The sequence below is a fragment of the Anoplophora glabripennis genome, unplaced genomic scaffold (genome assembly GCF_000390285.2).
Source record: "Anoplophora glabripennis isolate ALB-LARVAE unplaced genomic scaffold, Agla_2.0 scaffold262, whole genome shotgun sequence".
In the NCBI taxonomy this organism is placed as follows: Eukaryota; Metazoa; Arthropoda; class Insecta; order Coleoptera; family Cerambycidae; genus Anoplophora; species Anoplophora glabripennis.
In genome coordinates, this window is record NW_019416428.1 from 528,326 (window position 1) to 600,414 (window position 72,089).

The window sequence follows — 72,089 nt, forward strand, 5'->3', positions numbered from 1 at the left end:
TTTTCAAGTTACTATTTCTTTTTTAAATTTAAAATCAGCTTATCACACAGTTCAGTAAATGAGTTTTACAAAAAAAGAGCCAAAATTTGTGGAATTTTGAACGATAAATTGCAAGGTCAAACTGAGGCCAGTTTAATGTCAAATAGATATCCTTGGGGGTCACTTGAATATTAAAATATTTTTATTGCAAAAAATATTGGCTATAAAAATAATAGTAAACTGTTAGTATGATTTTGACAATCATTTTAAAATTTAACACATTGTTAGGTTAATAATTAAACTTTGTTGAATGGCCATTCTGAAGGTTGATCAGCTCTTGGGTCAAATTCAAGGTCACCTCTAATGTGTCATCAAATTTTGCTTGTAACATTTTTGTCAAAATATTAAGATAAAACAGAGTTTGACCTCCAATGACCTCCTAGGACATACCTACCAGAAATTTTCCGACATAATATTATTCGGACGTAAAATTTGGCTCTCTTGGCGATTGCTGGCATAAAAAATAAGGTGTTAATAATATTTTCAAGTTGACCTTGATTTGACCTTGAAACTTAAGATTAAAGTAAAATTCAAGATCATCAGAAAGAGTACCTATTGGTTTCTTAATATCCTACAACATTTATCTAATATTTTTTTATAGTACACAGACCTGAAACGTTGGAAACAGTGGATTGGAATATACAGGGTGTTTCACTTTTTATATTGATAACCTTCAGAATTGATAAAATTATGGAACATTATGTAGATTTATTTGTTTAATAAACGATATCCCGGAAATTTTACCTTTTATCAAAAATTGATAAGAACGTTTTATAAAGGATACTTAGAAGTCATCGCCCTGTATATATTTTCTATGCAATTATTAATTCCCCAGTTCATTACACAGCGCCACAAAAAATAGCACCAGGTCCGAAAGAGCAAACCATGATGTCTATATGTTTTTGGGATAGTTGAATCCGAATCTGAGTCCCGTTTAATTCGATCAGATCAGGGTCAAGGTCAATCGAAGGTCATATCTTGAAAAAAAAAGTTAGTTCAAAAAAAATTGACTATATTTATACGGTTTTGGAGTCGCTGATTCCGAATCCAGCGTTAGATTTTCAAAATTAAATATGGCGGATCCACTATGGCGGACCGAGTTTTAAAAATTTTTTAAATATCGAAAATAAAAAAATTGTCGAATTCTACAGGATATTTTATGTAAAAATGTTCCTACCAATTTTTCCATTAGAAGCATATTTTCCAAGAAAAGAAATTCATGAATATTAGAATATTTAGCTGTCTAATGAACCTTCAATTACGTTTTTTACATTCTCATGTGGACTATTTCCCAGAGAATTTGGGAGATTACGGTGAGGAGCACGGAGAAAGATTTCATCAAGACATTAAGGAAATGGAGCGGAAATACCAAGGTAGATGAGATATAAATATGATGGCCGATTACTGCTGAACGTTAAAACGAGATTTACCCGCTAAATAAAGAAAACGTAGAAGGAATCCAATCTGCAGATCTTTTGACAATAAAACTGTTCATCATATAGGTGAGGTAGATTTGTAGTGAGGATTTACATTCATTAAGCCCAAAAACGTATAAGGATTGTCTTTTTCTACACTTACACAGGTTTTCTCGATTTGACCTTGAAACGGCCTTGAAACTGACGAAGTAGAGTTAAAAAGGCACCGGATTCGGAATCAGTAACCCCAAAAACACTTAACCATAAATATATTTTGTAATATTTGTATTCGTTGCAAGCATAAAACAAACAAATTAATTAATATTCCAATTCATGAATTTTTTTCTCAGAAAATATGCTTCTACTCAAAAAATTTACTTAAAATTTCATATAAAATTCAACAATATTTTTTATATTCTAATATTTTAAAATATGTAATGATCCATCTTGAATTTTGAAAATCTAATACTGAATTCGGAATCAGCGACCCCAAAAACTCGTTTAACCGCATACACATTTCTTAATGTCTCTGTTTTCGTAGCAAGCACAATACAAATAAATAGATTAAATTGTTCGAATATTCAAGAATTTTTATTTTTTCGGAAAATATGCTTCTAATCGAAAATTTACGAGTCACTTTTTACTTAAAATTTCTGGAAGATTTTGTCACTATTTTTTATTTTTGAATATTTCAAAATTTTTAATACTCAGTCCGCCATATTGGATCTGCCATCTTGAATTTTGAAAATCTAACGCTGGATTCGGCGACTCCAAAAACGTATAAAGTCAAATTTTTTACATTAACGTTTTAGCGATATGACCTTGGATTGACCTTAATCCTGACTTATCGGATTAAACTGACCTCGGATTCAGATTCAAAAACATGTAGAGATCACGGTCTAGTCTTTCGAACCAGGTATTTTTTTGTGGCCCTGTGTTATCAAAGCCAAAAAGGTCATTTTTTTCTTTCAACGACGATAACTCGTACAAAACTCTTGAACAACTAAAATTAAAGAGGATGAATCAAACTAAAAAACTGATAGGTGGGATTGCCAAAAAAAATAATAATAAACGCCCGCGGACCGTTTGAGAAGGAAGCAAAATTTCTGAATTTCTTATGATCCCTCCTTAAACGATACCTAACGATAAAATAATTTTATTTTCAGATCATGAAACCAGAAACTTCAAACTTCCATTTACTTTTTGGTAATGCCCCGCGAACAATTTTCCCCAAAGTAAAACCTTTTGGAAAACAACCAAAAAATTTAAAAATTATTTATCCCTTAATTTTTGTGACTAGTGTATATTTCAGCATTTTTCAAACAGCGAATTTTTATAAAAATTTTTCCAAATACCTATATCAAGCTTGACATACCAATCTTTTAATCTCAAAAAAGGCACTAATTGTATAAAATTTGTGATTTAATCATGTTGCCAAAAATTAATTTTATTACCATATCAACAATTTAATTTGGAAGTGAGTGATAAACTCTAATGGATTTATGGATTTTAAAGGGCAAGTTTATTCTATAAAGTTTTTATATGTTCTAATCAGAGTTATAGTTTTCTAATATAAAATATACTAGCATGTATTTGCTATTTTTTTCACCTTTGTTCACACAGAACGTTTCGTATTATATACACAATTAGGAACAAATTGATTTATGACTCTCCATTTATTCTTTATCTAATTCCTCAGTTCCATTTGCATCAAGTGAACTTTCCAATGAAGCATAATAAATCTCCTTAATTAGTTGGAAACAATTCAATTAGTTGAACTTCCAGTGCAATTAACATCTTGTCAATTTATACACTTACCTCGTCTATAATAAGCCTTCGCGTATACAAAATGAAAAAAAGAAATAACGACCGAACACCTGAAATTGACTAAAGTGGTATAAGTAGGTGGTCACTAACAAGGCCTGCTCACAGACGAAATTAAATGAGGTGATCTTAGATAATACCAAGACGCTTGGTATACATATATGTATCGGTTAAAAGGGTCTCAGACGATCATTGGCGGGGCCAAACACTTTTTTGGTAGGTACTGGGGGGTCTTCGAGAGCCTCAACATGAGATCAGATGGCTCACTTTCAAATTTATTCTTATATTGTATGATTACAATTTTTTACACAACTATGGTTTCGAAGAAACTTCGTTGACTAAGTTTGTTCAACTGTATGTACGTTCAAAGTAAAAAAATAAAGTAAGGTAAACGGAAGGAACAAATAAGAAATCGCAAGAGAGGATCTTTATGACATGATATAAGTATTTGCTCTAAAATTCCGTAAGTTTACCGCCACTATTTTATGATACGAAAATTCTAATTTTTCATAATCAACATTTATGAAAAAGGTTTTTTTGGTATATTCGTTCAAAATATATAAAATGATATGTAATAGCAAAACACTGGTTTGATTACTAATTTTACTAGACGAATTACCAATTAAGTCTGTTACTAATTTACTAGACTGTTACTAACTACTAGTCTGTTACTAGTCTCTTACTAATTTTACTAAACGAATTTTATTAGATGTTGCCGTAGGAAACAAGCAACCTTCAATTGGTATTTTTATTCATTATTTGCATAAACCATATTTCTCTATAAGGTTGTACTACTAGTTTTAAATATTTCTAGTTTATTTTTTTTAATAAATGTAATTGTATAAAAAGAGCTATATGAACTAGATAAAGTCAATATGAGGTACTTTTTTCTGTTTATCATGTTTCAGTGCAGTTTGTTACTATCAGAGTGGGGAATTGGTGACATTTTTCCAGAAATCTCCAGAATTAGGAACTTTTGTTACGTTAATATTGGCAATTCTGTCACGTCTTATTATGTTACTAAGTTGGCAGGGTGAATAAAGGCCAGTAGTAATAGTCGCTTAAGTGTAAATCTACACTTCACTACTAAATTTGATTGCAAATCAAGTTATTTTTATGGAATAATTTTCATGTAACCGAGAATTTTTTACTGAAAAAATACAAATTACCGTCATCTTTCTATATATGTACTTATTTTGAGTTATAAATAAGTAAACTAGAGGAAATGATTTGATGATAAGTGTTTGTTTATTTATTTTTTCTATTTTGTTCAATATGATATTTTCGTTTATGCGAGCATTGCTTTATTTAATTAAATCTTAGATTTTTTAGGATTACTAGGCACTGGATTTGATTGATTTATTTATTTACAGTTAAGATACTCAACCTTACGCATAACATAATGAAATAAATTAAAAAATAAATCAATACCATTAAAAGTATTCTTTTAATGGTATTAGTATTCTGGTAAAAAATAAGCAAACAAAAATATTTTCTAAATACTTTAGTGATTTTTTAAAATGAAAAATAGTCATGTCGAGATAGAAAAACTGTTTGAAGCTTTAAGTTTATCGAGGAATCAAAAGGAATACCTCGAGCAAAAAAAAATCACACTCAGGGAAATGTTTTCGAACTCAATCAATATAGAGGTCAGGTATCTTGTTTAATCAGCTTTAATTTGTTTAAGAAGAAAAATTAAACATGTGTTATTACTTCTAAACATTACGTAATCATTATCAAAATGAAAAAGAATAATTTTTTTCGACTTTTCCCACAATTTTACATTAGATATTCTTTAAATTTCATGAAAAAAAATTTCAAAAATATCCAAAATTTTTTGATTTTTTTTTTCTTTTGGAAAAGTATCTGGACAATGATAAAACAGTATTTTAATTTAATTGCATTAAATGCAAAATTAATAGCCCAAGTTGAATTTCGTCCTCGATTTACACATATTCATAAGATTGATATTCGTTTTTTAAACTTCGCTTTTGGTCAAAAAATATATCAATTTTTTTTTAAGAAATTATTTCTCACGTGACGCAATTTTTTCAAAAGGAAAAAATATTTTTTGATTTTTGAATTTTGAAAATTTTTAAACGAAGAGCACAATATAGATTGGACACATTTTTTGAAAAATAACGGAGGTAAATTATCTGGTCCGGCAGTTTTATGTATATCTAAATATAAACTTAGTCTTTAGTGGCCTTTATTTTGTTGCAATTGAATTAATTTAAGTATAGTTTTTGTACGACTTTTATTAGATACAATACAAAAATTTTTTAATATTAATATCAGTATTTCTTATAGCTAATTTGGACTAGTTTACGATATAAGCAGTTTCAATAATCTATTGGATTCTTGAATTTTTTCCATTTACAACGCATGTTCAACGCATTCATGTTTTTTTATTAGATTTTACCTACACTTCCATCAGTAATGGAAAATAATGATTTCAGTATACAATTTGACTTATTTCTACATTAATAATATTATAATCAGTCGTAAAAAGGTTATACATATTTAAAATTCAAGTATTTTAAATAGTATAAAAATAGAAGAGATATATATTATTTCTCAAACTTTTTAAAAATGACAGTTTTGACTTACCTTTCACAGTACCTACTGAAGTAAATAAAATTACCTATTTTACTGTCCTAAACATCCATGGGAATAATGTTTTTGGGGTGTATTTCAGTTTATTACAATTTTGTAAAATACGATCAATATGTAATGAAAGAAAGAACATAATAGTGTAAATACATTAAAATTTTTCTTAAAATGCAAAAAATGTCAAATAATGTTCTTCGATACCAAAATTCTAGGCATGCAAAAGATCTAGCCTCATAGATAAGATCTGGAACTGATTATTCAGATTTTTTAATTATCTTTAAAATGTAAAGATACGGAAGCTGATAAAAAATACATATTTTTTTTTAAGAAATTTAGTAAAAAATTGCAAATATTGGTTAGGAAAAAAATAACTCAAATTAATCTAATTATATTGTTAACACGTTTGTCATTGTCGTTTCAAAATTTAATTTTTTCTAATAACTTTTGTATTTTATATATAATTTTGTTATATTAATAATTATTAATTCCATTTGCAAGGACACTTGCAAAAATAATCATAAGTAAGATGTAGAAATAATAAAATCTTTTTATCGTTGCTGTTTTTACGCGTTGATATTTGTCAAGTATGTGTTTTGTATTAATAATATTTAGACATCATTTGTAATAATTGTTAATTTTAGATAGTTCTAGTTGTCGCATATAGCCCATAGAATAGTTGCTTCCCGCAATATCATTTAAGAATCTTATCTATGAGGTTGGATATCTTTTGTATATCTAGATTTTTGTATCGCAGAACATTGTGTGACTTCATTTCATTGGGAAAATTTTAGAACTCGAGCTAATAATAGAATGAATATATATTTTTTTAAATTTCGATAGTAGTCTCCAATTTATTTATTGCATATTAATACCCTTTTATTAAAAATATTTGTTAGATATATAGTTTATTCAATATTTTCTCTTTAAGCACCTTCAAAATACAATGATTATCCACAGATAGTACGCCAATGAAACTCTACACTTGAGTATCGCTTTACGCCTTTATAAATAATTGGAAGACCCGTTTGTCACCACTATTCACGTTTCAGATGTAAGATACAGACTTACCCTTAATGATGTAAAAAAACGTTTATAGATTAATGCTGGGGTAGCGTCGGCTTGTCTTGTTAACAAATATGCTTAACGAATTATTTAATGGGACGTGACGAAAAACTGAACAAGATATATTTTATATAATTTGATAAAATCCAAGCTGTTAATGCATTATTGATTGGGAAGGATTTGATCTATGACGTGTCGCATTTAACTAGACGACCAATATTTAGATAAAATAAAAAGTTTTATTAGACGTGAAACAGTCAACACGACTCATTATGCACGTGATTAACATAGTTATTAAATTAGATAATTTAAGGAAAAAACGCACTACTTTAGTTTTCTAAATTGAAAAAATGTTTCTGTATTGAAAAAAAAAAATAAATTACCGTTAGGCCAAAATAAAAAAAATCTAAGGGTACCCATACCTTGAGCACATTTATAGATATTTTATTCAAATTTTTTATGGAGATCCTAAATTAAAATATATTATTAACTTTCAAAAATAAATCCCTAATACATATTTTTAAAAAGTCCATCCCTTTTTTAATTTTAGCAGCAGACGAATGTAACTAAAATCAAATGTGGTTATATCAGAATAAACGCTCTGCAGGTAATTATTCCGTATTAAACTGTCAAAAAGTTTCAATTTAAAAAAAAACAACACATAAGGGTGGGTCCATGAAAAGTGAAACACAGTGTCTATTTTTCTTTATTTAAATGTCATATGATACATCACTTGAAAGGAAATTGTGTGCAAAAAATTCGACGAATATGTAGGGTATTTTTTTTTAATATAAGTTTGTGTTACCTATAAATAAACATGTATTCTGGAAAACTTTTTTTTTGCAAAAATGTAGTACTGTTACGAACACAAAGAAAGTTATAGGTCTTCGCAGAAAGCAGTTAAAATCGAAAAACTCGGTGTCTCTTAGACGAATCAGTATGTATATCGAGATGCTGTTTTTACAATTCAAATTTTCTCAAAAATCGAATAGTGACATACATTTTATTTTTCTTTTTTTTGAAGATTGGTTGAAACCTACCAAAAGTATTGAATTTTACCAGCCATGTAAATAAGTCGATAAAAAACATTTTTTTTTCCAACTTCGACACCCTCTAGCGTTATTTATTGGTAGATTCTACATTATAAATAAAAATAAAGTTTATAGTAATATCCACCCGCTAATGATTCATTTTCATGATATAGCGTATTAAAAATTAACAAAAGAATATGATTTATTTCAAATTAAAAAAAAATCTGAATCTGGTAATTCATACTTTATATTATTCATTGGTACGTCCCTAATGCAAATATTTTAATTATTATTAGCGCCCTGTATCTCGGATATTAGGCGTTTTTAGACACATATTTCAATTAAAAAAAAATCTGATTTTATGATATCAAATTCTTGACCAACTGTTTTAGTTAAGCCTTCTAGATACTTTGAATATAAAGTATGTAAGGTAACTTATCCTTGCAACGCATCATTTAATGTAACGCCGTCTAAAAATACACTGTAGGAGGACGATCTGCACCTGTCTTATGAAGATGAGGCATTGCTATAATCTGTTATCTCAGTTCCAAAACATATATTATTTTTAATCCACTTTAATGGTCAGTTGTATGGAGTCACCCATTCGTAATTGATTGTCAGGAAGCGTAATTGAACATTTGTTAAACCAATTTATTTCTTACTTACATTGTAACACTGTGTTCAACTTTCGGTAGGAATCACTACTGTAAGAAGGAATAAATGTATTTGTCACAAAATGATTCCATATGTAATTTTTTATAAGACTTGAATTTGTTTGTATATTTTAAAACGAAAACCCTTTCCTCTCATGTTTGTCATACTCGTACATGCATTTATTTCTTATAAATGCATGTTAATATTTATACAGGGTGTTTCTAAACTAGGGGTTCCAAACTTCTGCTGCGTTTATAACTCATTAAAATAAGCCAAAAAGTTCCTATTAACATGTGCCCTAAAACGCACCCTTAGGAAGTTATATGCCCTTAAAAGGGCTCAAACAAAAATGGTTTTGTTTCTGTTATTGACAAAACGGTCGCAAATAAATAGAAAAAAATGTATGGGTCTTACATAACTTTTTACGTTAAATAACATGGGTTACTCCGTTTTTTAACATGCAAATCATATGAGTCCCATTTAGGTTGGTGAAGGGGGTTTTCGGCCGGTAATTTTTTTAATTTCAATTTTTTTACAATTTTCTCTACAGATTTATAAAATCTTAACAATTTTACGTAAAAAATATTATCTTTGTCCAAATCGTTATTTTCAATGGTTTTCAAGTAAATTGAGTTTGAAAATTACTCTGCTCTTTAAGTTATTGGGCCAAAAATTACAAAAATCTGTTTACAATGGCAAATGAAAGACTGACTGCCACAACGCTTAACAATTTAAGTTATTGATAAACTGTTTGCAGTGTTTAATTAGTAAAAGTGGTGTGGAAAATTTAAATTTTGTTTGAGCCCTTTTAAGGGCATATAACTTCCTAAGGGTGCGTTTTAGGGCACATGTTAATAGGAACTTTTTGGCTTATTTATAAACGCAGAAGAAGTTTAGAACCTTATTTTAGAAACACCCTGTATAGGTATCTGCGAGAAAAGTCTACAGTTGCTTTATCTACATAATATTTTATACATCACCTTTGAATATAAACAAATGTTAAAATAAATGATTCATTTCTATGTGGGAAAGAAAATTTAATTCCGATTGGCATGTTCGCCCTTAACTTAAAAAATGTTTTTGACAGATTATGATCGTATTTCTCGCCATCATATTTTTAAATTTAATATTTAATTTATTTTTCATACTAATTTTAATTCTACCAGGAATTCACCATACAGCAAAGGTGACTTCATGATATTGCTTTAATACTTTTAGAAATAAGGAAATTTAAACTAATCGTGTAAGTTTGTAAATAGTGTAACCTTAAACAACTGCGTGCACTAGCCAGCCCAAGCTAATGCTTTCTGTTGTCAAATATCATATTTCCTGATTAGTATATCTACAGTGTGTTCCCGGATGGCGTACCGCACTTTTATAACTTTTTTATTGTTTATTTTTCGAGAAAAAATGTTATTCTCGATAAAAAGTTATGTTTATCTTGAGAAGTCATGGGCAGTAATCAAATATGTAATAAAACATTCATACATACTAACAATGTTAACACAGCGAATATCTAACAGCGACTGAGAACGCGAGGCGGGCTGGGCTGAGGTAGGGCTGACGGTTGACTTCACCGGCTTGCCTCTACTTTCAGTCTATTTTGTCTATGAGTCATACAGGGTGTAACTTTAAGTTTTTTAGTTTTTGAATCTGAAATTCTTTTTTTTTTAATCAAATAAATAGTCGAGTTATAATCTGTTTTTTTTTTAAATGCACTTTAATACTTGTGTACGCCGCCGCTGTAATCATGTATTACAAATACATGAATTGTAGGTAACCTACAATGCATGTGACGGGAGATAGTGCCGGTAAACGGTGACGAAGCGAAGGGCGTCAGTTGTTCCGCTTTTGAAGACAGTACATTTAACTGTGAATTTGAATGTTTTTCGTCACTGGAAGCCATCAACAGACCATTTATTTTTGTGTAATTTATTTATTTTTATTGATTACTGCTTAAGTTTTTTGCTGGGTTATTACCCCGTTATTTGACGTTACACTAGGTATAAATATGAACCCCATTAACCGAGGGTTATTTTTGTGAAAATAAGTTTGCCTAGTCTAAAATTTCACACTGAAAAAATCAAATACAAATACAAACAAATATATAGCCTACTTTAAAAAGTTATTAATGTTTCGGAAATCTGTTTTTGTCTTCTGGACTTAAATGACTGTCGTATTTAATTATTTTTGATAGTTTAAATTTGTTTGTTTTTATTTGTTTCCTTAGTTAGAGATATGATGTTTATACTACTATTACTTAATATTTTACAATTTGTAGCTAAGAAAGATCCGAGGTCACAAAATAATTTGAAACACATCATTCACCGTTTATATATTGTGTCCTTTAACACAGTGTCTAGGTGTGCTAAAAAGCAACTTCAAAGGCAAGCTATAGTTAGCAGGTATTGTAGGAAACAACTACTAAAAACTGATTTAAAAAAAGTATATTATGTAATTTAAAATAATAACCAATTTAGTTATAAGGGTAAATTAGTATATTAGAACTGAATAGGCAGAATTAATCGTAGTAATTCATTTTAATCAATATAATTATTTTCTTGGGGATTTCCATGATAATTATTTATTGTTTTTAAATTTCCAGAATTATTAGAATCTAAATCGAAGATGACTTTAATTGTGGAGTGTTATGTAGTATACATTTTGTACGGAATCCTCTATCTAGTCTTAAGCTACTGTAAACTATTAGGATCCTCCAATTATAAAACATCCACTCCGGCATTTGCCAATAAAGTAGCAGTTCTTAGTTAAAGGTATTTGTTGTGTATGATGCGGTATCATGAATATTTTAGTACTACCATCCACGCCAATTGAAGATTTTCCATTTTTATGACCATAAAAATGTCGTATTTAGCGGTCCAAGCTTTATTTCATCTGCAATATCGCGGTTAGCCATTGCAATTAATACTTCTCTCCGAGGCAGGCTCCGAGTATGCTCATTATCATTACAACCTAAACACATAACTAAATAATTGTAGACATTGGTCTTTACCAAAAATCAGTCCATAAACTTACTTCATCATCAAATAAGTATCCCATCGAGTATCCTTGAAAAGCTTGGTCATGTCATCCTTTGTGAACGTTATAAATTTTCTCAGTTGGTAAAATGCAGTTGCTATGTATCATAAAATATTCTTTTCACTGTTGTACAGCCTGCACATGCACTGTGTAGCACTGATAATTAATCTGATTGTAACTTTACTTAGTTTAGAAAATAATAAAAACATGATAATATTAACAGTCTTATTAATTGACACATGATCAAGATAAATACAAAAAAACTATTTATGGATATGTTAAGAAGTAAGCATGTATTAACAAATTTCAAAAGTACTACCTACTGCAAATCTATTCAGTAAATGCAATTAATATCAGAATTGATTAATCTAAAAGATAAGATGAAGGTAAAACGCCAGATGAAGAGCTATCTATTAAATATAGATTTTTTAAATGCTGGTCTACTATAAGAGGAAATTAACTGTTGTTTTAAAATAAGGATAATAAAAAACACATCATTCTCATATTCCATAATTGAAAACTGCATCTGTAATATGAACATTTATTTTATTTTTTTCCTTGGGTTTTCCTCGTAAATAAAAATTTTTGTAAAATTGAGTCACCATAGCGTCTTAGTTCACTATAATTAATGTAGGTGAAGACAATTTCTTTAAAATACTTTTACTTTTAGAAATATTTCGTTTTTTTAAAAAAACATATTTATTTAGTTCTAGCATTTTTTAAAATCTATTTTAAAGATATTAAGCTAATTAAAACAAATTCATTTTTTTTAATCTTGTTAAATGATGTCAAACAATGTTTTGCTGCGCCAAAAATCTAGGTATATAAAAATATATATCTAACATCATAACATCACAGACAAGCCATCTAACTACCGATATTGTGGGCTATATGCCCCAAATAGCATTGGATTATACCACTAGTCAGTACCTAGTAATAGCAGTAATAAATAACACAGCCCCACAAAAATAAACTTCTGTACCAGAGACAAGAATACACAAGATCTATGTACCTACTCTTGTCTCTAGTACAGAACTTTCTTTTTGTGAAGCTATATATTAATTATCCAAAATAAATACTGGAAATATTATGTTTATACAGGGTGACTCGCAACTTATCCAAAAAAATTTGGGAATAAATGGGGCATGAGAAATGGAGTCAATATCGTAAAAAAAATTTAATTCTTATAGTTTCCGAGAAAAAAATTATTGAAGTTGTAATATTTTCAAGCATTACAACGCTGGTCAACTGTAGTCTCTAGCGTCATTCACAATACGCGTGAAGAACCACGTGGCCTCAGCGACTCCGAATACTGAAATCCGATTTTACAATCGTCTTTGCAATAGTGTTTACAATAGTTTTTTTAGTAGTTTCAAAAATGGCTTGCGTTTATAGCAACTCGGAATTGATGGATATCGTTTTTATTTATGGTCAAACAAGACAACATTTGTATTATGGTGAAGCAGAACAATATTTGTGTTAGTTCGTAGAAACTGAGTAAGACGGGCCCAAACGTGTCTACATGTCGGTGGACAAAATTTTGAACAGGTGTAACAACAGGAATGTCAAATTATTTTGTTACTTAACACCACAAATTAATTTTATTAATTAACAATAACAATAACGGCAAAAGCAATTGAATTTGCTGATATAATGTGTTATAAAATTTTATTTATTTCTTTCCTTGCGAAAATCTTTCAAATTTTTGTCGGTTTTTTATTACCCTTCGCCTTTTGTAAGGTCAGGTTTTACAGTGGACCAGTTTCCTGTACCGTGCAGAAGTGTATTTTTAAATCATTTTCGAACTGCTCTTTTTGATTTTTTATTTACAAAATTGTATTTGTAAGAGTCCCCTGTACATCCAAAATTTTTTTTTGGATAATTTGTGAATCGCCCTTTATATAATTAATACAAAAACACATAGTTGATATAGTGAAATTATTAAATAAAGCGATTATTTATATATCCTGTATTATTGCTGTCCTATCACCTGATGCTACCTGATGAAACCTAAGATGTGCAAACAAAAAAATATCTTTGTAGCAGCAACTTTTTGCGTGATTAATCTTTGTTGAGAGTGATAATATGACAGCAAGAATACATAATATTTCTTTGAATAATTGAATTATTTAACAATTTCAATATATGAGTTACAGGTTTTTGTATTAATTATATTTATACACTTTTAGTTTTTAGTTTAGTTCTTGTTTCTGAATTATTTATTACAAGCTGTCTGTCACGTACTGTAGAGGTATATCTCAGGTGGTTATTTCCAGTAATCTTGACAGTTTTGTCTGTGAGGTTAGATATCTTTTGCGTACTTAAATTTTTGGTATCAAAAAAGATTGTTTGACTTCGTTTGACAAAATTGATTTTTAAATATGTGAATTTGTTAAAATTGCCTTTAAAATACATTTAAAAAAATAATTCATTTATCACAGGTAATAAATATTGAAAAAAGAATAGATACATATTTTTAAAAGTATGCAGTTACTAAAATTATGACTTATTTTATTAGATACTAACTTTCACACGTTTGTAAAAATATAAACGTTTGCACAAGTGATACGTTGTGTAAATGTATGTGTTAAGGTCTTTCTCCTTTGTATTCCTAAGGGCCGGTTTCATAATAAACTAAAACGTGCCTTTTTAAAGGAATTTTTGTGACAACAATATGTTACTATGGTAATAAACAAACTTTATTATAAGTTAACTCTGGTGTGATTAAGAAGTTGACTCTTAGTATACTTCTTTTTACAGGATATTGTTACTTTTTACTTAGATGTGTTTTTGTTATACCTACTGTAAAATATTTCTACAAAAGCAAAGATGAGAAAAGTGTACATTTTACTTATGTCAGATAATTTTACATAAAATTCGTGTGAGTGTAGCTTTAAAATTTCATGATATTAACTGTTAGATGAACAATATTTAATTAGTCCAATTAAATGAGCCTTTAAATCGCAATTTGGTCAACTTGCCTGATTTTTTTATATAAGTTAGTTTAGGGTATATAATAACAATAAGTGACAGTAATTTTTGTTCCAACCCCTGGCCAGGGGTGAAAAAAAATAAAATAAAGGGGTTTTTCAATATAACTCAAAAGAAGTAAGAACTAGAAAAAAAAGTAGATATATTTTTTAATTTTTAATAAAAAAGTTAAACCAATTAAAATTTTTTAATCGTTAATTTTAATTATTTAACGCTAAAATATATTTTTTCTGACATTCGATCGATTATTTAAAATAAAAAAAGTTGCTTTCGAAATTTTGTAAAAATAAAAAATCACGTTCGCTTTGAGAAATTGTTTTAACTTTTTTTATTAAAAATTAAAAATTATGTCTATTTCTCTGAAAAGATAGGTTATATTTTTAAGAGTTAATTGGTAAAAAAATTATAAAATTTATTAATTTTTCTACTTATGATTTTTTAAATTTCTGAAATCATCTCTTAACTTCTAGTTTCCCTAACTCTGTTAATTTTAATAATACAAGAAAAAGTCAATATACCATTTTTATGTACAATTTTATGCTCTACAACTTTTATAAGAAACTTATTTTTCTAGTTCTTACACCTTTTGAGTTATCTTGAAAAACCCCTTTATTTTATCTTTTTTCACCCCTGGCCGGGAGTTGAAAAAAAAATTACTGTCACTTATTGTTATTATATACATCAAACTAACTTATATCAAAAATTCAGACAAGCTGACCAAATTTGCGATTTATAGGGTTATTTAATTGGACTATATCATAATCATATAATTCTAAAATAAATTATTATCAGAAAGACATGTTAATGAAACAGTAAATCATTCGGTCGTTATACACTGAAACTGGAGGAAGTAGCTACAAAGCATGTTATAGTCGCGATAACTCAAGTAATTTGAAATTGAAGCAGATTTTACTCTGTTTACTGCAAACTGATATTTATAACATTATGCTATGGGTATAATATTTTACATATATTGCCACTCTGTTAGTCGATTTCCATTGCAACTAATGCCTCTGTGCAAGTAGGAAACAAATTGTATGGGATATAATAATTATATGTATATGTATACACGTACTGGTTCCAGGCGCCACGGAAGAGGAATGCGCTTAATTTTTGTTTCTTACAATTGACAGAAAAAGAAGTTTACTTGAATTAGATGTATGGGGTTATAGAAAAGTCAACAAAAGTAGTACAAAAAGTAAACTTGTAAATTTTCTAACATTAGTTGATGATAAAATTAGTTAACTATAAATCAATATTTTTTTATAGGTGAAAGTACATACATCATTTTTCCAAAAGCGCCCTTATACATCTACTACTGTTATTATTTACATTTACCTAAAATAAGACATTTAAGCTTAATATACAAGGTATTTCAGGAGTGATTGTCGAAATTTAAAATTTGAATTCAGGTGGTTAAAATAACAAAGGAAATCGCAATATACAAATGTCTGAAAATAATTCATTTTCGAGATTGGCATTGAGGAAAATTACATTTGCTAAAACTTCAATGCCTCCTGACGCTTTTTAAATTTTTAAATGTTTTCTAAGTTTTGAAATGCTGTTTTTTTTTCGGTCATCTATTTATTTTGTATAATTTATAATTTATTATTGATTTATTATTTTGTGTACCTTACGTTCTTGTTACCAAATACAAAAAATAACTATAGAAATTTGCGTTTCACTAATATTTTTTTTAGGAATTTTTTCTAAAAACACGATTTTGAATGCAATGAGAAACTATAGCTCCTGCTACTTCTATAAAATTGTAAAATTTATTTGACATAAATTCTTCTAATTAAAAAATTACTAATTATAATGGCACTTAACATAATGGCACGTCACTAACATATTAATCTATAATTCTGTTGCCGAATTTAAGGAAGATTATAATATTCAATAAATAATTTACTCTTACTTTCTTAGCTTGGTGTTACTTTTACTTCGTGTTTCCGTTCGTAATTAATTTTAAATTAAAACTTTTGTACACTTGGAAGTAAGTAATTGGTATTTTATATTTTAAAGAAGTATTTAAAATATCCAAAATACCTTCCAAAAACAAATACTTTTTGCCTGTTACGACTAGCGACTGGTACAACACGTGCTAAAAAAAATACGCACCTGCACTTTAGAATTTAGTGCATTCTACGCTACATTCTGCAATGTGCGTTGTGTTATTGCCATTCTGTTTACTACCTTTTAGGTCACTATCATCACTAGTCAAGTCAGTAGTCAATCACCAAAATTCAAAATTAATTTCTTTTATCATTAGTGGGCTATTCTAAGAAAAACTAATAAAAAATTATGAGTGAATTAAATATTCTACATCTCAGTAATGCAGATGAAAATGATTGTTTCCACACAGTTTTTTTTTTAATTTTTGATGATTTTGAAAGCGGGCTTACTTCGCACATAAATATATATTTTTATAAATCATACCTTAAGAGTTTCAAAGTTAATATTTCACAAAAATATTTTAAGTACTGCTAATATTTTCAATATATGTATTTAATATTCAACATAGGTACTTAAAATACTATTTTAAATACTAAGTAATTTATATTTAAAATACTTTGTCAAAGAAGTATTTTGTTTTTAAGTATTTTAAAATACTTTCGTACTGGTATTTTGTAATTAGTATTTTAAATACATTTTGAAAGTATTTAGCCCAGCTCTGGAGGTTATGTTGTTGGCATATGTAAATACTTGTGTGGCGTTGTACTACTTGTGTATTGTTTTTATTGATCTGTTGCTTACAAAAACTAATATTTATAAACAGTGTCAAAATGGTATTACTGTTGTACCATTACGTATATGTGGAAATGTAAGACATTTTTTTGAATGAAATTTGAAACTTATTTGCTACTTTGATTTGTTGGTAGAACTAATTTGTGTCAAAGAAATTCATGAAGTCGGTAGCAGTGTAAAACCAAACCCTTTATGAATAAATTCGTGAAGAACTTCGTGAATTTATTTGTGAATAAATTGTCAATGTAATCATGTTCTGCAATACTCAAATTTATAGATACAAAATTGACCGAAAATAGGCATGGAATTCTTTTAATTTGTAATTTATGGTTTTGCTGTTACTGAATACAGTATTCCCTTGCAGTTAAGAACTAGCAAAGGCCGGAAAACGTCAAAACTACCCTATTTTATCTCATTATTACCTTCATTTCAAGTATTCTCTTATCTAATAGTCCAATAGCATTTTCAAGGTCTTGAGGAGTAGCTGCATTTCCAAAATCACCCATCTCAAATGGATCCAGTATTTTGCCACTAGTAACACTAAAAATTAATGAAACTTGTAAAATTTACTTCCCAACAAAAATAATACACCACTAAAATGAGAACATTTTCAAAATTGATTTTACCCAAATGACTGTTCTAATTTTGACAATCCTTTTGATTAAAATAAAATTTTTAAAAGTTTATGCCTCAATTAAGATGCTGTGGTAGAATTTTTATCAAAATGCTAGATTTTGGTATATAAAGGGGGAAAGAAATAAATACTGCTGTTATTAATTTTATTTGTTAATGTTAAAGTTTTAAAATTAAAGGCACAAATAGTAATAAAAAATAAGTGACTACTTAAAAACCATCAAATATTAATTTAATTGTGTATCTCAATTAATAACAGAGATAACATGAACTATTTAAAAAACCCAATTATAGGATGTTCCAAATTTCGAAGAAAACAGTTATTCTCACTTTATTTCTCTCTATTTGTCCTGAAAACTGAAATTTGAATAAATAATTTTATCATGGTTGATTTCCTTGTCAATAATTATTCTAATTTTGACAATTTTTTTTTATAAATAAAAAATTTTAAAAGTTTATTCCTTATTTACAATGTTAAGAGAATTTTAACTGAAATTTTAGTTTCTAAAATATAAAAGGGGAAAGAAATTCAGAACCTCATCGCTATTATTAATTTTATTTGTTTGTTGTAAATATTTAAATATTAAAGACATAACAGTAGTAAAAAAAAACAATACAAGGAGACGACATAGAAATCAGTAACTATTAATTTAGCTGGATATCTCAATTAATAACAGACACTGTTTAAAATTTCAGGGATTATTCTCTTTTTCACTGTATATGTCCTAAAAACTAAAATTTCAATAAATATTTCCATCTTAGCATCGTAAGTGAGGAACTGACAAGGAGGCCTATAATTAATAAAGAAAACATACTTTGAAACTGAGACCCATTTTAAGAGTGCTAATTTTAATGCAAATTGTATATAGAAAAATATTTCTTCTAAGTAGACGTTGATTTAAGACTAGAAATAAAAGTAAATAGAAAAACGTTTATACCTGTTTGGAGAGGGCGTTAGAGCAGGTGTAAATGGTGTAGTGCCAAACAAATCTTGACCTGAAGTTTTGAAATCACCATTATTATTACCGTTATTGGTATTAAGGCTGAGATTACTACGTCTAGGTGCCTTCGGAGGTGGTGCAACTGAAATTTAAAATAAAAATAACATGTTTTTTCAGTAAAAAAATGAAAAATAAAGAAAGCAGTTAATTTTCCAGCACAATTACAAAATATTCACATACAGACAGACACAAACAATAACATGAATTACTGATAGTAATGGCAGAAAAATATTAACAATTTATAGCATCATCATCACTAATTAACATGAAGGATTTCTTCAAAGCAAAATTATTTAATTATGTATATAAAGGAAAAAACTACTATAATTTTAAAGGAAGGTTCTCACAAATTGATCAGTAAAATCACACATTTCAATAAAAACTGATTGTCAGTTTTGGTTTTACAATAACGGTTGTTCAAATAGGTGTGGAAAAAGTAACCTTTTGTTATATGAATGTTGTAGTGATGCAGTTTAAAAATTTTTCTTCTTGTTGATACTTACTTAGTGGTGGACTTGAAGTGTTGCCATTGGTGTTAGGGTAGAATTGGGTATTGTGGTTGTTTTCAAAAGATCGGGGATCAAAATCATTGTCATGTTCTAATTCATTTAATAACAAGCCTTCCAGTTTTGTGCCCACTGCAGGAGTATTTTCAAATGATCTTGGTGGTACGGGTGGAGCTAAAAATATATCAAATAAACAACTTGATAATTTACAAATTACAAATTTTATGTATTTGTTATTATAATAAAAGGTTATCTTAATTTCTAATTTATATCAATTTAAAATTTTTGCCAATTCTTAGTTATTTTGTTCTAATTTGTAATAGCATATGAAATAATTATGGGCAGATATGAAAAAAATTACATTGATAACTTTTAGTTTGTTATCATTTTAATATTAAATTAACTATATAATCATATTTTAATTATCATGTGAATATAATAAATTATATCACTTTTTATTAACAAATAGAAATGTGGAAATTCCAACATTTATTTATATATGAGAAAATCAATTTTTTTTTTTAACACACAATGGCGAAGAATGGAATTCCACTTTAACAATTCAATTGTTTAGAAAGTTACCTCCATTCGTGATTTCTGAATTAAGATCTAAAAGTTCCTTTGTAGTTCCATTAGTCTGATTTGAGTTATTCACAGTCGTATTATCACTAGAAGAGTTACTATTATTATTCAACGACGACTTCACTTCCAATATATTTCTGATATCATTCTTCCTCAAATACTGATCAAGTTCAGGCCTAATACTACTAAACTGAGATATTTCCAACAGCCTTTGTTTATAAACGTTGTTCTCTTGTTCCAACCTTTTTATCTTCTGTTGTGTGATCATCGCCCTGCGCTGGGATTCCAAGTCCTTGCCAGAAGTTTCCAGGAACCGTTTATAGGCTAGTTCGAAGGCTTGGCCAATTGTTAGTGTTATTTCCTCCGCCAGTTTATCTGATATGAAAACGAAACATTCGTGTGTGTCCTCAGCCTCATTATCAACTGAAAAAAAGGAAAATTTGGAATTAAAAAATAATTCTTTTTGTTTTACTGTTTACTACATACAATATACAGGGTGTTTCACATTTAATGTGATATTTAGCTACATCTGAGGTCGCCATAGTTAGAGAGAGGATAATTTTAAAATTTTAGGATTCTATAGTTTTCATGGATNGCGAAATTTCGAAAAACCGACAATTTTCTGTAACACTATAGCAGTTGCACCCCCTAGCGGTGAAGTTACAAACTTGAAAATATTTTAAATCAATTTCTTTTGGTCGTATTTGTTAATAGATTTTTTACCCCATAATCGTAGCACGTCTAGTATCCTATATAGCCGCTCGATACCGTTAATGGATCACCCTGTATATTATGATCCTTCAAATACATGTTGGAATTCAACACAGTTTCTGATAAGTTACTGGGAAATATTGATGTAACAAACTTCAAATTTGTTACATTACAGTGGAAGCAAAATTTGAATAAAAATGAGCGGGAGGTATTTTTAAGTACATGCTAATAGTATATTATTTGAATGTAAATTATACTTATTAAAATATAATAAAAAATACCACAAAAACTTCTGATGTGTTCATGTTAGCCATGCAAAAATGTTTTATGTTAATTCATAATTTATTTGCCTTTTATCAACGTTAATAGATTTTATTAAAACCTGATAATTATATAATGTCCACTTATATTAATATACAGTCTTTTTAACGGTATAGTGATTAGACAGATCGTAAATTTTGACAGTTGGGAAGCCCGCATCGGTTTGGATTTAATTTGATAAAGGATACTAAAATTATTCTTGTTACTCTAATATCCGCTTGATCACCAGATTAAATGAGACACGTCCAGCGGATGTTGCGTGAGATGACGACTTATCTACTTCGCGGTTTATAAGTTAATCGTAATAATTTTCAAATATGAAATATTGGCTGATCAGGAGAAAGGTCAACAGAAATAGTAGATTTGCGTTACATACGGTGTTTTTATCTGTATTTCTTTTGTATATAAAGAAATGTTGTAATATTTTCTTACACAGTGATACTCCAAATGTTTCCTAAAATGGTGATATAAAAATTTTATACAAATAAATAGCATACATTTGAAGTGAGAATTTAGTACAACTAATAAATTAACATTGTGAAATAAATTACTTAAAAAATTACCTGAACTGAATTGTGTGCTTAATTGGGTAATTATTGCAGAAAAATATATGATTTTTAAAGAAATTATTGTCTAGATCTAGACCAATGGTTCTTAACCTGTGGTCCACGGACCTCTGGGGGTCCGTCATCTCCTCCCAAGGGCTTCGGAAGTTTTCAGGGACATTTGATGGCTAATAAAAACTAATTAAGAAAATGCACTCTCTTATGTCAGAGTGTAACTTATTGTTAATCTTTTCAAAATTTACGTTTGATGTGCAATTTAGAATTAATATTTCAAACCCATTTAAATTGGAACTTATATCTAAGTAACTGGGGGCCCCCAACAACAAAAAAATATTGAAAAGAGATCTGCGGTAAACAAAAGGTTAAGAACCACTGGTCTGTACTGAAAAATTAATAGTTATAGTTACAGCAATCCGTGTGGAATTTTAAAAAATGGGTGAGAATATTTTTGCCGAATTAGCAAATAAATTCGAATATTTACTAATACTAATGTTGTTTCATTAAAAGACATAATTTTTCTATTCAGTTCTCCAAATTATGCTTCAACTGACAATAGTACAATTTTTGTGCCATTTTCTGTATATTTTCGTATTTATTTCACATAAATTGGTGAATATTTTCTATATAACTCGAATTTAAGTTTGTATTAAAAAAATTGAACAGTAGTTTTCATTTGTATAATAAGTATTAACAATACATTTACAAGTAAATATAGCAGCTTTCTGTTTTATTAGAAAAAAAGGTAATATATGCTTAATAATAAATAATAGATATAGCTGACGTAATCTATAAATTATATTTTTATAAAATATGTTACATTTATTGGAAATTAATAATAAAAAAATATATTTNAGTGCCGTGCAGAAGTGTATTTTTAAATCATTTTCGAACTGCTCTTTTTGATTTTTTATTTACAAAATTGTATTTGTAAGAGTCCCCTGTACATCCAAAATTTTTTTTTGGATAATTTGTGAATCGCCCTTTATATAATTAATACAAAAACACATAGTTGATATAGTGAAATTATTAAATAAAGCGATTATTTATATATCCTGTATTATTGCTGTCCTATCACCTGATGCTACCTGATGAAACCTAAGATGTGCAAACAAAAAAATATCTTTGTAGCAGCAACTTTTTGCGTGATTAATCTTTGTTGAGAGTGATAATATGACAGCAAGAATACATAATATTTCTTTGAATAATTGAATTATTTAACAATTTCAATATATGAGTTACAGGTTTTTGTATTAATTATATTTATACACTTTTAGTTTTTAGTTTAGTTCTTGTTTCTGAATTATTTATTACAAGCTGTCTATCACGTACTGTAGAGGTATATCTCAGGTGGTTATTTCCAGTAATCTTGGCAGTTTTGTCTGTGAGGTTAGATATCTTTTGCGTACTTAAATTTTTGGTATCAAAAAAGATTGTTTGACTTCGTTTGACAAAATTGATTTTTAAATTTGTGAATTTGTTAAAATTGCATTTAAAATACATTTAAAAAAATAATTCATTTATCACAGGTAATAAATATTGAAAAAATAATAGATACCTATTTTGTATGCAGTATGCAGTTACTAAAATTATGACTTATTTTATTAGATACTAACTTTCACACGTTTGTAAAAATATAAACGTTTGCACAAGTGATACGTTGTGTAAATGTATGTGTTAAGGTCTTTCTCCTTTGTATTCCTAAGGGCCGGTTTCATAATAAACTAAAACGTGCCTTTTTAAAGGAATTTTTGTGACAACAATATGTTACTATGGTAATAAACAAACTTTATTATATTTTAACTCTGGTGTGATTAAGAAGTTGACTCTTAGTATACTTCTTTTTACAGGATATTGTTACTTTTTACTTAGATGTGTTTTTGTTATACCTACTGTAAAAATATTTCTACAAAAGCAAAGATGAGAAAAGTGTACATTTTACTTATGTCAGATAATTTTACATAAAATTCGTGTGAGTGTAGCTTTAAAATTTCATGATATTAACTGTTAGATGAACAATATTTAATTAGTCCAATTAAATGAGCCTTTAAATCGCAATTTGGTCAACTTGCCTGATTTTTTTATATAAGTTAGTTTAGGGTATATAATAACAATAAGTGACAGTAATTTTTGTTCCAACCCCTGGCCAGGGGTGAAAAAAAATAAAATAAAGGGGTTTTTCAATATAACTCAAAAGAAGTAAGAACTAGAAAAAAAAGTAGATATATTTTTTAATTTTTAATAAAAAAGTTAAACCAATTAAAATTTTTTAATCGTTAATTTTAATTATTTAACGCTAAAATATATTTTTTCTGACATTCGATCGATTATTTAAAATAAAAAAAGTTGTTTTCGAAATTTTGTAAAAATAAAAAATCACGTTCGCTTTGAGAAATTGTTATAACTTTTTTTATTAAAAATTAAAAATTATGTCTATTTCCCTGAAAAGATAGGTTATATTGTTAAGAGTAAATTGGAAAAAAAATTATAAAATTTATTAATTTTTCTACTTATGATTTTTTAAATTTCTGAAATCATCTCTTAACTTCTAGTTTCCCTAACTCTGTTAATTTTAATAATACAAGAAAAAGTCAATAAACCATTTTTATGTACAATTTTATGCTCTACAACTTTTATAAGAAACTTATTTTTCTAGTTCTTACACCTTTTGAGTTATCTTGAAAAACCCCTTTATTTTATCTTTTTTCACCCCTGGCCGGGAGTTGAAAAAAAAATTACTGTCACTTATTGTTATTATATACATCAAACTAACTTATATCAAAAATTCAGACAAGCTGACCAAATTTGCGATTTATAGGGTTATTTAATTGGACTATATCATAATCATATAATTCTAAAATAAATTATTATCAGAAAGACATGTTAATGAAACAGTAAATCATTCGGTCGTTATACACTGAAACTGGAGGAAGTAGCTACAAAGCATGTTATAGTCGCAATAACTCAAGTAATTTGAAATTGAAGCAGATTTTACTCTGTTTACTGCAAACTGATATTTATAACATTATGCTATGGGTATAATATTTTACATATATTGCCACTCTGTTAGTCGATTTCCATTGCAACTAATGCCTCTGTGCAAGTAGGAAACAAATTGTATGGGATATAATAATTATATGTATATGTATACACGTACTGGTTCCAGGCGCCACGGAAGAGGAACGCGCTTAATTTTTGTTTCTTACAATTGACAGAAAAAGAAGTTTACTTGAATTAGATGTATGGGGTTATAGAAAAGTCAACAAAAGTAGTACAAAAAGTAAACTTGTAAATTTTCTAACATTAGTTGATGATAAAATTAGTTAACTATAAATCAATATTTTTTTATAGGTGAAAGTACATACATCATTTTTCCAAAAGCGCCCTTATACATCTACTACTGTTATTATTTACATTTACCTAAAATAAGACATTTAAGTTTAATATACAAGGTATTTCAGGAGTGATTGTCGAAATTTAAAATTTGAATTCAGGTGGTTAAAATAACAAAGGAAATCGCAATATACAAATGTCTGAAAATAATTCATTTTCGAGATTGGCATTGAGGAAAATTACATTTGCTAAAACTTCAATGCCTCCTGACGCTTTTTAAATTTTTAAATGTTTTCTAAGTTTTGAAATGCTGTTTTTTTTTCGGTCATCTATTTATTTTGTATAATTTATAATTTATTATTGATTTATTATTTTGTGTACCTTACGTTCTTGTTACCAAATACAAAAAATAACTATAGAAATTTGCGTTTCACTAATATTTTTTTTAGGAATTTTTTCTAAAAACACGATTTTGAATGCAATGAGAAACTATAGCTCCTGCTACTTCTATAAAATTGTAAAATTTATTTGACATAAATTCTTCTAATTAAAAAATTACTAATTATAATGGCACTTAACATAATGGCACGTCACTAACATATTAATCTATAATTCTGTTGCCGAATTTAAGGAAGATTATAATATTCAATAAATAATTTACTCTTACTTTCTTAGCTTGGTGTTACTTTTACTTCGTGTTTCCGTTCGTAATTAATTTTAAATTAAAACTTTTGTACACTTGGAAGTAAGTAATTGGTATTTTATATTTTAAAGAAGTATTTAAAATATCCAAAATACCTTCCAAAAACAAATACTTTTTGCCTGTTACGACTAGCGACTGGTACAACACGTGCTAAAAAAAATACGCACCTGCACTTTAGAATTTAGTGCATTCTACGCTACATTCTGCAATGTGCGTTGTGTTATTGCCATTCTGTTTACTACCTTTTAGGTCACTATCATCACTAGTCAAGTCAGTAGTCAATCACCAAAATTCAAAATTAATTTCTTTTATCATTAGTGGGCTATTCTAAGAAAAACTAATAAAAAATTATGAGTGAATTAAATATTCTACATCTCAGTAATGCAGATGAAAATGATTGTTTCCACACAGTTTTTTTTTTAATTTTTGATGATTTTGAAAGCGGGCTTACTTCGCACATAAATATATATTTTTATAAATCATACCTTAAGAGTTTCAAAGTTAATATTTCACAAAAATATTTTAAGTACTGCTAATATTTTCAATATATGTATTTAATATTCAACATAGGTACTTAAAATACTATTTTAAATACTAAGTAATTTGTATTTAAAATACTTTGCAAAAGAAGTATTAAAAATACTTTCATACTAGTATTTTGTAATTTGTATTTTAAATACATTTTAAAAGTATTTTGCCCAGGTCTGCTGGGGACAATTGTAATTACGTGGTGTCATTAATGATTTTTTAATAAGATTATTTATTTTTATCTAAATTTAAATTGAACTTTCGATGCTGAATTCTCCGTAAAAACAGACAAAAAAGAAACAAGAATAACGTTTTCCGGAAACGATTTTTTAAAGACTATACAGGGTGATCCATTAACGGTATCGAGCGGCTGTATATAGGAAACTAGACGTGCTACGATTATGGGGTAAAAAATTAATTAACAAATACGACCAAGACAAATAGATTTAAAATATTTTCAAGTTTGTAACTTCACCGTTAGGGCGCGCAACTACTATAGTGTTACAGAAAATTGTCGCTTTTTCAAAATTTCGCTTATATAACCTAAGTTGCAAATACATTTTTTTAAATTATTCTACTATTAAACCCTTCACAAGTTTTGTTTGATTTTTTTTTTGTTATTACCATAGCAGTCAGTATGAAGGACGCTATCTTCAAATTTTTAAATTGTCATAACTTCTAAATGCCTTAATCGATTTCAACAAACGATGGCTCATTTTAAAGAACTATTAATGAAATTTATTTTTATGATATAGGAATGAAAATATTTTCCAGTGCAACGGTAGACGACGGTAATTAGAAAAGTTTTGTAATTGTCTCCGTTTACTAAAAAAATTAAATGCAACGATATATATTTTTTTCATGGTTTGATAGACAATTCATTATGGAAAACAAATACACAAACCGGAGGTCAATATCTTTTTTCATTTTCAAGTTATTGCTAAAATAGTTAGGTTGTGCTAGAACATCCTCCTTTATTTACTTCTCTAAATAACATTAACATAATCCAAGCCAAAATTAAATTGTAAAACAATACCAATATTGTCCTTAAAGAGAATTATTGCTTTATTTTAAAAAATTTTTGATAACTGCAATGTTTAATTTTTTACTAATTCCAAATATCTGAGTAGTTATAAAGATTATTGTTTCCATAACGAGGCAGGCTATTCCCTATGAAAATAGACAACTGAAAAATTATGCCAAACGAAGTGTGACAGCTTTTGCTACGTGCAAAATTAGTGTTATTTGTGTTCGAAAAGTACTTGTGAACAAGAAAAATGCCGTTTACGATTCTGGAAGCGTATGCTATGTTGGCAGTTTATTTTCAATGTTTGAAAAATGCCGTTATAGCTTCAAGAGAGTATGCTTTGCGATACCCTCGTAGAATACGCTACTCCAGAGAAGTATTTCAGCGTTTATCCAGACGCCACTACATTCTGCAAAAAAACATCGCCATGCAAGAACGGAAGATAATATTAATATGTTGGCTTGTGTCCATGTAAATCCCCAAATAAGTGTAAGGGAATTAGTTAGAGACCTGGGAATTTCATATGGAACCCAAGTACTTTTCTCACACGAATGACACTAATTTTGCACGAAGCAAGAGCTGTCACATATCGTTTGACATAATTTTTTATTTGTCTATTTTCATAGGACAAAGCCTCCTTCGTTATGGAAACAATAATCTTTATAACTACNTTTACCCTGTATGTTTTTCTACCATTTCGCAGTAAACCAATAAAAAATCAAAAAATATAAAACTCTGTCAATAGGAGAAAAAAGAAGTATGTTGGATAATTAAAAAATTTCGCACCATTCAACTTATCTGAATTTTTGGAGTGCCATGTCGATTGAACAGACATATTAATCAATATACCGTTTGTATTTTATAACGTGAAACTTTCAAATATCTCAAGAAATAAGCATTCTACGAAAACAATGTCAATAATCAAAATTTAATCATTCCACGGGGAAATAGATTAGTGCTAAAATTTCTCTCCCCCTTTTGTTGTGTGTAGGGAGGAGGGTAACTGAAATCTTAAATAGGAACCTCCATTTTTTATTGCATATTCGAATTCTACGGCTAAAAGTAATGATTAGATTTGATTAATTGACATTTTTTTCGTAGGGTGCTTATTTCTCGAGATATTTGGAAGTTTCAAGGTAAAAAGTACACCCGGTATATATGACTCAAGTTGCAGTGTTACATTAGGTAGGTAGGTACCCTTTTGGAAAAATACAGAAACATTTTTTTTTTGTGTTATTACCATCACCCTCACCATAAAATACATTTTTATTTTCATAAGAAAAAACAATTTAGTGTCAAATATGCAATACGAGAAAAAATATAAAACCAATGCATACTAAATCAGTTATTGATAAATCAACAATAAACAATACATAACTGTCACAGGTTTGAAAAAATTATCTAATTATGGGAGGCTAATATGGAATATTAGTTCTCGTAAGAACGTTAAAACGAAATGCTATTCTATTGTATGTATATTAACAGTTAAAGGATTTTTTGAGTTGGAATTTATACGCTGTAAAAAAATTTCACTCAAATTTCCCTCAATTTTACTCAATAATGTATAAATTTCTGTCCACACCCGATTGAGTGAAATTATTGCATCAGAAATGAGTGAGTTTTACTCAAATCCGAGTTTCTGCTAAGTGAGCGACTTTTGACTCTATTTTGAGAATGTAAAACCAATTTAGAGTTGACTTTTCCTCTAATATGATTTAACTTTAACTATTATTGAGTAATTTTTTACTCAGACGTGGTTCATATTCTCTTTAATATAATTTAATTTAAATATCATTGTATTAAAGTCATAAACTAGTAAGTTGCCACATTGGTTTCTACACAGATCTGTTTTAAACACAATATTTTAGGTCTCGATTAAAGGAATTGGTGAACTAATCGGACGATTATATTGCTATAACCTATATTGTACATTACATATACGTAATTATAGATAACAATTTAACTATCCGTTTATTTAACCAAATATTAATCGAGATTTAATATTGTCTTTAATGATTGTAATTAAATCACTGCATTTAAATACAATATTCACTAGAATAAACCGATACTTGACCAACTCCAAAGCACGCCATACGCCATACTGCTATCCACCACGCCACGGTCACGAGATAACCTAATGGAATGATGAGAACAGACAAAGGCAATGCATCTGAATGTGAAAAGGGGTGGGATCACTCAGTAATGAGGACATTAATTTAGGTACAAGTGCACCAAATACGAGTTTACGTGAATTTATTTAAGGAGTAATATAATCACAAATGAGTAAAATGATCAAAATGACCAAGATTGAGTGAAAATGTGCTCAACAATTTCACTCAATGGATTCATTCCGAACCTTTATTGCTTTCATTCACACAGACTTTTTACAGTGTATTGAAAAAAAATCCTTCTGAAGAAGATAGCGATATCTCTCGAAAAGTCTAAACCGACAAAAACAACCCGAAAATTATTCAACCAGTAATTCAGCACCTTTTTACCTATATACTAGAAACAAAAATGAAGCAACTTACCTATAACTGATTATTTGAGAAATATTTATATATTACAAAAAACTTATCCGGTATTAATACCTTTTTACAAAATACAGAAAAAGAAACATCAGCACCTGGTTGAACAAACTAAACGAGCTTATTATCAAAATAAAATTATTTTCTCAGACAATAGATCAATTTCTACTTGGAAGGTTGTATCTGAACTTAGTAATAAAAATAAAGTTTACCCTAAAATTGAAATCACTATTGACGATGTTTCCTATGGAGAACCTGGGCTGGTGGCATCACTATTCAATGATTTTTTTGTAAATGCACCACAAAAGATTATTAGAGAAATACCCAGTACGATAAATAATTCCAGTTTTATTTCTTTGAAGGAAAACAACAATTCTCTTTATTTAAACCCCTACACTGCTGATGAAATTCTTAAATTATTGACAATAAAATTAAAAAATAAAAACTCATCTGGTGCTGATGATGTACCAATGTCCTTAATAAAACGTGTTATTGGTTGCATAATACAACCAATTACCTACCTTGTTAACTTGTCCTTCGAATGTGGTACCTTTCCAGATGTTTTAAAATCTGGGAAAATTGTTCCTATTTTCAAGGGAGGAAATCCCTCTTGTNATTATTATTATTATTATTATTATTATTATTATTATTATTATTATTATTATTATTATTATTATTATTATTATTATTATTATTATTATTATTATTATTATTATTATTATTATTATTATTATTATTATTATTATTATTATTATTATTATTATTATTATTATTATTATTATTATTATTATTATTATTATTATTATTATTATTATTATTATTATTATTATTATTATTATTATTATTATTATTATTATTATTATTATTATTATTATTATTATTATTATTATTATTATTATTATTATTATTATTATTATTATTATTATTATTATTATTATTATTATTATTATTATTATTATTATTATTATTATTATTATTATTATTATTATTATTATTATTATTATTATTATTATTATTATTATTATTATTATTATTATTATTATTATTATTATTATTATTATTATTATTATTATTATTATTATTATTATTATTATTATTATTATTATTATTATTATTATTATTATTATTATTATTATTATTATTATTATTATTATTATTATTATTATTATTATTATTATTATTATTATTATTATTATTATTATTATTATTATTATTATTATTATTATTATTATTATTATTATTATTATTATTATTATTATTATTATTATTATTATTATTATTATTATTATTATTATTATTATTATTATTATTATTATTATTATTATTATTATTATTATTATTATTATTATTATTATTATTATTATTATTATTATTATTATTATTATTATTATTATTATTATTATTATTATTATTATTATTATTATTATTATTATTATTATTATTATTATTATTATTATTATTATTATTATTATTATTATTATTATTATTATTATTATTATTATTATTATTATTATTATTATTATTATTATTATTATTATTATTATTATTATTATTATTATTATTATTATTATTATTATTATTATTATTATTATTATTATTATTATTATTATTATTATTATTATTATTATTATTATTATTATTATTATTATTATTATTATTATTATTATTATTATTATTATTATTATTATTATTATTATTATTATTATTATTATTATTATTATTATTATTATTATTATTATTATTATTATTATTATTATTATTATTATTATTATTATTATTATTATTATTATTATTATTATTATTATTATTATTATTATTATTATTATTATTATTATTATTATTATTATTATTATTATTATTATTATTATTATTATTATTATTATTATTATTATTATTATTATTATTATTATTATTATTATTATTATTATTATTATTATTATTATTATTATTATTATTATTATTATTATTATTATTATTATTATTATTATTATTATTATTATTATTATTATTATTATTATTATTATTATTATTATTACTATTACTATTACTATTACTATTACTATTACTATTACTATTACTATTACTATTACTATTACTATTAGTATTACTATTAGTATTATTATTATTATTATTATTATTAATTAATAATTTTTTTATAGGAAATTCAAATTAAAGCAAATACTCTAGGGTTTTTCACGTTTTTCACAAAGCAACTGACTGTCATACTGTTACGATCAATGTATTAGTTCTTTTTCTAAATTTTTTTTGTAAAAGATAAAAATAAAATACCAAAAACTTGGTTATTTGAATTTTTCACATAAATTTTGAGGTTATGTGAAAAAAGTGTAAATACAAAAGTTGTAGATCTTTTTATTACCTACAACTTTTTTCCATAAGACTTGTAGTTTTTCCGGAAATCAAGATAAACCGTTTTTACCCTTAAAAACTCGGCCCCTTCCCGACCTCAGATCGCCCGTAAATTATTTTCCTTTTCATTTCTGTTATATTCTCTTCCTTTTCTAATGGGTTTCATCCTACTATAATTTTTTTTTCACTTTTTACCATTTTTGAAGGCTTAAGCACTGGTCTATATATCAAAAGTGAAAAACCGAACCGAATGTAAACAGTAAGCTAAAAGTACAAGTAATTTTGTTTATTATAGTTAAATATTTTTCACTGATGCAATTTCTCATAAGGGTATACCATTTATATACCTAATTTTTGATAAAAATGCAATGCCAGTTACAGAAAAAAAATAGTGTGAATGTCGAATACATACTAATTGAGCTGAAAGAATCCTAAGACAGGAACATCATGTAGGTCAAAGGTGAGTGCCATTTCCATTTTCTCCTGTGGATGGCCGCGCGTGCCCACGTGCTCATTAAGGTCGAAGCGTGGGCCCACATCGGCCCACGTCCTCTCACCTGGCCCGCGTAACCATCTGGTGAATGTCTGCGGAGATGACACCGCCGTCCTGTGAGGGAGTAGCTCGCTCGTATCTCTACGACAATAACAATAAAAATGAATGGATGTTTTTAACATGTGGCCCATTAAAGTTGGGCTCGTTTTATACGGATATTTGTAGGTTTTGGGTATTATCAAATTTTCATATGCCGACCCACATTTAGGGAGGCGGTATAGTTGTTTTTACCTTATCTTGGAAGGTCTTGAAACTTCATATGACACTTAAAAAATGTTTAATGTAAATTACTTGACTGTCTAATAGTGTCTCCCACTTAACAACTTTTTAGCTTTCACTCGAATTATTTATTTATTTTTTCAAAAGATAAAGCTCATTGACTTGAAGAAAAGGATTTTCAAATCCAATGCTACCTAAAATACAAAAATATAGTAGAAAAAATATAAGATATTTTTATAGGAAAATTATATTAACAAAATGTGTTCAATGTTATGGAAATAACTGAATTTGACTAAATTATAATTATATAAGTTAAATTTTCATGAAATACAATGCTGAGAAGATTATTGTAGCATTTCTATGTTCCTACTCATTTGATTTGATTGTTAATGTAGCAACAATAGAAAATAGCTATTTATATGTTTGGGCTGGAAAACCTGGAATTACATATTAGAAAACTAGAACTGTAAAAATATCATGAAATTTCTCAAATTTTCAGGGAATTTTCCCAAAATCCAATTGTTATCGGTCTTTATTTTGGATGTCACCTCTCGGAAAAGTAAATTCTACTATTGTTAATTCATCAGGGTCTGTGTGTACCACCTGCATCGTATGTTTGTTGGTTTACTGTCATGAAAAATTAGTTTATACGATTAATATTCCCGTTTCTTTTTTTTTTTTTCATCCTTATGAACCAAATTTATCTATCACAGGGTTCTTGGAGACTTAGATGTACAAAAATGTTCAAAGTAGTACAAAATTTAATATATTTATACTTTTCAATTTACCACTAAAAAAATATTTGCCTTTTATTCAGGAAAAATTGAAAACCTCTCTTCTGAAAAATCTGCTCCGTTATTTGCAGTCCAACTGAAAATATTATTGAACGTTTTACTTTTAAATATCATTTTATTTGTTTATTATTACGATAGAATTATTTATTTTTAAATTAAAATAAGAATTGCATGAGAACGTTTCAACAACTTTTCAGTCGGACTATAAAACAAAACCACAGCTAAATTTAAAAAAGCCATTTTAATTTTTTTAGTAATATTCAAACGAAAAGAAAGCATTTTTTGCAGTGAAATGTTGCCAAGCATTAAATTCTGTATTACTTTGTCCATATTAAGCTTTTCAGTATCTCTAAAAGTAGTCGAGATCATTGTAGTGTAGTGATTCACGCGGTATGTAATTATAATAACTGCTGAAAAATTGACACCAAGGGGAAAAGTTTTTATAGAATTATAGAAAGAAAAATATGTCTTATAATTTTTGCTTCTCTGAATATTAAAAAAGCGCAACCTAAAATATATAGATCAATGTTTAAATGAGAAGAAAATGCCGTTATTTTAATTGGCCGAAATTAAAAATATTTCTAACAGTTAAAAAAAAAAATTGTAGATTATTAACCAAATTTTAATAACAATCACTTGTTTTTATTAGTTTTAAATTTTCATATCGAAATTATGTCAATATTAAAAAAAAAACGTTTTTCTATGTTTCAATTACGTACTTGAATGGCGGTGCTTTTATTTGTAACTTAAGCTTCTTACATATTTTTTATTATAGTACGTACAAACTTTTATCAATATTATTTATGGATAAATGCAATAATTATCAATATTATTAGTTATTACTATTATTCGCTACCATAAAAAACTTTTTAATAATTTAACAAAATAAATAATATTTGCTGGTTTTATATAGTATAATTCTATTAGAATTTAACTAAAAATTCCACGTATACCTATACATATTAAAAGTAGTTTTTCAAATGGTTTTATATCATGTACCCAATATTTACATTCATCTCAATTTTTTGCTTCGGAAATAAATACTTTTTTGTTGAATCTAGTTTAGAATATCTAAGGGAGTCGGTGAAAACCTTTATACATCTATAAAATTACAAAATTTTCAGTACAAGCTCCATAATTACATGACTTTTTGGTGACAAATATTCAGTCACTTTTTGTATTAATTTTTCAACGACATTTAGTTCTGTGTTAAATTGTCGTACAGATTAATTACATTAATAAGATGTAATGATAATTTTAAGGTCTAGTCCGTAAAAAGTGACACTGCGAATTATATTTATTTCCCAAAACATTAATTTTTTACTTAAATAAATAGCTATTTGATGGTTTTCACTTTTTTTTTATTTTTTCCATATCTATTCTACTTTTAGTTTTTTCAATATTTATGAACTTGGATTCTAATTATATTTTCTGATCTAATTACATATGTGGTTATTTCATCATTCTTCACATTGTTTTTTTCGTAACTTAATCTTTTGAATTAATGGTTTTTAGGCAATATGAAGTTGAATACTCGAATGGTTATATCCTCTAGTGGTGATAATCAGCACAGCACGTTCGACTAAGCGGAATTTTATGCAAATCTTCATTTTATAGCACTTCGTTTCAGAAAAATAAACGCATAGTATAGGTGTCTACTAACAGTAAATATCATAATTGAATATGCCTAAGGCTTGTTTTGGTTCTGTCAGCGGACAGTCCTAGAACAGTTCAAAATAGTTACTCGACTGTATTGTCAGTATGTCTTGGCTAAGATGTTCTTATGAATTGAATGGTCAACTAATTTGAACCGTCCTAGAACCATTCTCTGTAGGAACCAAAACACATCCTATAGTCTCTTAATGAATAGATTAAGTTTTTCGTCCTGATTACTATACCCAGAATATAAATTACAATGAGGAACGTACGGAAATGGAAAAATACCAGTTAGTCAGGCAAAATATGTATCAAAATCATTTGATGCTATCGTTTAATATTTAGATACGTATTATTTCATAATGTCGGAATAAATCAAATAAATATTTAAAATTATTGTTTGAAATAAATAATATATTTTTTTGGTACGTTGTCAGTGTATATCGTATTTAGTGGGTGTTTATATATTCTCGAATGGTATTAACGTTGGCGTTAATTGAACTAGAGAACAAATTATGGAAGGTAGTGTATAGACTAGATATCATATTACCATGGAGGATTAAAATGACAAGGTGTCGTATTAAGAAACTAAATATTATAAATATTTTAAAAGCGTAAAAAATTAGTTGTCAAATCAGAAATTTCTTTATTCTCGAGTTAGTGATATTCTGTATCTTTGCCGTTAAATGAAATGAGAAAAAAATCTGAATATTCTGTAATTGGTTCAGAATTAGCCAATAAAATCATGAAGAAGTTAAGCTTAACTATATTTCTATAAAATTTAAGTAATATACCTTGATAAATCTCTAAGGAAAATATTAAGTGCATTTATGTTGTCAGTAATTGCGAAAAAATAAACATATGTATAATCGCACAACAGATTGTGGTGTAGAATCTAATTGACTTCAGTTAATACGATTAAGACACTGTAAGAAATATTGGACTTATTTTCACCCAATTTAACCCAAAAATACAGGGAGTATCTAAATAACACCGAAAAAATGTAAGGGGCGATTCTTTGGTGAAAATTAATAGGGGTCGCTGGTATAAAATTTTAAAAAAAAACTCTCCTGAAAAGTTACAACCCAGTTTTTCTTTTTTATCTTCCATGTATATCGAACTAAAGAAACCGAACTTGGTGAACATTATCTGTCAAAAAATCTACACTTTTGGAAAATTTTCAACCCTGAAGTATTTTTGTAAGGGGGTCAAATAATCAACCCTATATGACATTTTCGGCAAAATACACTCACGTTAATCAGCTCATTTTAAAAATGCATTGCAATACATTTAATTTTTTTCTCATACATCCTTAATTTTTTGTAAAAACTTGAAGAGATCAAAATGTTAGTAAATGAATGGGGCTTTTTATAATATATATTTTAAAAGGAAACAATTTTTCTCTTTTCGTTTTATTTTTCGGTATTTTAATCAAATGTTTTGATCCTAAATCATCTATATATTCAAATTTAATTGATACAGTTCATCTCGACAACATGCACCGGCAACACCAAATATTAAGGCATCCTAAAAAGGAAAATTTAATATCTAGATATTTTAAAATTTTCACATCTAAACGTAGATGCCTCCAACTTTTACAGGTAAATCGGAAACGTATGCAGTCATATCATTTTCGGATCGGGAGATCGTATTTTTTTCAAGGCAGCAAATCTTGAAGCGAAAGTATATGCTATAAAGCCTCATTTACATATGATTAGTGCGGTTGTATTGGTTCTGTAAAAAAGTTCTTAACATGTCACAGTAATGCCGTTGTACTGCAGTTGGTACGGCAGAAGCTAGAAGCGTTTTATCTTTTACCAATCCGTTACCACCAGTAATACAAGGACCAATCAGACGACATCATTTTTGACAAAACACCACAAAACATACAATACAGTAAATAATACTAATTTTATGTAAACAGAGTAAATAATATTTAAGTATGCCATACAAGTACAATGCAACAGTAGAACTGCAGTGCCATTGCACTAACGTTTATCTGAACATCATCAACAAGTATGAAAAATAATCAGTATTGGCAGGCAAACAGATCTTTGATTAATAAATGTGTTTTTCCTATATCTGGTAATTTCTGAAATACACTGGATTCGAAAATGGGCCAGGCTGAACATTTTTAGCTTACTGAATGACTCCAGTCGGTTTCGTAAGTATAACACAGTTCCTGTAAATGGAGGAGGGCAACACATGCTGCATCACGTTATATATTATTTTTTCTGGCATTATTGACGGCATGAAAACCAATTTAGATTACTGGCGTATATTTGTACGAAAGTCGGGTAGGCGTTGTAACTGTAAACTTAAGGTGGCGGAGGTGTCAATATAAATTATTCGAACGGAAATCGATGCCACAGAATCCTTTTGATTTTATTACTTTAATTTACATTTCTAAAAGCATCAATTTAAATAAAACCGAGGTTACTTACCATTACTACTGAATAGCATTCCTTGACTGGAACTAATTCTAAATAATTTAAATGTTAATGTCGAAAGGAACTGACGATAAATTTAAAAGTTTGTAGGCGGCCTATAAAAGTTTCTAGTTAATCGAGAGAATATCGAAATTATATCCATAATATAACTTCTTATCTATATTTTAATTTAATATTGGAATTTTTTATGTACGAAATAATTTTAATCAGTTTTTTGTCAAGAACACTTAAATATAGTTTCTGAAATCCGTTTTTTCTTTATTCACTTAAATTTATCTTTTTATATATATAGTTTTGAGATCGTAAGAAAATTCTGTAAAACTTTTTATTTTAATCATGTTTTTCTAAATACGGTTTTTTCATTTTAAACTCTCCATTTATAAATAACTCAAAAAGATCAAATTGATAAGATATTTCTAACTTTCTATGTACTCGTCATAACCTTATCGATGAAACTGGGGTGAATTAACTTGCAATTAATATTATTTTTAAATAACCTGTCTGGTGAAAAGAGGATTCGATTTATTTTGAATCTGGCAGAAAAGATTTTTTGGCCGTTTTAAATATTGTTTGTTGTAATTTATTCGTAGCTTTCTTTAGTAAACTGGATATTTTGCCGCATTAAAAGGCATATAGTACCATCTTTTTAAATCAAGTTCAATCTAGTTCAAGTTCGATCAAGTTCAATCAAGTTTAAAGTAAAATCAGACAATTATGTGTTACCATTTTCTTACTCACGGCCAGTGGTGTGTAAATTTGTTTTTAAATTATGAGATTTGACAACAATGCATGGCCCAGTTCCCAACTGTGCATACGCTGTGTCTAACATGCCCCGTTGTTTGAGGTTACACTAGCTTAAAACTTGCTATAAATGCACAGTATTATCTTTTTGTTTTTTTTTATATATACACATACTAATTGCATCAATATTTACCATGACTGTGACTGCAATGCTGATGGGAGCACCCTACTTTTAAAAATATTGGCCTATTTATCTGTTCATTAACTGACCGACATTTGTGACATTTAAACTGCCGCCAAAACAAACAGATTACTCTCGGTATATGCCAAAGTTTTCTAGACAATCATTATTTTATCATAAGGTTATAATGGACTGTAAATACTAAAATTAGAAAATTTTCTGCAAAACTTTTTTCGAAATTTAGAGTAGTGACCTGCTAGAAATGTTTGCAAGGACATACATATATTGGTAATTATTGTAGCTGACAATATCTTATATTCCTCATAAATACAATCTAAATTACCTATAATAGACAAAAAATATATATATTTTAGGGCATATTAGATTAGATTATTATAGAAAATGCTTTTTGAGGAAAATACTTACAGTTGCCTAAATTTTTCCAAATTGTCATGTTTGAAATCTGTATCTAAAAACCTACGCCATTTTTTATCGTATTTTTATTAAGCATGCTGAGGTATGTCGGGAACTATTTATTTAAAATGGCATTTTTTGTTTCCTGTTACATTTTAGTAAAATACTTTTAAATAAATATTACAAAATATGTATTATAATATCTCTTAAAGTAGCACTGTTGAGTCATAAGTCGTAAATAATAATGGTGTCATATTTATATTTCGTTCTGCATCTTAATGAGCTTCAGTGTCATTTCCAAAAGTTAATGCACTTGGCACATATATTCACGATTCTAGAAAATTTAGAGTAAATAAAATGGATCATACAGAGCAGTAAGTAGGTATGCATAGAACCAGGTTTTGTTATTAAATACATATTATTATATATTTTTTTGTTGTTGTTTTTTTTTTGTTTATTTTGGTAATGTAATGTAAGTAATGGTGTTGTGTGTTGTTGTATTTTGTGATGGTGTGTAAATTTTGTGTGTTTATAATTATTAAATATCCGTTTGGGCGCCTTTTATAATGTAAAATGTCATTTGGGTGTGTTTATGTCTAATTTTCCATTGAGCATAGGTTCTGATAAGAAAATTCTATAATAACACTGACAAATATAGACGAATTAGACTTTCTTACCTTATCATTGCTAACATCGCCTCCGGCAGCTTTACTTTGTATAAATAATGTTCACAGTGTAGACAGGATTTTATTAGTGTAGATAGGAATGTTCATTTTCTACACTGTCCCTCAAGAAAAAACACTTTATTTTATCAATAGCATGAGTCCTTACCTCATAGGGGCGGTTCTATGCTCTTTTAATTAACCTTTACTATTTAATTTTGGGTAAGAAACATTGAATAAAAGCAAAATTGGAAATATTTACACAAGATGACATTTATTACTTATTTATCTTTCAATTTCGAACAATATTTTTATGAACACAGAAACTAGAATATTTTTTTTATATACTTTTACATGAATAATTGTCTGAGAAATGCCTTATTCTACCTATCATAATTGAGAAAATGTTTGGTTAACCAATTATCATTATTTTAAACGTTTTTCAAACAAATTAACTTATACTACGAACATTTGAAATTAAACTAATACTTAAATTATAGAATGTTCAAAAATGTCAATTTAAACTTTAATCACTGACATTGTTTATAGTTTGTAACGGGTTTTGTATTTCACAAATAGCTTTTATAGTTCGAATTTGCAACACTTTATGGCATGGAGAAAACTCTTATGCAACTGGACTTACTTGGTTTCGTTCTGGCTGGCAATTTGCGGTCGTCTCCATAACCTCACTTTATTGTTGTCATTTGTCTGCTATTCTCGGGCGTTGAGGATGGCTGTTGGGTCTGTGTAGAGTGCTTCCTGGTGTTTTTGATGTTGTTTGGGGAGCCACAGGACAACATGCACCCCTCACCAGTCTCTAGAATCTCCTTCTGCCTCTCTCTCAGCTTGTTGACTTCTCTCGATGTTTTTTTGTTTTTCCGGTACCAGGTAAATTCACTGATTTGTTCTTTCGCCATTGGTTGCTCGTATCCCTGTTATCATTTTCTAACTGCGCAATTTCTCCAGCATGTTGCGATGAATTTGATTTTAATTAACTTACGGCGTAATTTATATTTTATAACTGCGTAGTAGATTTTATACGTCTTAATACTAATTTACAAGAAATTTTTATATGATATTTTGCATGACAAATTTTTTATAAGAAACTTCTAGCCTATGTGTTTCTGATGTTATAATATTTGAACTTTCTTTTGTACTAGATTATTTAACATTAATTTACTCATAAAATCTCTAAATTGGCCCTTCTTGTGGCATTTTCTTTTACTTTAATGCTTCTACTTCGTACCCAAAATTTATTTTCTTGACATGCTTATCATTAAAACGTATTATTTAAAATTTTGACTGATAATGTTTTAGGTTTATATGAAATAACTATGAAATGAGCTTTTTATTTTTCTTTAAAAGTAATTTATGTCTTTATTTTATTCTACATTATAATTTCATGAAAATTTTCTATGCTATTTCTCGGTGTTGTGTCTTGAGATACAGTGTGTTCATTTCAACATACATTATGATTTTAAACAAACGACTTTCTAGTATTTTAGATCTATTGAGACAGACTAGGTAAGATTTTAATAATATGGGTGATACACACGGTAATCAGATTTGCTACGAAACACAGTTATCAAATTTTAGTATAGTAGGTACATCGTATTTTCGTTAAAGGTTATTTTTCTTGAAATCATATTAGAGATTTTTTAATGGAAAATCTGACTTCGTAATTTAATTCGGTACCAAATAAGAAGTGGATCTTATTTGTGGAAGGGCGAAACGGGCGGTGACTATGAGACGCCTTCATTATAGCCATTCTTCTCTATCGCATGTATTTCTATGTCTTACTTTATCGCTCTAACGTAACTTCAGATAGACCATCGGTACTTTCTGACCCTGTATATAGAAACATGAAAATTAAAACACAAAAATACACTATTGATTTTACAGTTTATTTTTACTAAACACTGAAATAAATAAATTTGTAAGGTTATACACTTACACCACACAAAGGCACTGTAACTCTCTCGCAAAGTCGAAAACTAAAATAAAAATGTAACAAACTCGTTCACCATCCCGTCATATAATACCAGGTGTGAAGTAAATTTGCAGTTGCAAATGCTCTCCATCCGGAGAACATTTCAACTGTACAGCTGTTGCCCTTCGAAAGCCTTCGGAACATGATGGCATTCTGCTTAAATTTAAACTGTTCGGGATTCAATTTTGATGTTATTTTATTTATTTTAGATTAATTTAGTATGTGATGTGACTGTGACTGATTCGCTGCAGAGTGGCTGAATAAGAAAAAATATTGAAAAAACATACCGTATTTATTGACACACGTGTGTTAACTCTTAAATGCGTCCTCTTCTACCATACATAATAACTAAGTATAGTTCAGCTAATGTCAGGGGTCGTTGGCACTGAGATTCACAAATTAAATAAGTATATAGACTGCTTTAAAAAAGTAATAATATAATTTTGGAAAAACTTGAAATGATTTAAAAAAAGATATATTTCATATGAATCAGACTAGTATTTTCATTTATTTTTATTGTTAGTTTTTAAAGCTACGAAAACAATTATTTTAAAACATAAATTAATTTTATTTACAATTGGTAACGTATTTTAGGTTTTTACTTCAGACGTAATCCTATTGTAAAAGTAGCAACCACCGACATTGGTTTTAAATTTGACCTTGTATAGAAAATTCTAAATTAGAATTGAATAATTTCCTTATAAATTCGTATAAACAAAACTAATTAAAAACGAAAAAATTCGAAATATTTAAATTGGATTTGTGTGCAACAACTTTCGGCTTAATGCACCTACTGCGGTTTGAATAAAAAACAGGAAATTATAAAAAGGATCCTCTTAATTAAACTAGTTTCTTTTTAACTAGAATGTGATAATAAAATCAAAGATAAGAATCATGTAAAACAGGCCCAATTTAAAGAGACCTAGGTCCCTCATAAAATTAATATCAGATTAAGAACTTTTTAATTAGCTGGTCGGGAAATACAATCCCCACATATATAAACTACTTAAATTACCTACTCTTATTACCGGATAATATAATATTTTACTATTGCAATATTAAACACCGTTTTGGAATCAATAACTACCCCATTGCACCACTATACAATTATGCATTAATAAAATTATAAAATTTATTAGGTTTTAAGATGGTACATGTCAAGGATGATGTCAGAACAATAATAGAAGTTTTTTTTTTAATAACTTATATTATTTAGAGATTTTATTATGTCGGGTATGCCTTTTTCGTTAATTACATTTACATTTATTTTTAATATTTATTTTAGACAATTTATTTAATAATAATTTGTAAATGAAGTTATATTTAGCATAACTAGATTTTGATAATTAAAAACATTATTTATATATTTGGTAAAATTTTTATGATTTTTTTTTAATTAATTTGAATTAAATTAAAGTAAATTAAAAGTAAAATAGCCCATTTTGTAATTTGTAATGTAATTTTGTGACAGTACAAGAGCTAAAGCATTTTGAATATGTTTAGAAAAAAATTTCTATTTGGCCAACTTTGACGTCTCCTACTGGCAAAAGAACAACTATAATAGTTTAGTTATATCATCTTATGTTGATCCAAAATATTTGTAATTATTCCATGTCCACTGAACATTATACAAAACTTAGTTTTTAGTTTTTTGATATTCATCAAAAATGATCTTTTATAATCGCATAAATCTATTCCATATTCACAAGTTTTATTTATTTCATGAAAAACAGCTTAATATTTCTTCAAGTAAGATCCAAATAAGATCCATATTGTTATGTTTTTAAAACGGTAGATGCTATTTCACATAGAAATTTTTTAAACAAATTTTCTTAAAATTAATAGCATTAATTTTAAAACAAAAATAATTCTTTTGGATTAAGATTAACATCACAAAATTCTGTATTTAAGTACAGTACTGGTTTCGTGAACAACAAATTACTTCATATCTTCAGGGCAGTTACATAGGATTGGCCAGTCTGTACACAATAATAATTATACCTTGTTAGTGAAGCATTGTGCTGTATGGTTTATTAATTAAATTAATAAATAAATTGGATTTATTTAATTAAAATTTGTAGCGGCAACATTTCAGACAAGAATACCTTTTCCGGTACAATAAGACAAAAAAACTGTTTCGCCAAGAATCTTTGTGCGGCACAAGATAAGGAATCAGCACTTCAAACTGGTTAACAAGTATTCGGTACATTTTTGGTGTGATGCAAGGCGTGAGTCCTCTCTAAACATAGCATCCATCACAAGCAGTCTCGTGACGGTAGTACATTCAAAGTAAGAAGTACTGCGTCAGCGAACAAATAAGTATCTCGATGTGGCCGTATTTGTAGTATTTAAATATAGATTTAATTTTAAATTTTTATGGAAAATATATTTGAACTTTTTTAACTAAATCCCATAGCAACAGCCAATCAATTGTCTCATACCAGGGCAACATAGCTCAATTTAATTAAATCACAGTTAAACTTAAGTTGTTAAACGGGCTGTTTAGTAGCATCAAAAGAAATTCTAAATCTTGTTTTAAGATTATAAGCATTTGAAACTAGAACATTTAACTAGGATGGTATTTAGATGTACATACAACAATTTTATATTTGAAAACATTATCGAAAACGCCACACATTTGAATTTAGAAACAAAAATAAAATATTATAAATACAAACCTGACCTGATCTAAGCTAACACCGGGAGTGTTAGATGAAGAAAATTTAATTTAAGCATATTATGTATGTTGATCTACATTTTATTCGTCGTTATCAGCCATACTTGAAAATAACGAATATTGTTCCCCAAGTTATAAATAGTGCAACTATTAAATGTTTAAAATTTTGCATTTTTATAGATATTTTTCAACAAGAGAATTGAGAATCTTTCACGATGCAATTTTGTTTCCCTGATTTAAATATTATAGAAAAAATACACAACTTGAACATGTAATTAGTAATTGTATCTAAGAAACAAATTCCGTAATGTTTATGTTGGCAAAATTTTTTATGCAAATATTCACACCTGCTACACATGTCAAACTACTATTTCGTGTGCTATTGTCATATGTTGCACCATCAGTCGTATATTGCACTATTGTCGTATGTTGCACTATCGGTCGTATATTGCACTATTGTCGTATATTGCACTATTGTCGAATATACATATACAATTACCGTATGGTGCACTATTGTCATATGTTGCACTATTGTCGTATGTTGCACTATTGTTATGTTGCACTATTATCGTATGTTGCACTATTATCGTATGTTGCACTATTATCGTATGTTGCGCTATTGTTTTGAATAGGTGTCTCTAGACAATCCACTGTGGTTCTAGGCTTCCTATATGTATGTATGTACACTTTTCTTGATTTTGATTAACCATTGTCTTTTTATTTTACTGACTAACGTTTTTTCTAAGTTTTAAAAATATCACTGGTTTTCCGCTACTTTTTTTCCTTACTACGCCATAATGACTAATATCGTAATTTATTTTATATAATATGCTCTTGTTTTTCATGACAATTCAAAAGATTCACAATTTAGAACCGACATTTTTGTGACAGACATAATTTCTATAAACATTTTCATTCCCAAAATGTGCAACCTATGTAACTAAACACTGGAGCACCTTTTTACCGTAAATTGTCTAAAATCTATAATTTTAGAATCAGACAGTGTAATAGATAATTAAGATACGAAAAAGTTTAGGACGCTGATTAACACGTCGAAATTACACTGAAAGAAATACACTTTATTCTTTATGAAAATTCTAAATGCCATTATAAGAACATTGTATACTATTTGTGACAGGTAAACAGGTGAATATTGGATATTAATATAGTTCTATAGTGAATATAAACCATATTCTTTATTAAATTGTTGTATAACTATTATCCAACATTGTTTATACTCTTTACAAAATGATAGTTGTAATATTGTAACTGTTATGAAAGTGTTCCATACGTGTTATTAGAAGATCTAGTCCTAATTATAAATTTTATAATAATAAATTTATTAAACTGTTGTATACTTGCTCTGTATAAGTTAAAAACATAATATGACTTTAAATTTTCAGAGATCTTATTGTAGAACTGAAATTACAAGCGGATATTCTAATGTAAACATATAACAAACATTTAAATATTCAAAATTACTATCCAGCTTATTTTCTTAGTAGCGATGCCCGTGTCTTCTTGTATTACATTACATGGGAATTTGCATTATAACTTCCACACTAAGAATGAAACATGCCATGAAAGGTTGACTTTTTTTTCTGATTCTATTTCCTTGGATAGACCGTTAGCATTATGTTCCACCATTTTATGTGAAGCTTAACATCAGGTGTTTCTAATACAGCATATAAGTTAATAATTTTTAAGATTCAGACAAGATTTAAGTATGAAAGAACAAAACAATTACAAACCATAAAACAGTTAGATACTTACATAACTTTCCGCTTTCCACTCAACGCGGTATGATCATGTATCCCACAAAACTTGTGTCTATGCGGTCTATCCTCATTCAACTAGAAGAACCTTAATAGTCACAACGGACTGTCGGAAATGTTATACGATCATAACTTAAGATGCTTTTTACTCGTTGAAAACGGAAACATAATCATTATGAAAATGAATAATTCTGTTAAAAAACAGATGTTATATACAGATTCGGATATTGGTCTTTATACACTACACAAATGGAACATAAAGCCTATGACATATAATAATATATAAGTAATTCATTATAACCTTTATTTCATATATGCACCTGTATTAAGCGCTTTCCAGTTAAACTCATTGAATAATGAGTATGGACGTGAGTGTTTTTTAAATAAAAATTGCATATTTGTGTTAGGTGTATGTTTTCAAGTGGAGCTTATTTACAAGTAATGATTAGATTACCTTACAGGTGTGGTACGTAAACATGTAGTCAGACTGTCAAGAGGCAACAATGGGCAGATGAGATGTGATCAGGGTTCCTGGCAATCACTCGTGATATGCAACAAACAAGTACTGCTGTATGTTCTTAATACGTAACTAATTATGGTTTACACTCACCGGGGGCGCCCCGCCCCGTCCTTACGCTGTCCTATCTGGCGGTCCCTCGAATAAGCATCCCCGATGTAGGTTGTGCATGCATCTGGAACACCTGTAATCAAAACTACACACACATACGCTCACTTCTTTCATCCTCGTATCTCTCGGCTCAGCCCCTGGATACGGCGCCCCTTGGCTAATGCCCTCGGCCTCACCATTCATTCTCGTATCACTCGCCTGGATACGGCGCCCCTGGGCCACGACTACCTCTCGGCCTTACCATCCACTCTGGTCACCAGTCATTCATTCAGTAGTAACACAATAACAATAATAATAATAATAACACCTGATTTATAGAGACAGATCTGCCCTAATGACGTACTTTAATTACTAGGGTTTTAATAAGTAATCGCTGAGAACGTATTCACTGCACTGCTGAAATAAGACTCTCTCGTCTCTAACGCAGGAACCCAGAATCACACCGTCAGCTGAATCTACATAAAATAATAACGCTATGAAATACAACCAATCATTTATTGAGAACTAAGCCCAGTTATTCACTTATTTGTTTATTTAGTTATTTTCTTTTAAAACAGTTCCTAACATTTGTTATAAAAGTTTTACTATGCACTAAGTATATACATTATTAAACACTAGATTCAAAACCATTTTCAAATTTCAAATTATATTCATTTATGACGATTTATCATTAAATACTTTAGCTACACCCTCGATATTTAAGCTATGTCTAAAAACTAGACAAATATATTATGTTTTGATGTCACCCGTTCTAAATACAGTAGAGTAATTAAATAAATTTAGTGGAATTTCGCTTTGGAAAATGAATAACAAAGCTTGTATGAATGCTATTATTGTCAACACGGACCATGTAAATACAAGTGTTATTTTAAGTTCTCATTTCAGACTCATTAATTATTCTGATCATTCATAAAACTTACTACTAACGAAATGGTATGTACTCCGAACAACTCTTATAATTAGATTTATTCACATTCATATATTTGTTCGTGGAAAATATGTGCAGATTTCTTTTAGCCAATACTACACTACAACAAATAAGCAGATGATTTTGGATGTGAATGTACCCGTTACAAATGTATCTCGCAGAATCACATTCGCAGACGGTATCAAAATAAATGGCATACTGCCTAAAACGCGCAACCGGCAATCTTTAATTGGTGCCTTTTTTATTTAACCTCACGATTGTTTTTATTTCAGCCATCTTGTTTCACATCTGATCTGTCACCTTGTTTCCAACAAGAAAGCCGTACAAATTAACTGTATTAACATTTTTTTTAAGTAATTTGAAATGTAGTCATCGATAAATTCTCAGTATGAGTGTATTTTATACTTTTTGTAGTCTGTGCGGATATTTTGCAACCACTGTTCTGGAATGACCGTTTTATATCTAAAATTTAGACAGTTGTCTATTCTGTAATAAAGAATATTTATATTTTCAGTAAAGTTAGTGCCAATTAAGATATCAAATTTAAAGTCATAATTATTAATTATGTAATACTTCGTTTCGAGCGTGACCTCATCGATTTGTGTTTGTGCTATGATATAATACTCAGCCGTGGTGCCGATTCCTAAGAAACCCGATAAGACAGTGGGTTCTTTGAGTTTACAGATAGGAATGTTGAATTTTTCAGCTAATGATAATTTTATCAGAGAGCAGTCACTACCAAAATCTATAAATGCTTTGCACATATTTCCGTTAATGAAAATATCTTTATAAAATTTGGACGTGTTATTTGAATTTTCAATAATATTAATACCTTTAGGATTGTGATTTTGTTTTACATTATTTTGTTCCTGTTTACTTTGAGATTGGACATTACTAATTTTCTTTTTATTTAAACAATAACTTTCGATGTGACCCTTAAAATGACAAAAATTACAAACCTTGTTTTTATGTTTACAAGCTGAACGATCGTGGCCACTCTTGCCACAGGCTTTACAATGTTTATTTCGATTTACTGAATAGACAGCGCTACTTGTTGAGGGTGTTTCATTATTCAGTTTATTTTTCAAATTTTCAATTTTTGGTTTATTTTGAAAACTGGAATTGGTTACATGAATTTTATTTTTAAGATATGCACCTAATGAATTTATATTGGTCATATTTGAGGCTTCCACGGCCGCGCTTATACCACTATTATTAATAGCACCCGTAATCAGTGAAATTTTGTCTACATCGGTGAAATTTAATTTTAGTTTATTGATTTTAGACAAATGTTCAAAATAAAAATCATATAGAGAACAGCCTTCGTTCGGTCTATGGTTAACAAGGTCCATCAATAGTTTATAACAATCTCGATTAGATTGAAAAGTTGATATTAAAACATCTTTCCATTCTGCCCAAGTAAAGCGTGACCACCCCAATTCGCTCTCTATGAACCCATCATACCACGTTTTTGCGGTTCCTTTTAATTTGCTTAGAGCTTGAAATATAATTGTAGTATCAGACCAATGATAACTAATGGCATTGAACTGAATTATTTCAATCCAATCGTTAATATCTCTGAATTTAGGATCAAAATCCGGTATTATATTTGAAACGGCTATAAATTGCGAGGACTGTGCACTATGCGGCTGTATTATAGGAGGTGTGTGACTTACATTTGATCTGGATTTTGATTTTTTCTTTTGCTGTTTATAGTTACGCTGACCGCGATAGTCGTCGTCACTTGAGGTTGATGAGGACGACGAGGGTGACCGTTGCCTTTTGCTCTTCTTTTTGTGACGTCCCATATTGGAAAACGGCACGAGACACTTCAAACTTTTAGTTTTTTTTTTTTTCAACACTCACTTTTCTATTCAACCTTCTGATGTAGTCTGTGCGGGGATGCACAGAAGTAAAAACAGTGTAACTAGGGAAAAACTATTTATTTTCCTTAATTGGACCTCTAGACACAGAGAAATACAATGGTAATCGCCCCATTCGATATCTGCCTTGCTAATTCTACATTTTCTTATATAAACTTTATTGAACAACGACGGTTATTGTAAGGATGCAAGGTGATATCTCGCGCCGGCAAAGAACATGGGCCAGGGTCGGACTGCATTTTGTGTAATTATAACACCGAGACATAAAAAGAAAAAAGTAGTATGTACCTTTGATTTCACCCAATAGGCTTCATGTATTTTGACGTGCTTCATCCGAATCTGTAGTCTGTTTAGCCCCAAAATTTTGAGTAATTGTCAAAGAATAGTGAAAAATCTCCGAAAACCATGCAGGTTACTGAGCGCAAAAAAAACTTGACCTTGGTCAAGTGTGTTTATTATGTATTTTAATGCCCTGAATTCGAGACTGAGGTCTATTAGCTGTATCTTCCCACATATTTTGCAAAAAATAGCTGGAAATGGCAAAAAATCATATTAATGAGGGTGAGAAAATTTAGAAAACGGTTTTCTAGATTGGATGAAGTGTTCTCATAAATTTTGTCGAGTCGAATTTAAATCTAAAGTCTGTTGACAAAAAATCTTAAATAAATGTCATGGATATGAATTACTTCCAAATAAATTCGACTGACTAGAACCAGGCTTTCTTTGATGTTTTGCTCTTACACTTTTCTTCTCTTGTAGTGAACTGTTTTCATTTCGAATGACCTATGCAGCGGGTATAGTAGAATTTTTGAATCAATGGTCTATGATGACGTTCTTATCCTATATGAAACTCCGTTCTGGTTGGCCACTCATTCTGAATGTGGTGATTTTTCCTATCCTTGCTGTCCCATAAATAGAAAAAGGAAGGGATATTTTGTGAAACCTGATTGCTGGCCCAGGATCATGGTTAAAAATTTTTGATTACCGCATGCGTTCCATTGATGTTCTGAATAGTTTATTTTCTCCAACACTATCTCAAATTCTCCTAAGTCGAATTCGAATTCAGCGTATCAAAATACGTAAGAAACACACTTGATTAAGGTCAGAAAATTTTTTTTGCGCTAACTAATGTGATTTTTGCCGATTTTTCGCTATTTTTAGTGATTTTTCGCCATTATTTTGCGATTTTTGTACAATCTCGAGGGGATGCAGCTTAAAAGACTTCAGACTTGGATTCAGCATATCAAAATACATAAGAAACCCACTTGATCAAGTTCAGAGCAAATATTTTCGACTTTTTTGTGATTTTCGGCGATTTTTCTCTATTTTTTGCCAATTATTCAAAATTTTGAGGGTGTTTGAGCTAAACAAACTTCAGATTCGGATTCAGCACATCAAAATACATAAAGCCTATTGGGTCAAATCAAAGATACAGACCACTTTTTTTAGTGTGCCGGTGTAATTTTTGGGAAGACTCTTAAGCGCGATGCAAGTTTAAACTTGTGTCAGTAAAGATTTGTTGATAGTATACTATATTTTCTAAAAAGACTTCTTGCTTCTTCCTTTTAAAATTTTTGTGGCTAACTGGAAAACGAGATAAATAACTATGAAACGCGCCAAAAAACGCTTTGTAAAAATATTACTCTGGTAATATAGATAGTCCGTAACAAAGATGTGTCGCGAAAAACATTTTTTTTTAAATAACTTCAAAATGGCGTACCTATATGTTGCTTTAATCTTACGAGGGAATAGTTTTTCATATGTATGTACATACAGGGTGTCTCATTAGAATTATTTCAGAGACTACTTCGATTTGAATTTTGAAAATTTGAGATACCTGGTTTTCGGGCATGCCCTTCTCAACTAAAATAATGACGTCCACGTACCACTTACTCCCTATATATTATTGCAATTTTGGATTCTACGTGTTATTTTAGGTGGACTTTTATGTTTCCCTATTCCTAAAATTAACCGTTTTTTGTATGTTTTTTTATATTCTGATACACAATAGGCCCATTCAGTAAAAATTTTTTATTGCATATTTCAAAAGTTTACCCTTTAATTAGTTAGTATGCCAAAAATCAATTTTTTGTTTCAACGAGAAATGTGTGAAATAAATTAATGAAAACAGAGCGCGGAAAAACGTTGAGCAACCATTGCTGACGTCATAATACCGGTACGGGCGACTGGCAGTGCACTCCGCTCGCTCTCATCCCATTCTGTGTTAATACATACGGTGTGTGGTTCGCTTGGCAGTTTCGTTAATCATTGTTTTTATGTCTAAATGGATCGAAACCGAAGATTGTACAAATATTGAATAGTTCCAGGCTGCAAAAGTACCTCAGGATCGACTCCGAATAAAATATTTATTTCATTACCGAAAAATGAAAAGTTTGTGTGATGTTATCCACGGTTTCCCCAGCCACGGTATGCAACTCAAAACCACCTTCGTTTTTCTTTGGATGCACGTCTAGGGGGTTGTAAAATATTATTATTTGAACATTTAGAGCACAATTTTCAACTTTATGCCGGAAAAAAAATTCTACCCTATCTAAATGTTCGTGTTCACAAAATATTCGAAATACGTCGGCGAGAGGGACCTATAAGCAACTCAGAACCACCCTCGTTTTTCTTTGGTTGCCCGTCTAAGGGGTTATAAATATTATTATTTAAACATTTAGAGCAGAATTTTCAAATTTATGTCGAAAAAAAAATTCTACCCCATCTAAACGTTCCCGTCCACAAAAATTTCGAAATACGTTGCGAGAGGCACCTATAAGCAATTTATTTAAATAATAATATTTTACAACCCCCTAGACGGGCAACCAAAGAAAAACCAGGGTAGTTCTGAGTAGCTCGCACATACACGTCGTCGTATACATCCACAAGTACCGAGTCTAGTACGTTGGGTACATTTGTACAAAAATGGAAAGCAACAGAAAATGTAGAAAAGCGAACCACTTACGTCATCGAGAAAAATCCGAAAATGTATTTAAATATTCCAAGACATTATATGTTTATAATAAATATGTTGTGTGAAAAATGCATTTCAACAAGACTTGATGTATATCTCTTATACACTCTCTATTTATACACTTAAAAATATAGGTATATAATATAGGTAAAAGTATGGCAAATATCTACACATCTCTCCGTCTGCTCGCGACTTGATCGCCGAGTGGCCGGTATCGTGACGTCATTAGCTGTTCTCTCGCAGTGTTGACCTTTTTAAGGGTCTTACAAATTCAGAATTAAATATATCACTTATTATTAATCCTATTGACCTAATTTTTTTAAGATATAATTAGGTGGTTAAATACTATCAGAAAATGAAAGAAAAAGTTTAAAATTATATATCACTGAATGGGCCTATTCTCTTTTGAACGGTATCAAGATTCCCTGTACGTATCTCTTCTAGTTTTTAAGTTATGTACTATTTTTTGTGTAATCACCTAAAATCATGTAATTTCTTGCGAGGATAGCTGTGGAATTTTTAACAAAACAAATAACTAAACTGTCAATTTGTTGTTAGTCTCTCGCAGAGACAGTTTAATTTAGTGTTTATAAGAAATGGAAAACAATACATATTCAAATGCTGATATTTTAAATTTATTATTCATTCACGGAAGTTGCAATGGGATTATCAGCAGAACATGTACTTACAGTTTTTAATGAGACATATCCAAATGTACCACCAATGAGCAGAAAAAATTTAAGAATATCCACAATTTTTGCAACATATTATATGAACAGACGAGTCAAAATTTACGGGAGAAGGTATTTTTAATAGACATAATACTAATTTGCGGTCATCTGAAAATCCTCATGTTATCCGAGAAAGAAATTTTCAAAATAAATTTAGCGTAAATGTTTTTTATCTAATTAAAGATAACCAAATTTCTTACCATATCTACGAAGAAAATTTAAATGCCGACAGATATCTCAATATTTTGCAAACAGTTGTGGCAGATTTTCTAGATGATATACCTGTAGACCAACTAAGGAAGTGTTGGTATCAATTAGACGGGGCTCCACCTCACTGTCACAACCAAGTCGATCAACAGACGACTGAAATGTTTGAAGATAGATAGATAAGACGCCTAGGACCGTGGAATTGGCCAGTGAGGTTTCCCGACCTCACTCCATTAAATTTTTATGTTTGGGGAGTAATATAGCAACAAGTTTATTCTACACCCGTTGCTTCAAAAGAGGATTTGATTGCTCGAATATGAAGAGCGTTCCATGAATTACCTGCAGCTGAGTGCTTAGCTGTTAATGGGGGCATATCGAACGCTTATGACTTTTTAAGTCATTTTTTTTATCTTAGTGCATTATTATTATCAACATACATAATTAAAATTGTGTATTACTATGTATGAAGTTGATTTTTTAGAATTATTCTTAACTTTATTCTGCTCATTGGTGGAATATTGGGATATGTCTCATTAAAAACTGTAAATGTTCTGCTTAGGATCCCATTGCAACGTCTGTGAATAAATAATAATCAATAACTGGTGACAGTTTATTTGTTTCTTTTGCTAAAAATTCCACAGTTATCCTCGCAAGAAATTACATGATTTTAGGTGATTACACAAAAAATAGTAGACAACTTTTAAAAACTAGAAGAGATAGATAGAGGGAACCCTGATAAAGTTCGAAAGAGAATAAAATTGCGTATCAGAATATAGAAAAACATACAGGGTGTTGCATTTAAAAAACCCGACTTATGAAGGTTTGAAGTTAACTAAACTCGGCATTAAATTTCTAGCACCCTGCAATTAAGCCACTTTGAAAGTATGGATGGGAAGCTTAGGGGTCTAGCTATCCCCCCTATAAATAAATATTGTTGCTTTATTTTTCTTACTGTAAAATACATATGCTTTGAAGCTAGTCACTGTTTCTCTCCATTTTTTTTTAAATTAAATATCTCGAAAACAGTTAATTTTAGCAATAGGAAAACTTCATAAAACTCCACCTAAAATAACAAGTATAATTCAAAATTTGCAATAATATATAGGACGTTACATTTAAAATAAGCAAGTTGATAGCGATTTCCGATATAACCGGAAGTGGTACGTGGACGCCATTATTTTAGTTGAGAAGGGCATGCCCGAAAACCCGGTATCCCAAATTTTCAAAATTCAAATCGAAGTAGTTTCTGAAATAATTCTAATGGGCCGTCACCTTGAGACACCCTGTATAGAGTGGCCGAAAGGCAGGGGATAATTCAAGTTTCTTTTATCTAATAACGTGCGTGACATTTTCAGGAAAATGATTCTTCATAAGTAGCATATTAAGAATATGCGCAAGTTTGTGGACAGGTGGAAAAAAGAACTCGAACAATTTCTGCTAATGCTCGGCGGTATTAAACTGTTCCTGATATTTAACTACTTTCACTCGTATAAGCAAGATATTAAACATTAACTAATTTATAAAATAGTATCTACATTGTTTAAAATTTCAACATCCATGTCCGACAATGGCGCTTGTTATTTTCATATCAAACTCTAGCCACATACAATAATTTAAACTATTATGCATTTAGCTCCCAGTCCATTACAATACAATGAGCACGTTATGCAATCACGATTTGGAATTATGTACCCGTAGGTGTAGTCTGCTTCCTCAATATAATGTTTAACCAGTGATTAACTAGGAATATTCTTTTCACATATATTATTATCTTTCTACGTAATAATACTCTGCATATTGCGTAGAAATATTTCAGTAACATGTTATCTATAATTATTTGTCTACGGAATTATGTAAATATGTATGTACTTTCTTCGATATAGAGTTGCGTTCTAAAAAAATTGTAGTAATAGGTGTATTACTGTGTGTAAAATATTATTTTTTTATATAGAAATTGAAAAAATATTTACAAAACATTTTTCTATCCGTTTAAGTATTGTCACCTGTAAAAAAAATTAAAAATAAATTAACCTGTCACCAAAAAGAACAGTCAAGGGTTATTTTATTGAATTATGTATGTCACCCAAAAACCTGACACTGGAAATAACGTTTCTTTTTGAAATATGTTTGACAGTTTATATTTTGTTTCTTTATCTGCGTATATCTGAGATATCTTTCAAGTTCACAAAGTAATCTGGCATATCTTTTTGCGTTTAATAAATTAATCACAGTTACTTTTAATTTTCTTGTAGCGATATTATTTTCATGTCATCTCAATATTTTGATTTCTCAAATTCGCTCTTTTTTATGAAATATCTACATCTCTTTTATGTAATACTTTTCTGATAAAAAGTCTATAATGTATTAGTTGTCTAAAAAGTTATCCTAATATTATATTTGATCTCCTTAATTTTTCCGATAATACAGAATATGGATTTTTTATATACGTAATTTCTTTGATCTATCACACAGAATTTATTTTATTTATTGTGTTAAACAATCAGAAAATTCCTGCGGTAATGATTGTTTCTTAGTGCATTGTTTCTGAATTGTAATTCATTGTTAAAAATTTCTTTCATCTTTTCAGCAAACCAATTTCGCTGCCTTCATAAATTATTACAAGCCACTTGACCAGTAATTTTGTTTGGAGTAGTAATTTTATTTCCTCCATGTTGGCATTTCGGTACAATTAAAAAAAATAAAACAATAAGATCAAGATTACATTAAAACGCAACATTCTATTTTATCGGCTGTGATTGGTGTAATTTTTCACGAAATACTATTCAACCAATCAGCGACCGCATTATCTCGAGCGTTGACGTAACGGTTTGTCATTGTTCAGTGTAAACGAGTCATTAATATTGGTAACGTCAAGATTTAGGAATTTTTCGTTAGTAGTACCAGTCGTGCTATGTTGGCTTTCCTAAGCTTGGGGGTCACGTAGCATGTAAACATTTATGAAGGCTCTACTTATATAAATTATAATTCCCCGTTTCTTTGTATATATTTTTATGTATGTATGTATTGGAATTAAAATTTAGGTGTTTAGATGTTAGTAAGACTTGGCTTTCTAGAAACACTTGTTTCTAATAAATTGTCATATTTTTTAATTAAGTCATTTAATGGGAATTAAAAATTTTTCTACATAATATGTATTAATGTAAAGAACCAGCAACCTAGTTCACTTTGGCAGCGTTATTCAATTTTCTATTGCCATCACCATTATTCAGTATAATGAAATCATTTGTTTTTTGCTTTTTTAACAGAATTAAGTATATATTTTCTTCTTTCAGACCAATTTACATCTGTTAAAAAGTCACACTATTTTTAACTACAGTCTTTTCGCACAATTATATTTCAGTAGGTGCTGACATGAATGGGAGTAATATAAGTTACCCTGAATCATAAAAAAGTGAAATTATATTAGTATACTCTGCTGATTCATTGTGACCCCCACATTTTCGATAAAGACGTAATATTTGGTTACTCCAAAAACTTTCCTATGGCAAGTTTCACTGAAATATTTTCAAAAGTGACGATGATGATTAAAAAATTTCGATCAAAAATAATTTCTTTTTATATTATCAAAATTATACCTTGTAGTATGCACATTCTTTATCAACGTCCATTAAATTCAAACAGTATTTATTTGTTTTAAAAACAATGCATTTGGTTATACATTAAACACAAATTATTTATTTGTAACATTTTGTTAACATTTTTTATATATGTAACTGGAATTTCCACCACAATGAAAAAATAAAAAAATAAATTAATAAATTAATAATTAAAAAATGGTTTACAAAGAACATAGTAGCCAATACCGTTAGCACCCTAATCGCTTTCTTTTAAATAAAGAATATGAAACCTTTTTCTTTATATTATAGTGCTTATAGTTTAATTGTGAACTTTCTTAGTGTGAGGTATTTTGGGTTACGCAAAACTAAATTTATCAAAGTCCTTTATTGATGCTTTTCGCGTAAGTGGTTATTTTTTTCAGTGTGGTAGAAATATCCAATTAAATACAATAAGCGAGAATTTCTTGAAATTACGTGTATGATTGGTAGGATTTATGTGTACAATCTTCGTTCTAACCTCAAGTTTAGATATCACAAACTTGACCAAAGAAGAGACGAGTATTAGTTATACTGTAGGGCATAACTGAAATATTTGGCCAAATGTCATTGATGGATATGTCACAAATTAAAAAAGAACTTAAATTTCAATAATCTTATATCTCGTTAAAAATTAGTGATGTAAATTGCAAATGGAAGTTGAAGTGTATTCCTATATCTTGTATTTTATTAGACTATTTGGTTGTGATTTTTATTTCGTAATTGTGATTGCTTGCTTTTTGTACTTAATTTACTTAAGGAAACAAGTGTATGTTAATTATTATTAAACCATACTCTCTTGTCTTGATTTTAAAAGCAATAGTATTTAATAAAAATTGAAAATATTAACGTTTTTCTTCTTTTACAGGTAAGTCCTACATCGTCCATCAATTTGTGTTCTTCTAATATGTAAGTTGAAAATTATATTAGACAATAAAATATTACATCAAAGAAAAACATATTTTAGTTTGATTATACTTTATCTGATTTTTTTTTTGATTAAAATGATTAATTTTCAAAACAAACTGTATTACTGTTATCCATATAGGTATGTACATGGGGTAAAGCCTTATTTGTTTGAGAACAATATCCCACGTATGTAGTGTGCCTGGTTAAACTTTTATGGTCAATTAGACTGTTAATTATTGACAATAAACTTTTCAAAACTTATATTCTAAATCCAACGTCATATTTCGTACACATGTGGGTTTCCCATCGAAAATCTGATGAGGATGATTCCTGGTAATTTTTTTAGTTTTGACTAGAAAAACAAACCTATAAATGTTGTCGACCCTGTGGGTGATTCAAAAATTAATTATTAGACAGAACAACTGAATGTCACATGCGATTTCTAGATGTGTTTTTTTTATTTGTAAGTTTTTCGAATTTCAAAAATATTAAAATATGTTTGGTAGCTTTTTGAAAATAAAACTTTTGCGCACGTATATAACCCGCCATTTAGTGTCAATGGATGTCCCAATATGATTAAATTTAAATTGTAATAAAACGAAACAACTGTTAAATAAAAAATTGTTATTGTAGAAGGATATTTCACTTATATATCACGTTCATATAAAAATAGCTACTGCAACTATAGATCTTACTATTTCTACATGTTGCTTAGAATTATTTCTTCAAAAAATTAAGAGAAACAAACGAAGCTCTTGACATTGTCGTTTCAATAGGTTTGTTTCTGCAGCTCTATCAAACTGTTTTCAAACTATCAGATATACTCGGTCACTTAAGTTGTCACATACTTTCAGCGAGTTTAAGTCACGAATTGGTCAAACATCTCTGATAGTTTCAAATCAGTCTTCAGCTGCCGCAGAGATGAAGCTAATATTGCTAAAAAAAATTATGTACATGATTCAGTGATAATGTCATTAATTTTTCTCCAGTCTTGAATTTTGCAATTGATGTCAAAATCAAAGTGCAGCAGATCCCAAATATATTAACAAAGTTCTATGGACGGATGAGCGTTGTTTTAGCCGTATTGGTATTTTAAATATGTAGGTACCATACTACTTTTTGAAAAGCAACAAATCACTAGGTATACGTACTACAAACTGAATAATTATTAATTGAACATAATAGGTACTAAACACTCGTATTCAATTATAAAACAGATTGAAAACGTTAACGGTATTAAAAATACTAAATTCTGAGGGTTACAATTCTAATGACTTAACATTCGAAAACAATTACCTATTATCCTTATACATTCGTTTTTATTAACAAATAAATAATACTTGTTAATATTTAAAATGTAAACCATATCTTATTCATTTATGTGTCTAGGTAAAAAGAACTGTTTATTTATATCTGTAACATTTTTTTCTTTTAATATTTATAATTCCATACCACAAAAGAAAGCTATACCTGATGAAACAATCCCAAGTAAAATGTGGAAAGATCTCTTATAGGACAGCAAAAATACAGGATGTTTCTTTGAATCATTATTTAACAATTCCAATATATCAAGTATGTGTTTTTGTATTAATTATATTTAGACATAATATATTTTAATTTTTATTTTGGATAATTGTTTATCACTAGCCGTTTACTAGGTATTTACACCAGTAAAATTAGCGAAAATAAAAGAGAAACTCGAAAAAAGTCCTATCCGCGAGATTATTGTAAAATTGTCTAAAGGAACATAATACAAGACATCTCTCATCTCGTGAGTCAAAAACTTTTATTAGCCAACTTTTCTATTTAAACAAATAAGTGAGAAAACAGTTTTTTCACTTTGCAGGGAAAACCATCAATTTTAGCGAAAAGTGACTCTCAGACAGCTTATAGGGGGTAAAATTATCTGCAAAATGAGATTTGTTAAATTAAAATCGGTTAATAAACAAAAAAGTTATTGCAAAAAACAAGAAACGTGGCCATTTTTTAATTTGTTTATAACTATCGCATTTATTGTAAAAATTTTATAAAACCTATGGCAAGTTGAGGGTTTTGTCATACTTCAAAAGTGTGCCAAAAGTGGGCGCTGTAGGTGCAATAGTTTTCGTACAATTCTATTTGTTTATAACGGAGGCTCCAAAAGTTATGAACTTTAAGCCTCTGTTAATTTTCAACCAAACATGATTCTGAAAACGTCATTGTAATCTTAAAGACGTAATTACGCGACCTATTAAAAAATATCACCGTTTTTTTGACATTAACTTTCTCAAATTGTGAAATAAAAAACCGTGCGTTTTTCGCTTATAAACAATTTGAATAACATTGTTGCTATTTATGCTATCTCACCGAAAATAGATGCAATGGATAGCTGGCAAAAAATATAGTTTTAAAATAAAAAAGTACCCTCTACGGCCAACAGGAGCCAAGATAAGAATTTTTTTTAAATCGTAGCGCAATTGTTTATAAATATTAAGACTTGAATTTTTCGCAAAATACAGTTTACGACGTAAACTACGATTCCCGTGAATTGCATTGAAAAATGTGGAAAATTAACGACTCACGGGAGTTTTACAGAGAAGGTACTCGCTAAGTAAACTGTCCGGCGGCCGGCGGCGTGGTGGTGGGGGAAGTTCAAATTGATGCGCGCTGTAAATTTTGTAATCTCGGCTTCTGTTCATCGTAGAAACTTATTTTTTTTAACTAGGGTAGCTCGATGAAAAAATAACAATGGGCATATTTACGAATCCGTAGAATAGCCGTGAACCCCAGAAAAAATCTTTTATACTTATTTTTTTTAATTTACAAAACTGTCACAAAAATTAATGTTACACGAAATATTAATTAAAATTTCAATTTCGGAATTATTTGACTATTATTAAATAAATAAATAAAGCTATCGTTCATTTAAAAAGTTATTTTTTTACATATTAAGGCAAAGTAAACTTGATTTTTCAATATTTTATTAGCTATTTAATTACGATTTAGGTAAATGTAAAATTAAAGTGAAAATTCACAAATTATTTTCAAATTATTATTTATTGTTAAAAGATTTAAAAAAGAATAAAAAGCATTTGAATTTATTGCAAAATTCTCAAAATTAAAAAATATTAATAAAAATAATGCGGTCGATAAAATTACAATTTTAACTTCTTGAAATTTTAATATATAAAGTTTTTTTATTATATTTATTACTAATTTTATACAAAAAAATTTTTGCAACATAATCAAAATTAATTCAAAAAATATTAATCACAACCATTTTCAATAATAGATATAATGCAATATAATACAACAATTTAAAATTTAAAATTTTTTCTATTTTTATGAGAAATAATAATTTGAAAATAATTTATGAATTTTTACTTTAATTTTACATTTAAATCGTAATTAAATAGCTAACAAAATATTGAAAAAACAAGTTTACTTTGCCTTAATATGTAAAAAAAATAACTTTTTAAATGAACGATAGCTTCATTTATTTATTTAATAATAGTCAAATAATTCCGAAATTGAAATTTTAATTAATATTTCGTTTAAAAATAATTTTTAACATTTTTGTAAATTAAAAAAAATTTATTATAAAAGATGAATTTTTTCTGGGGTTCAGGGCTATTCTACGAATTCGTAAATATGTCCATTGTTATTTTTTCGTCGAGCTACCCCTGTTTAAATAAAAAACAAGTTTCTACGATGAATAGAAGCCGAGATATTGCAAAATTTACAGCGCTCATCAATTTGAACTTTAACTTTTCTCGCGCGCGCCACCGCTTGGATGAGCTTCCCCCACCACCACGCCGCTGGCCGCCGGACAGTTTACTTAGCAAGTACCTTCTCTTTAAAGGGCTCGTGAGTCGTTAATTATCCGCATTTTTTCAATACAATTCACGGGAAATCGTAGTTTACGTCGTAAACTTTATTTTGCGAAAAATTCAAGTCTTAATATTTATAAACAATTGCGCTACGATTTAAAAAAAATTCTTATCTTGGCTCCTGTTGGTCGTAGAGGGTACTTTTTTATTTTAAAACTGTATTTTTTGCCAGCTATCCATTGCATCTATTTTCGGTGAGATAGCATAAATAGCAACAATGTTATTCAAATTGTTTATAAGCGAAAAACGCACGGTTTTTAATGCACAATTTAAGAATGTTAATGTCAAAAAAACGGTGATATTTTTTAATAGGTCGCTTAATTACGTCTTTAAGTTTACAATGACGCTTTCAGAATCATGTTTGGTTGAAAATTAACAGAGGCTTAAAGTTCATAACTTTTGGAGCCTCCGTTATAAACAAATAGAATTGTACGAAAACTATTGCACCTACAGCGCCCACTTTTGGCACACTTTTGAAGTATGACAAAACCCTCAACTTGTCATAGGTTTTATAAAATTTTAACAATAAATGTGTGATGGTTATAAACAAATTAAAAAATGGGCACTTTTCTTGCTTTTTTGCAATAACTTTTTTGTTTATTAACCGATTTTAATTTAACAAGTCTCATTTTGTAGATAATTTTACTCCCTATAAGCTGTCTGTGAGTCACTTTCCGCTAAAATTGATGGTTTTCCCTGCAAAGTGATAAAACTGTTTTCCTCACTTATTTGTTTAAATAGAAAAGTTAGCTAATAAAAGTTTTTGACTCACGAGATGAGAGATGTCTTGTATTATGTTCCTTTAGACAATTTTACAATAATCTAGCGGATAAGACTTTTTTCGAGTAAAAATTTAATTTGCTTGGTCTAATTGCCGTAATATAATTCAATGCTAGTTGAGGCGTAGGTATAGTTCATAAAGTAGTTGTTTCTCGCAATATCAGTAGTTAGGAGTCTTGTCTGTGGGTTAAATATCTTTTGCATGTCTATATTTCTAGTATCGAAAAATATTTTTTGACTACATTTGATATTAAAAAAAAATTAATTTCTTCTCATTTTTAGTATTACAAAATTAAATTAAAAATAAGCTAAAACTAAAGTAGGTAAAGTAATTGATAAAGATACACAACAAATGCATTATTTAATATTTTAAACACTACAAATTGCAAATCAAGATATATTCTCTGTAAAGATATGTATATGTTACCACTTAATGCCTTTAGTTTACCTAGAATTTTTATGAAATGTTTGAAGGATTGTCCTCATTAAGCAATTTATTTTTCACACCGCCATTGACATTATTTAAAATCAGAGAATTTAATCAATTTCAATTTGAAGCCGAGAGTGCAAGACAATTTAGTTATTAATTAATTGATATCCAACTGTACAAAATGTCTCAAATAAAAGTATCAAAAACTTGTATTTAAAATGTTATTTTCTTGAAGAAACGATAAACAAAGTTGGTAGTAATAGCTTTATAACTTTTAAGTTTTTAGATATCACTAGCTTTTTGCAATCAATAAATAAGAAATTATTTACAGCTTTTTGATATTTTCCACTTTCTCAAGCAAATGCACTTATAGTTTTTCCGAAGTCAGTTGAATATGCATAAAAAAACGAGCAATAAAATTTAATGAGTTTCATGGGCGTCCCTAAAAAAGTTTTCTGCTAAAGGTAGAAAATTATAATAATTTGTATATAATGTGTAGAAAATTTCTATTATATGTTCATTTGACCAACAACAACATATTTTAATTATACAGGGTGTAACGTAAAGGTTGGGAATAAATTAAACGGTGGATTCTTTAGTTTAAAAAATAAATTTTTGTCATATGAAGTTATGCTCTACGAGTTTTCTTTTCCAAGTTACAGGGCGCTAAAAAATTTCAAAAAAATTAGTTTTTCTCCAATAACTTTCGAACAATAGAAGATTATAGAATGAAATTTTATCCATAGCTTAATTTGATAATCCCCTAGTAACAGGAAAAAGATTGGCTTTGTAAGTTACTCAGTGGCGTGCATACATCTTATACCGTAAGGTTTTTCGAAGAAAATTGTGGTACGCCACTGGTAAAAACATTTTTTTAATATCTTTTTATGACGCACATTTTATTTTAAACAAAATTACCCTCTTGCGTTTTATTCCTAGCTCTTGTCATTTTTCCGCAAATAAAACTTTTGTAAATACCATTTTTCCCCGCTGCTAACATAGAAAAATGAAAATAACAAAACATTATGATGTATGCTTTGACTCAGCCACCGAAAATGGTCAAATAGGCATTAAAAAAAGACTTATTTGTATTGAAAATGATATTAAAGTATCACATTATTTTAACAATAATAAAAAAACACTAGTGACTTAGGAATTTAAAGAATTTATTGAGTAGGTAATAAGAAATAATAAACAACAAACAAGATTACAAAATGTGCTGGAAATGTTGCCCCCCAACTTCAGTACATTTTCAATGCGTTTTCTCGTGGATTCTCTTACTCGTCCAAAAATTCCAGGCATATCTCGAATTAGCTGACAGCCCATTTCAACTCTTTGACGAAGAATCTGTACATCAGAAATGGGAACGGAATAAACTATGGTTTTTAAGTGCCCCCACACATAATAGTCTAACGGATTAAGTTCGGGAGAACGAGCAGGCCACGCTCTTGGCCTTACACGACCTATCCATTTATTGGGGAACGTTTCATTGAGGTATTCTCTAACTTCTCGCCTAAAGTGAGCTGGGGAGCCATCATGCATAAAGCACATGTTCTGGCGTGTTTCAATTGGAACTTCTTCTAAAGTCGCACAGCTAACACAGTATTCCCGTTGGCAAGGCCGTAAATAAAATGCATATCTGCTAATTCTGGAAATGAGTAGTCCATTTCTAACAGATCTAAACCAAAATACAACCGTTTAAGGAAAGCTAAATGTCATAACTGACGATGATGTTTTGTCTGAAAACATCTGAAAACAAATTTTGGTGGCTTGGTCAAAGCATACTTCATAATGTTTTTATTTTCATTTTCCTATGTTAGCAGTGGGAAAAAATAGTATTTACAAAACGTTTATTTACGGAAAAGTGACAAGAGCTAGGAATAAAACGCAAGAGGGTAATTTTGTTTAAAATAAAAAGTGGATAATAAAAAAATATCAAAAAAATGTTTTCACCAGTGGCTTACCACAATTTTCTTCGAAAAACCTTACGGTATAATCCGTACGCACGCCACTGAGTAACTTACAAAGCCAATCTTTTTCCTGTTACTCGGGGATTATCAAATTAAGCTATGGATAAAATTTCATTCCATTACCTTCTAATGTTCGAAAGTTATTGGAGAAAAACTAATTTTTTTTATATTTTTTAACGCCCTGTAACTTGGAAAAGAAAACCCGTAGAGCATAACTTCATATGACAAAAAATTATTTTTTAAACTAAAGAATCCACCGATTAATTTATTCCCAACCTTTACGTTACACCCTGTATATGTCCTCAAACAATTTTATTATATTGATGGTAAATTTCGTTTCGTTCCATTTCAAAAGGTCTCCAAAATGCTGTTGTAATAATATTACTAAATCAAATATCCCTCTTATTGTTCCCTTTCGCAATTGTAATATTAATGATTAATACAAGGGTGCCTATAATAAATTAAAATTACCTGAATCACACCAAATTCCGCATTTCCGCACTGCACTGCCAGGCGACTTTTCGACAACTGAATTTTATGACGCAATGTTCCAGAGCGACAGTGCGCATTGCTCTTTGCCCGCACGCTCATTCTTCAACTGAGCGTTTACATTTCTACCACCTGCACGTTTCGTTCGACCAGACCTGTATATGGGTATGGCTAAATAAATGTGGGAACAAGTTTTTCAAATATTTCAATGCCGAGTTGCTGCTTAGCGACCGAGCCTGGTACATACCTTGAAATTATTGGTTCTTTAATTGACTTCGGAAAAACTATAACACTTAAAATTTCTGCATATCTGATAGAACTGAACCCAATTGTAAAAAAAGAACTGTTACTGTGCATGTCCAGTTCAGATATTATTTGAAGCACATTGCGGTAAACTATGTTTTGGCAAATATTTTCACAATTATATAGGGTGTCTCATAAGCTGCCAACCCTGAACAGGCCGATTCCATGATCAAAACTAAGTAAAAAAGTTCATATGAACATGGGCTAAATTTTGATGAGCAATTTGATGGACTAATCCATTTATTTCCACAAGGTCCATTGGGGTGGGTACGGGGGGGCCCTTGGTACTTTGCGTGTGTAACTTTTTCAACTTTGACTTTTTAACAAATTGGACAGCAAATTCCGTTTCCCCGAACTGTTTTACGTTAAAAAGGTACTCTTGTTTCAAATCGTGATCTTTAGCGGTTTCTAAGAAAATCGCTCTTGAATTAATCCCACTTTGGTCAATTTCATAGTAATTTAAACAAAAAATAATAATAATAATTTTCCTTTCCTCCCTTTTCCATTTAAAGGATTAATTTTTATTTAATTTAATTTTTTATTATTATTTTTTTATTAAAACTAGATTAAATTGAAACAAAAAATTTTTTTTGTTTAAATTACTATGAAATTGACCAAAGTGGGATTAATTCAAGAGCGATTTTCTCAGAAACCGTTAAAGATAACGATTTGAAACAAGAGTACCTTTTTAACGTAAAACAGTTCGGGAGAACGGAATTTGCTGTCCAATTTGTTAAAAAGTCGAAGATGAAAAAGTTACACACGCAAAGTACCAAGGGCCCCCCCGTACCCACCCCAATGGACCTTGTGGAAATAAATGGATTAGTCCTTCAAATTGCTCATCAAAATTTAGCTGTGTATACCAAATTTCATTCATTTATCACAACGCGATTGAGAGATATTGCAAAAAAATGATTTCCGTTCCTCCCTCTTCAATGGGTCCCTGTGCCCTTAGGAAGCATTTCCGGACCCATGTTCATGTGAACTTTTTTTTACTTAGTTTTGATCATAGAATCGGCCTATTCAGGGTTGGCAGCTAATTATGAGACACCCTGTATACAGTATGTCCGCGGATTGAGTTTACAAGAGGACAAATGGACCAAAAAGTGAAATATACGAAAAAAAGGCTTTCCTAGTAAAAGTTTTTGCTTGTTTAGAAAATATGAATCACCATGACGAACTTCAATTTTGTTGTACAGGGCGGGTCAAAAACACAAAAATGTTATTTTGCGTAAGAGTAAACATACCTTATTTTGCAAGATACGAAAAAAAGGCATTCTTGTTTTTGCTTGAAAAGTGGTTAAGAGTCACTTTATCAAAAATTTAATTTTTTATACAGGGAACAAAGTACAAAACTAAAATACGTCTTATTCAAGTGTAATTTTTAAATAATATGAACATAATTACAACAATTAAGCAAAAACAATGCAATATGATGAAGATATCAAACTTCAAAAACGTCATCCCCATATCGAACACATTTTTCTAATTGCTTCTTTAAATATCTGAAGAAATTTCTAATTTCTTCCTGGGATATTGAACGGACAGCCTGGATAATTCTGCCGTTTAGCATTTCAATATTATTTGGTATTGGAGTATAGCATAAACAATTTGTTTTAAACATTCCCATAGAAACATAACGGCCATGTTTTAGTCAAGGCTCCTTGGGAACCACAATTTTATCAATCCATCTTGGATCAATTCTATGGTTAAACCACTATGTTATTTCACGAGCACTATGCTGGACAACCATCCTGTTGAAAATACATTTTTTTTTTGGCGAAAATTTAATGGTAAAATATCGAGTTCGTCGCCTAAAAATGTATCGAGCAATCCGTGGACATACTGTATAATACTAGTTTGTACTACTAACACAGAGGTAGATATAAATTGTAGAAGTTAATAGAATAATATTAAATTTTACTGTAATCGAAGTATGTAATGCATTTTTTCGTGGAATTATACGAAAATACTATTTATACATGATTACAATTGTAACAGTTTTCATATGTTTTTTTTTATTAGAAGATATAATTATAGTGAGATACATCCAATATCATTTTATTTTATTTTTTTCCTGCTAGGAATATTTATATCTCCGACCATACTGTGTAATAAAATTTATTGCTCTCAGAACATTTTTATTCGCTATTACGAAAATGGAGATATATAACCATAAAATCGATACATCGAACGCCATGCATGGGATTTGAGTATTTTCACACACACCGTAAATGATAAAATTCTTATGTCGAACCCATTAAATCTCCCAAGCCCAGTAGTGTGTATAAATTACTGATGGCGGTAGTAATAAATTGATATTTACTTATTCCGTAATTAAGTTCGATGAGAAAACACACCGTTTTACGACAGCCTATTAATATTTAATAGAAGTTTTTCGATCACTTGCATCCGGTAATGAAGGCGTACAGTTCTCATACATGGCTAGAGACTATGTTCATTCATCACCTTTAAAGGTGCGTTAGGTTAAGTACAGTTTATTGAGACCTATGAGGATTTTGCAGTGTTCATGTAACGACATATTATTTATATTGAGATGTTATTTTCATACAGAGGTATTGAAGTGATTTATGTCTATTTAAGAAATTAATTTCTTAAAGGTGTACAGAGATAAAATTATTTAGTTAATATTATTTTTCTGAAAGAATCCATCAAGTTTTCTCTTTCTGGAATTATTTTGCTTTATTAATTGAAAACTTATTGAAGGATGCAAATATATGTGGTATAAAAAAAATGTAAAAAAATTTAATCGAGCACACCTAAAAGTCCATATACACTGGTATCTGACTAGAAACACTTCCTTTCCAAGATATAGAGAGTTAAACATTTTCATAAAATAAATCTGTTGCAAAAGGGTTGACCAACCAAAATTATAGAAATGCATTTGTTTAAGCTTTGTAACAGAATGACAATCCAGATATTTAAACTAAAGCGTTGTATGACTTCAATAACAGCATGCTATATGTTAATTTCCGTATTAGTATATCCTGCCCCATCCATGAAAATAGAGAATGCACGATATTAAGATTATTAGTACACATTCACTCAACACCAATCTACAAAATGTTCCGGAGTTGATAGGGTTTTTAACAAATATTGAAGCGGAAAGAAATTCACAATTGGAATACCATTAGTGCCATACATAAAATTCATATGTACTTTTTTCATTGAATGTAAAATGACATTATTTATAATTATTAAATAACTACAACACAAGTAAACAACAAAGAAGTGTGCCTATTCTTTATAACCAATAATGAATTTATTTGAACAAAAAATAAATGTATTATTACTTATAAATAATAAAAACATTATTTTTATTAGTTAACTTATATTTTTGTAAAATTTAACGAATCATATTACATTTCTGCAGATACCTGCTAATAAATCGTATCAAAAGCCATTTTGTGCCCCATATGTATATTCCAATTTTGTATTGCTATGTGCATACCATCAGGAACGAAAATAATATTTTGTAATTTTCTCGAAAATTTTAATTTACCCTGCTCTTCTAGAAAATGTAACTATTTTTGCAAATATTTCAGTGCCTATATAGAAGTACTGCTCAAAAATGGTGACGATGCCACTGAATTTCCGCCTCTGAACTATCCTATTTATCATCGTCGTATTAAAATCATGCAGATTTATTAGACTAGTGTCTAATGTACCTATAACTATACCTAATTTGAATTGATTTTTAAACCCAAGAACATTTTTTTTACAAAAGCTTGTGACACCCTGTATCTCGGAGACAGTCGTCTCCGGACATATGTTCATATGGCTCTTCTTATGTTTCTTCTTATTTTTTTTGAGTACTATTATTTGCTTTTAAAATTTTTGGATGGACTTGGGTAACTCACATAACTTGACAATATACTTTATCTCAATAATGAAGAAAAATGAAAACTTTTTTTTACAAAAGTTGTGGCGAGTAATGCGGCCCTTCCATTTTAGTTATTTTAATATTAATTTTTGTATTTAAAAAATGATGATGATTGCAGTACTTTATATTATTGTCATACTTCATTTAGGGCAATTCAAATAATACATAAGTTTTTGTATCAAAATGATTAACATTCTTTCAAGTTGAGAGAACAGTATCATGTTTCTCAATTCAGAAGAAAATCAGGTACGTAAATAGTCCAAAATGTTATCTGCACAAATTGAAACAAAGTAGTGCAATGTAGAAAAAAAATTAGTTTCATATTCTCAGTTGAATTCTGAACTTTATTCTCAAAGTCATACCCCTATTATGATAAAAGAATTTTAATTATAAGACTTGTTTCTATTTAACATATTTTATATTTTCAATTGTTTTTGGTTTATTAGCATTAAAAAATATCTGATATAGAGAAAACGAATTAGAGAACTGTTTCTTCAATTTTTTTATGAACGTGTATTTTGCATCTAGACGTGATGGGGTCATATGGACACCGGAAACGTGATCAGCGACCCCAAAAACATAAAGGTCAACTGGTTCGATACCCAATCCTAGCTAAGATGTCAACCGAGAGTTAAAAAGGACTTGACCTCTAGATGACCTGCAAATGACCTTCAGAGGTCAGTTCGACCAACAGGTCGAAGCGTATTCGGACGTAAAATTTTTCGCTCTTTCAGATCCGGGGTCAAAAAACTTGTATCATTCGAGTTGCATTTATAGAAGTATAATACAATTAGATATGTAGTATTATACATATTGTGATACGATGTTATTCCAGCCCAAAATATTCTAAAAAAATATACTGAAATTATCGAATGTTAATTTTGAAATAAAAAATGATATTAAAAATGTCATAAGATTGTTACATGCGCTGTGGTGCAAAGTATAAATATTTCAAAGTTTATATGCTCTTGTATTTTTACTTCTTGTATTGAAACTTTATCGTACTTTATAAATAAAACAAGATTTCAAAAAACATACTTCATTTGGAAATTTCCGGTTTTATTTTATTATTCCAAATTGAATTACACAAATAAACACAAGTTGAATGTAATGCATTACTAATGACTAATTTGTGTATCGAAACGTTTATTTAAATTTCCCGCCGTCCTCATTCATACTCTATTGCGCTGGTGCCGTTACTGCTTCGCGTTTATTACTTGGCGCACAAGTCAGAACTTTTTATGTTTGATAATTTATTTCTCTTTGAAATATGCGGTAACCTATATTTTTCTTTCTCTCATCTATCTAATTAATGATTCAGATAAATGTCAAGATTTTTTTCGTCTTACCATTTACATTTTTTCACCCGTAATTGGATTATAAAGGATGCATGTATTTTCCATGAGAACCTATGTTAAATATTCGAATGTTTGGAATTTTTTAAATACAAAATTGCATATCGATACACAGAATTTTATTTCGCATTGCAAATACGATACAATAATACGAAATTGGCTACATTTTTTCGTAGCACCCGATTCTCCTTAATTAATTTTGCAAATTAATTTCAGATACCTACTTTCATTTTGGAAAAAAGTTGAACGAACTTTTCTAACTTCATTAGTTTTTCAGATACCAACATCCAGATTTTCAGGAATGTGATTTTCAACTTTTGGTATCTCAAAAACAATAAAGCGCTAAATAGAAAAATGTCTTATAACTAAACATTCTTTCTAGCAGCGCCAGAACAGGAGCATGCTTCTGAGAAACAAAATTTACCACAACCCACCGTTGTGAATATATGTACAGGGTGTTTGTAAATAAGTGCGAAATAATTTAGGGGGTGGTGGCTGAAGTTATTTTATGAAAAAAAGTTCATATAAACGTAGGTCCAAATATGCTTCGTTTCCGAGCTACAGAGTTTTTAAATTAAAATTTTTTATTTATTTTTATTAATTATTTCAAAGAGTTTTAAAGATATTGACTGGAAATTTGATGGTTGTATTTTATTTAGAAATATTGACAGCAACCGACTAGATAATATTATCAATAGAAATAAAAAATACACAACTTGCAATAAAATGTTTTATTTTTTTTTCTCAAAAACGGTGCATCCTATGAAAAAACTAAAGAGACCAA

At 28.8% G+C, this 72,089-nt stretch overlaps 1 protein-coding gene across 1 annotated transcript; it reads right to left on the reverse strand.

The window, feature by feature from the left end:
• Positions 1-17,818: 17,818 nt before the first annotated feature.
• On the reverse strand, positions 17,819-49,695 carry LOC111691520 (PTB domain-containing adapter protein ced-6-like). The gene is made up of 5 exons (XM_023454525.1): positions 49,254-49,695; positions 20,139-20,561; positions 19,554-19,730; positions 18,988-19,132; positions 17,819-17,956 (listed from the first exon to the last, which is right to left on the reverse strand). Exons 1-5 carry the CDS (start codon positions 49,693-49,695, stop codon positions 17,824-17,826), a joined length of 1,320 nt encoding a protein of 439 aa, XP_023310293.1. The 3' UTR covers positions 17,819-17,823.
• Between the last annotated feature and the right edge of the window lie 22,394 nt (positions 49,696-72,089).

What these genes read in the sequence shown, in the direction of transcription:
- LOC111691520 (XM_023454525.1), bottom strand. Translation starts at nt 49,695, where the DNA reads ATGGGACGTCACAAAAAGAAGAGCAAAAGGCAACGGTCACCCTCGTCG. An exon ending in TTCAGAAATCACGAATGGAG is followed by an intron (nt 19,731 to 20,138) that starts GTAACTTTCTAA and finishes ATATATTTTTAG; the next exon opens with CTCCACCCGTACCACCAAGA. An exon ending in CTAACGCCCTCTCCAAACAG is followed by an intron (nt 17,957 to 18,987) that starts GTATAAACGTTT and finishes ATTAATTTTTAG; the next exon opens with TGTTACTAGTGGCAAAATAC.